Genomic DNA, 72089 nt, shown 5'->3' with positions numbered 1-72089 from the left:
ATTGTTTTAATACTATTATGAAGAAAATATTCTTCGTTCAAGATAATCATTGCTTAAAGGAAGAAAAGTAAACCGATTAATTGCTTTTCTTCGTAGTATAATTAATACTTTTCCCTATGTATACATCAACGTGCGATATCTATGATAATCTATTATAGATTTTTTACCCGGATCTTTTATCGTTTTATAATTATGGTTTACTTATCCGAAATCATTGCACTCGCATTGTGGAACCAATAGGCGTTCCCCCCGTGCTCGGAGTCGATCCGATCTCAGTACTTGGTTCGGCTGCGCGAAAGCACGTAAATGATCTCGAAATCTTTGCAAAGGCAAATGCGCCAAGTAATTACAATAAATGGCATGCCGACTGTCCGGCAAGAATTGCGGCGAGCTAGCCGGCAGAAGAGAGCGCACGACGTTCCTTCACGGTTACAAAAGCGATGCGCCGGGTGGCATACAAAACAGTAATTAATAATTTCACTGTCATAAAGAGAAGGAGCGAACTTCTCCGCTTCACTACGCCGCCACTGTTTCCTCCGCTCTCGCGTAATTGCTTTTTTTCACGTCCAACCTCTTCGTTCACCTCCTCCTTCGATCCTGGCCTGGACATTTCCTACTTACCCTCTCGATCCGTTAGCGAAGCAAAGCGACAGTTTCGAGTAGTTGTCCGCGAAATGTCGACTTTATGATTAACGAATTTTTCATCATTGTCATAGAGAGAGATTAATTATTAAGAGGGTCCAAAAATGAAGAAATCGAAACGTTTGAGATTGCTTCAATTTCATTTGGTATCCTATTTACTATTTGAACGCAGCACACAGGGGGAGGAAATATCTAAAAAATAAAGAATATTTTTTCTACTAATAACATATTTACTTATATTCAAAATTCTTTTATTTAAATAATAATCCTCAGCTCTTCCTATTTACTATATACTCGCGATTGCAGATTTTCTTGATTTCCCAAAGACAGAACGAGCGGACGACGCTATCTTAAACGAAAGTTCATCGACCAATAAGAACTTTCACTGAACTCTTGACGCGAGTTACCTCGTTAAGTTAAATATAAAACTCTGTCCGCTTGACACATCCGGAGAGTGAGAGAACGTTCCGCCCGCGACGGTTATTCCATAATCGCGTTATTTCCGGCGCGACTGAGCGTACCGCGAGCTTTACGAATTTTCTGAACAGGAACACAATTCCGACGGGGGATTTCGAATAGCCGACTTACGTCAACGGCCTTAAATCTAGGCCGCGGGGCCGACATTCCCCGCGCAAACGCTGGACGTGTATAATCATAGGCCCAGCCAATGAACCGTGACAGCACGGCGGAGATTGAAACGATAATTCGTCCGGACGGCCGCCGAGCTGTCCATCGTTGGTACCGTTGTCTCGACGGCGTCCAAGAAAAGGTATAAATCAAGGACCAAACACAAAACCAGGCTCTCTCCCCGTCGACCTAAGGGGGAGAGAGGGAGAGTGCGAGAGAAGCCGCGGCAAAACACTAATTATCTTACGGCAAACACACCGCGCGCGGGTGCGCACCAGGTATACGATGTCGAACGCGCTGAACAGAGACAACGGTATTATCCCGCGAGAGACGAGAAGGAGAGAACGGGAGAGAAAGAGAAGGAGCGAATGAGAAAGAGAGGCGTCCTGCTCTACGGGCTGAGGTGTTCCAGGCTGCACGTACGGAGCCGCGCTCGGCTGAGTTCGGCAAAAACGGCGCCGCTTTGACGTTTATGAAAATGAAACTGTAATCGTAAAAGAGTTTACGGCGCAACAGGCTCACCGCCACCTTCTCCGCCCTCTCAGCGGCATCCCTCGCGACCGGCGTATAGCCGCCGACCTAGCTACCAAGCGCTAATTTTTCTCCGCTTTTTCTTCGCCGAGACGGATCCACGTGGGACTGTGTCCCGTCGAGAGCGCTGTGCTCTTCCTCGACTGCATCCTTCTTCATCGTGCGAGTTGACGAAGAACTGCGAGAAATGTCAAATATAATAATTATTATATATTAAAGTAATACTGACCGTGATAAAAACTGACAATAATATAGTAATACATATATAATATAACAAAACATAATATAAAATATAATATATATCATAATAATAAACGTAATACAAACAATATAATAGATATAATATAGAATCTAATAAGATAATAGATCGTAATATTTAAGATATCTGTCGCTAGGTGTCTCATTCGTGTTGTAACAGATACAGATGCTTGCGTATATGCTGCTCACATATCGTTCATATCATGATGTCAGGAAAAACATCTAATAGCGTCAAGAATTTGCACACATCTTTTGCGAACATTCCGGTCTTGTGTGATATTAATCACGTAATGATTTTTGAAAGGGTATTAAGTTGAAGTTACAATATCACATCACATTTGGCATGATAAAACATCATGCATTTCTATCTTGGTTGATCCAAATTACAAGCATATGACTACACGCGATATTTAAGTTACACTCGACGTCGTGCTTTCGACGACATTCGTCGCAATTTACGGGATATCTTCTCGCAGCGCCTTGACATCAGGGGTCGAGTTAAAGTGCTTCATGGTCAGAATCGGAAGACAGAGGAGCCACCGTTGGCTTTATTCGCCCTGTGCACACCGTTCGGTCCTCCTTCGCTATTGGAGGTGCCGCAGAAGGAAGTGATGTTCAAGAGCAAGCACAAATTGGATCTTGCGCTCGTGACAATGGACCAGAGAGGGAAGATGCTTTTGGGATATTCCGACGCGGAACTGACGAATCTGGGTGGCTACGATCTAGTCCATTACGACGACCTGGCCTACGTCGCCAGCGCGCATCAAGAACGTAAGTGGATCCTGCGTATCTTTGATTTGCACCAAGTTGATTTCATCACCTTATTTACCTCGTTAAATAACGAAGAGAAAGATAATATTCTGGCCCCTCATTAATCGAAAAATGAGGAAGCATATATAATTAAATACTTAAAATGTACCTTGGAAACGTTTCGAAATGTTCAAAAGTAAAGAATGCGTTATATCAGCTGCTAAATAAATAATTCTACAATCGCTGGAATTGATCAGTAAAATTCGCCACCTAATAATGGACATGTTAAAGAGAGACCATAATACATACAAAGATTATATAACACCACTTCCTCCCTTAATAAATTCTCCTTCGCGGCAATGTTGATCCAACGACAGGTCGGGGGTGCGCCGACTAATTTTCTCCCCCTTCGCGTTTCAGTATTGAAGACCGGTGCGTCGGGAATGATAGCCTACAGATTTCAAACGAAGGACGGCGGCTGGCAGTGGCTGCAGACCAGTTCCAGATTGGTCTACAAGAACTCGAAACCAGACTTCGTGCTGAGTACTCATCGACCTCTCATGCAAGTCTCCAGTTAACGTCTGCACGTCGACGAGCCTGACGGAGCGGGCGGTGCGATTGACGAGTTTTCACGTTTCAGGGAGGAGGAGGGCAGAGATCTGCTCGGCAAGCGCACGATGGACTTCAAGGTGAGCTATCTGGACGCCGGACTGACCAACAGTTACTTCTCGGACAGCGACAGTCTGACGGGGTCGGTGATGACGCCGACGTTACCAGCGCAGCCGGCGCCTCAGAGGGTGAACAGGAGGTACAAAACGCAGCTACGTGACTTCCTGTCGACCTGCCGCAGCAAACGCACCAAGCTCTCCGCTCAGTCGTCGGTCTCGCCGCCCGTCACGCCGACGGTGGCGTCCGTCGACTACCTCGCCGCGGACACCAGCGCGGCGGCCGCGGTCGCAGCTGCCTATAGCAATCTGAACACCATGTACCCGACGCCGTACGCGCCCACAGCGGTCGCAGCTAGCACCGACCCCTCCTTGACGACTTACATCGGTCACACGGGCAACTACCATCAGACTCTCTATCCTGCCACCGCGTTAGACAACAGGTAGGTCGGCCCGAGAGATGATCCGAAGAGTTCTCGATACGAAGAGATACGCCTTATTCAGTACCATAGAGTTCTCGATATTAATAGAGAAGCAACGTTGAGTTCAATATATTGATACTTATTGATATCTCTAGTATCCTATTATTATCGTCCGATGTAACTACAAAATTACTAATAATACGAAGCGAACTACAATACTAAACTAACGATAACGAACCACAAAAGAAAAAGATTTGCAAGATCTTCGCTAAAGAGATCGACAGCTTATATTTGCTAATTTAGCAACACGAAGAAAAGTACGCATTGCAAATGTTACGCAAATGTATTCGCTTTCCCTATACAGGTACCTCACAGCCGCGACGGAGAACCTGTTCCAATACAGGCCGCTGGGCTCGTACTACCCGGAGTACCACACCGGCACCGCGTACAACGGCTTCATCGACGTCTCGCTGCCCACGTACGAGACCCATCAGCTGACAAGCAAGACCGAGGAGAAGCTTTACTGCCAGCAGCTCGGCAGCGGCGAGTCGCCGAAATACAGCTACGTGGAGACGAGACACCCCGGCAGCGTCAGCAGCTCGCCCTACGCCGCCAGCCCAGTGGCGAGCGCGTCCACGATGCACCCAGCGACGGCCGACATCAACGTCGTGCGCGCCGGGAGCAGGCACTCGCTGGAGGGTGGCGCGTCGTCCAGCAACTCGGCGGGTAGCTCGCCGGTGACCGGCGCGGCCAACGGCGTCTTGACGCCGAAGATGGAGGACGTGAAACCCGAAGTCTACGGCAGCAACGAGACGCCGCGGCAGACCGTGCTGATGTGGGGCGCGCCGCCGTCCCGCACGCCGCCCAGGAACAACGGCAGCTATAGCCCGCCGACGCCGCACTCGACCCACTCGTCCACGCATTCGACCAACGCCACCGGTGATCCGCTCAAGTCGTTGGCGGAGATGAACTCTATGAACGGGGACTGCAAGTGGCGGCAGACCTCCCCTACGGATCAACAAGTGACCGCGCCGAGTCCGCCGAGGAACAACAAAACTCAGCAGCCCCCGTCTCAGCAGCATCACCATCCGCAGCACCAGCAATACCCGGTGACCACGTCGCAGTACCAAGCGGCCGCGGCGGCCGCCGCCACCGGCACCATCGGATACACGCATCCTCATCCGAGCCATGGCCACGGGGAAGCGGGCTCCGAGGTATGGCAAGGAGTGCAACACCACCATCACTACCAGTACTATCCCTACCACCATCACCACCCCGCACCACCAAGGCACACGCCCCAGTGAGTGTCACTGCTGCCTCACAGATTTTATTATAATTTTCCATCGGCGTTCGGGGTAAGGTGGCCAACCCCCAGAGCTATCAGCCTTTCGAGAGATCTCGTTTCGCGTCTTCACTCATCCTCGGCTTTCTCGTGAAATTCTAATCATTGAAATTGTGCCTCTTTTCATGTTGAATCGGAGGGGTTGCTTCGCTCTTTCATTTCTTAACAATGAGAATTGTCAGGGATTTTGGTAATGCTACATGAGAACAGACGGCTTAAAATTGTTAATTTTTAACGCCTTTAAGGCAAAGTACGAGAATTTTTTAAACGACTTCGGACGGTTGGTCACCTTAATTTAGGGTGAATGCGAGATGCCGGAGGTGTGTACGAATGGCTGCCATGTTGAATCGAACTGTCACTCGCGAACATTGAAAGTTTCACCTGATATTTATCAATCGAAACAATCTGTTAGAGAATCGTGCGTAAAATTACGTAAAATTCACTTTTAGTGGGTTGTTCTTCCCAAGTACCTTATATTCGAATGGCAGCACGTATAATCAATGTTGTTTACTGCATACTGAATGTTGTTTGTGCACAGATTGATCGTTCGTGACAGTAATGGTTGATGATAGGAGTCTCATTGTACATACACAGGCGTCTCTCCATTGAAAGGCAAAATCAATCGTACAGATTGAAATAAACGTGATTGCGTACTTCACGGAAACGCGAGAGTTTCCGTTACGGAGTTGTCGAATTAGAAAATTTGGGTCATCTTATTAGCAGACGACGAGTGCCAATTGGATGCAGTTTATCAACACACTTGATAATGCGTAAAAAAATGTGTACACGCTTCTTTTATAAACATGTACGAAACTGTTAAGTTTCGCGTATACCGTCAAACGTACTCGTCCACTCGGCACGTCGTATCGAAAGCAAGTGCATGACGAATTAAAAGTTCAATTATTTATTTCCTACGTCATTTTACACATAACTTTGTCAACGATTATTTACAAAGCTCACTGTCACTGTTTACAAGAATCATTACAGTTAAATAACGAACCGAACGTTTAAGTGTACACATACTCATATGATAATACGTCCAAGTTTAAGAAGAACGATGAGCGTATGTATAATTTAATGCTAAAATGTATCTTCAAAACGTTTCGAAATGCTCGAAATATGCACAATGTTAATATGATACAATGTTTTTTGCTGGAAAACGGATTTGGTTGTCGCGACTGGTTATGACGATACATCTAGTCTCATCTTTCTGAGAGTAGCACGCTCAGCAAATAAATAAAGACGTACAAATCGAGCGATCGAGGAAGCGCTGGCTTCCTCGACGCGACATTAGAGAACAGAGTTCTAGCCGCGTGATTACTATCCGGCTTAAGAGGAGCTTAATTTAGCACACGTGAAGATAACGGGGAGACCGTCCATTTGGTTGCAGCACGCCACCGTCGGCTGCGGGAACGGGGACGGCGGGGGTGGGAACAGGCATGGGCATGGGCACCGGGGCGGACAACAGCACCAGCAACAGCAACGTCTTGTACCACCCTCCGCACCACCACCACCATCATCACGTAGTGGGATCATCAGCGGCGGCGGCGGCAGCGGCGGCGGCAGCAGCGGCGGGAATGGGCCCAACTGTCCCGCAGATTCCAAACCGGACGCCGGGAGTCCTCTGTTGTCCATCTCTGAGGTGACTAACACCCTGCTCAACCAATAGTCCCTTCGCCACCTCGGCGTCGCTCTATATCAGTGAAGAAGGTACGATCTCGCCGAGAGAAAAGTTCACGTTGCTCTGGAAACGAGTAGGGGATCACAGTGCGCGAGTGAAGTTCTAGTTCAGTTGTAGTTTCGCATGATTTCTGCAGTCTTATAAATGTTATAATGTATATGTGGTAATAAAATTGTTAGCCTCGATAACGTTCGAACGACCCGCACGGTGAACGGAAAGTAATAAGAAATCAGGCTGGTAGCGCGAACGTGTTAAGATTTAAATAGATAAGATAGATATTTTTCTTTACTTTCAATAAAGATACCTTCGAGTTTTATACGCGTTTTTGTTTGATTCTTTTTGGGAATACTTTAAGTCCATCTGCAATAGGCGTAAAGTATGCAGCAACGCGTAAGCTAATTGGCCAATTGGATTCTTACAGTCCAAGAATAATCGACTGTGGTTGGTTGAGATTAGCTTACCGCTTACGTTTTAACGCATACTTTACGGCTATTGTAGATGGTCCTTTAGATATTTTTCTAGGTAAAATCGACGCTTGTAAAGGTGATCTCTTAACGTTTCCAGTTGTTTCAACTCGCGTATGTGGATATATTCAAATTGTCTGTGTGTCCACTTGCAGATGTCTCCCAGAGGATGTCTTCACCGAAGCGGATCCCAAGACGCGTCACTGTACCATACAGATAATGTCGGTTAAAAAGAAGTAAGAGTATTCGTATAGTACTGTAACATACTCACACTACGCAGCTAATAACCAATCTACTATTACGTAACTTTCATTGCATTAATTTATCCGTACCGATACGTGTGTTAAGTGGATGTTCTTCAGGATTCACAGTTTGAGTCAGCATGTACACTGATCGCGGAGCTTGTATGTGTGCATGTATGTGCGTGCGCGCGTGTGGGTGTGTGTGTGTGTGCGCATGTGTGCGTGAAGGACAGTGATCACGAAGCAATAAAATCTTGCGATTTTATTCGTTCGCCACTGTAGGATGCAGCGATTGCTCGATGAATGGCAATAAGTGCTCCAAGGAAAGGAAGGTGAGCACAGTCCAATTGATTTTACGTAAGTTCTTCATATCAAAAACTGGATATCACTCTTTCAGCAGAATCAAACAGTTTTCGTTATTCGGTTATTCGTATTAATCATGTTCTTACAATCAGAGAATACAACATTTGCACGCGTATTATTTCACCGTATCAAAATGTGGGACAATCTTTATTACTTTCATAATCTTAATAATCTTTATTATGAAAATTGTAGATTTAATAAGAAAGATAATTTGGGAGTACAGGAACGAAGCTCAAGCGCTTCAAAGCAGAATGAAATATCGTGAACATCCGTTGTTCTATAACGCATTGTTGTTCCCGCAATTTGGTATAGTTTAATGTTTAATATAGTTTAATAAACGTGTGGATTCTTTTCGATTATTTATTGTGATGTACTGGAAAAGAGTGACGCTGCACGGTGATCACTGTCCGGACACCGGAGCAGGAGCGGTATTAACGAACGACATTCCTTCGAACCAAACACTGGCGAACGGTTTTCACATCCGAGAGCACAAAATTCGTCTTCTCGAGATCGGACTTTGATGAAGCGCAACATACGCGACTTTAGTTTGTATCAAACTACGTGTCCATGTGTTTGTATAATTCTATCCCCGTGCGCAAAGCTTTTGTATCTCCCGTGCGATTCGCACGTCTGTGTAATTCCCTTTTCGTTTCTTTTTCTAAAGGAGAATATGAATTCTGTGATATGTGTTAGGTAATTTAAACACAACATTCTTCGGAAGGCGTACACGATCGTAAAATATTTATTGAGCGTAGAGAACGGCGATAAGAGAAAGACAGAGGGAGAGAGAGAGAGAGAGAGAGAGAGAGAGAGAGAGAGAGAGAGAGAGAGAGAAAACTCGTCGTTGTGGAATTGTGAAGATGGACGCGCGTGAGCGATGTGTAGAGAGATACGAATTGCTAAACATGCACCACGCGAGGGTGATCCTCTTTTCAGACGAAAATCGGGGAAGCGCTCCGAAAGATCGAATCCTGCGAGGACGACACATTCTTTTTTTCTATCAAGACGCGCAAAAAGGCGCGAAAAGCGTTTGAAGAGTGTCTCGAAGTGATTGTCACTACTTGATGAGCGAGCAGATGCAGTTTAAACGAGAAGACGAAAAATCACGCGTGTAATAAACGATCCCTCCGAGTTACACGCGGTTGTTAAGCGGTCTAAGCTATTCCTGTCGCCGGGACGCAAGGCGCAAGTGTAAGATAAGTTCTCTTCCTTTCGCGATAAAACTACTCTCCACTCTTTACACGATTTTTTTTTACCGGATCGAGACTCTCCGCAAAGTTTTCAATATAAATTCACGCGCGCGGTTCCTGGCTTCCTGGCATATATTTTTTTTCAAAGAACGATTCGTAATTTAACTAACGGGTTGTCATGTGGCGAAGATTCGGAAAAAGGTGAGATTCCCGCTTACACTCTGAGAATCGAACGCGTGACTTCGTGGTAAATAATAAATTTGCGAGCCAATACGCTCCCGAGACTTATCGGCGTTTGGAGCGGGAATCGGTACAAAGTGTTTTGAGCATCTCAAGTTACTTCTCCAGTCCTCTTTCGAGCGTCATGAGAATCTCATTAGATGAATGATCGCGGTGAGAAGGCGAAAAGCGAATACTTGTAGCCCGTACATTCGGCTGAACCTCCCAGTCTTGCCAATATTTTGTTAATAAGTTTGTAATTTTTGTACTTAATTAATTTATACATTATTTATACATGTGTACGTGTAATTCGCGCGTGTTTAGCGACGCTAGGTGGGCCTTCCAATAATTTTAGGTGCATTCTCACTTGCAAAGTCGACGAGATCCGCAAGAATTCTCGTATCAAAAAGCACATTCGACGAGGGCAGGGAGAAAATCTGCAAACGAAGATACTTCGTACGAGCACAAAGAAATAAAAGAAAGGAGGAAAGAGAGAGAGAGAGAGAGAGAGAGAGAGAGAGAGAGAGAGAGAGAGAGTTATTTTAAGATAGACGTTGAGAGAAAGAGCTGTCTTGTCTCCACGCGCTTCTAAAAGAGCAACTTCGCATATCCGCAATCACATATCACGAAGTGGTATAAAGGTAAAGTTAAAATAAAAGAGAAAGAAAGAGAGAGAAAGAGAGCGAGCGAAAGAGAGAAAGAAAGAGAGAGAGAGAGAGAGAAAGCGACATATATTTAGATATTCTCTTCCATATACACTTCTCGAATCATCGATCATTATTTATTAACTATAATACGTAAGATCGTATCAGGCGCGTTGTACAGAAATAACGCCCCCGTTATAAGGATAATAAGTGAACTCCGTTTCTCCTACGCGCTTCATTCTCAATAACGCGTCATATACTTTTTGTATGTTCATACGTAACGCAAGATATGTGTCTATATTTTTAGCGTAGTCGAGATACGTTTGGATGCAAAATTTAGACAAGCGAGCCGAAAGTCTCTCCGAACGGACACGTCATACGTAGCATTCGGTATTTTTATCCATCGTTCAACACACTGGGGCTATAATTCAGAAGAAAGCAGTGGCTTAAGAACGAAGATACGTCGAATACGGTGAGGTAAAGCGAACAACATCCGATGAAATTGTCGAGACGTTCGCGCGATCGGTCCCCCCGTCGGCTTTCTTCCGCAATATCGGAGAGATTCGAACTTGTCTGGTGCGTTTGCATCCCGGTCCTCGATTATCCAAACATCTCACTCTACTTTGATTGACTTTGCAACAAGAAGACGCAACTCAATACGGCGTCGAAACGTGTTACTGTCAAGCGTGTTCCTGTACTTATCTCCTCCCCCACCCCCTCCCGAGATATTTCTTCAAACATAATTACGTAATTGATAAATGTCAAGCTGAAGAAGCTCACTGAGTAGCGACCTCGTGAATTAGATCACATGTTTAACGGTTTCGCCGGGATGAAACAACCGCTCTCTTCTCGATCGTCAATTTTAATTTAAGTTCAGCGCGCAAAAGTCTTCCCGATGTCTTCTTCGTGCGGCCCGCCGACGCGCGGACTGAGTATACAGAAATTGATCCCTCCGGCTCCTTCGAATTGACAGAAATCTTCAGCGTACAATGTTGCGAACATGCCTAGACGTTCGATTGAGAGAAGAAGAAGAAGAAGAAGATAGAAATGCGTCGAGCAGAACAACGACGCGAAAATGTAGGATACGCCGATAGTAGCCCGTTTCGAGCCCGAAATCTTGTACATCTATAATTCTGACTTACTGTTATGGCTTGCGAATACCTTCGTTTCTCTGCAATATCCTTACACGATAAGAAGCTACTATTATTACTATAAGTAATCGAGTCTAGTCCATACATAAAAAAAAAAAGATGCGAGTTAGTAACGATATGCTTAAATTGTGATAATATTCTCGCCGTGAAGCTGATTTAACCGACAATCTTTATCGCGATCACCGCTACATAAGTTCTCCCTTGCTCGTGTAAATGTAATTGTTAAGGAAGCAGGATATATGATACGGTATACTCTTTTTCCCGGTTATGTGCCTCCCGGTATATATACTAGACGTACTCGCGACGTCGACAGCGGTCTCTACTTCGTACGTTGAGTTGCGATCGCGAGGATATTTTGACGATCTAAGCATAGATGTATATTCACTGTATATTTGAAGTAAGGTATCTTATTATATGATAACGTGCATAGTCGTTAAGGTCATAGTGTCGGTACAGATTTTCAAGGAGCTACAGGAGCAAGCCGTGCGGACCGAAATAAGAAGAAAAGGAGAAGAAGAAAACGCGGACGAGAGGAGAAAAAACACGTACCTTATTTTCCAGCGATTATTTGTCGCCTCGCGGAACTACGAACTGCGAGCTTGAATCTTACATAGGACACGGTCGTTATCGTAAACCCCCGTACACGTCGTGGAAAGCCCGCGTCATTTCGAAATCGAGTGATCTCCTCACCAGGGAAGCTCGGAGGAGTTCGCTTCTTTGTTGAACATCACACATGCATTTCACGCGAGACTAGAAGGAGGAGAAGAAGGAGGAGAAGCAGAGAGAGAGAGAGAGGGAAAATTCTAGCTCTAGGTTCACGCGAGTACCGAATGCGAACTCCTCGTTCGAGATTATAGTTTTGTCCTTTTCTATCTTGCAACGATAATGTTACTCTAAGATAAGGAGCGGAACGTAACTCATTCGACAGCGAGCTGTAATTTCGCGAGACTCGTAGAGAGGAAGAGAAAGAGAGAGAGAGAGCGTTCTAGCAAACAAGAAGACGTAATAATGACGTCCGTGACGTCATTACGTCTTCAGTGCGTCGCTTGACGTACAAAATACGTCATCATGTTTGTTGGGACGCTTTGACAACAATGAAAATGCCTCAACGATGGAACGCTCCGAATAATCGATCTGCCGTCGAGTGTACTTGAGCGCGGCCAAAAGAAAAAGAATCTGAAATCGTTTTCGCGAAAAAATCTCTGAGAGAGAACATTTTTTTCCCGGAATGCCGAGAATTATCGTTGAATTGTATATTTTTTTTTTTTAACACGTTCATTGCCAAACTGAAAATTGGAATTTCGTGTGGTGGCTAAATTTTTTTAATTTTTTAATTTAGTTTTTATTGTGCTCAAAATAATTTAATATATTATTTATATGCTTTTATTATTATGTACATAGGATTTATGTACTCTAAATATCTATTACGCGATAACGCGTGATCGGCCGTTTGGTGAGAACTCGCATCACGCGATATCGCGTGATTGGCAATGAACGTGTTAACGAAACCAAACGCGCAAACCAATTGCGCATCCAATTTGCTTCGGCACTCGAACGGGTAAACGGAGGTCTGCTTGAGTAAGGAACACACACGATCTCTCAAATGGAGAAGCTACAAATCGTATACTCGCCGACGAATCATCGCTGAGCTACCACCGCGAATCGAAAGGACGCGCGACAATTTTTGCAGATGCCTTCTTACAATCGCTAAAACTAATCCTTTTACCGTCTCACTACTACGATACGATGGAAGCTATGTTCCGTGTTCTTATTTGCAATCGATTTTATTTCATATATCTCTAAATGTATCGAAGTCGATTAACCAGTACCATGCCAAACCGAATTTTGAATCTTGATCACTCCATCCATTTTTCTCTGATATATTATATCCTATAGGATCTAGCTACTATTAACACTATTGCTAAAGATAAGTTCTACAAATAAAATTTTAAAGAAACTGTATCAAATGTTTATATGAAATAAATTATGATAATGCAATAAAATCGGTACCTCTTGCGCCCTCCTCTCGGCGGTTCCACTTTTATGTACAAAATAAAATGTCAATATTATACAATTTGATATGTAATTTATACAATAATAATTTCTTTTTCTTGTAAAAAACGATAAAAAAGAAAATTATGAGTTTAGTGGAAAACTATCGTTTACTTAATGTCAAATTAAATAAAGTTATTATATACGAATTATATCGCTAAATTAAATTTTAGTAATATTTTTTTGACATCAATTGAGGTTTTGATTTTCATTTTGTTCCTCGACTATGATTTTTATTTATTTTTTTCATATTTCTTGTAATACCAAAAATATGATTCTCCTTTTCTGAACTTGGTCGCGTGAACAAAGATCGATCTTCAACTTGGTTGGTCAACAGTTTACCTAACACCATCTAGCAGTATCATCAGGAAACCTGTAATACCTAACAGGTTTGAGTCTCGGCTAAGTGGGTAGTTTGAATCTCAGCTAAGTGACATTATTATTTCCGAATTCTCCGCTATTAGTCGCCACTGTCTTTATCAAAGAATCAAGATTGTAATATCTTTCTATTAATTTCTTAACGGAAGTTATTGATCTGTTCATGGTGAGCGATTAAAGCTGAAAATCGACGAAGGAAACGCGATTCAACTTAACGAATCTAATAGAAAATCTTGGCATTTTACGGATCTCGATTTATATTCTTGTAGCATCGCGCGTGCGAAAAATTAATAAACTTTATATACCCGAAAATATATATAATCTCTGGAAATTATTTTTATATAATACAATATATAAATTTCACACAAGATATCACTATATGTTCGACATTATTACTGCACGTGACTTAACATTTTTATCTTCGCACACAAGTTTCCATTTATAATCGGCATCAAATTACGACTTGGAGCATACTTTCTTCGGCGGACAGCCGTGTCGTTTCGTCAATTGAATGATTCTCTCGGCCTCGCGGATACCGCTGAGCCTTGCGCCGTGCACCGTGCTATAATGTCCTGGTATAGTAGCCTCACCCGCGAACAAGAGTATGGGAGAATCGCAGGATTCTGGAAAACGCACATTTCGATTTACGCACGTCGAATTACGCATGCTGAAGAAATTTCTTAGCGAGAGCCGCGTTTAGATAATAATTATATTCAGGATTATGGATGAAGTGTGAATATTAAAGTTGTCTGTTTCGATTAAACAACGTGATAAGCAAGAAACATCAAAACAATCTTTTGAAACATTGATTTTAAGTGGATTTTATAAATATTTTGATATAAAACTTTATAAATGTTTTTACAAACTGTTATTTGATAATACATTTCTAAATATTAAAAATTAAATATAAAATTTCTAAATATTATTGAATTTGCCACAAAATAGATTTTCTTTACTTCAATCTAATATTACTCAGTAACGGTTTGGTGAGGAGGCTCAGGAGAGATTTATCCTTTTACGAGAGCACAAACGTACTCTTACGTGTCCTTTTCATTCCGTTCGAGCAACCGAAGGACGTTGAGGAAGAACGTGAAGAAATTCGGAGATACCTGGTAAAGGAGCAGCCAGGTTGCATTGGTGGTCAACGGTGCTGCCCATCGCCATGTAGCTGTAAGCCCCGGCAAAGTATTGATCCGTGCACCACTTGCTCCTTAAAATGTTAGCTGGGTAAGGCAGCGTGGGATCACCGGTGAATTGACGAAGGAGCCGTGTTATCGACTCCACCACTAACTCGTCGGAACATAACTCCATGTCCAACGCCTCGTGTCCGCACACCCAGGCGCACAGCACGTGTTGAGAATTCGGCAACTCCTCCACATTCGTCACACCTGACCGATCGAATACGAATCGTCCGGTTAGTTCGTACTCGGCGGAAAAAATTAGTCTCAAATCAACGATAGATGTTCTTACGTATAAGCGAGAATATTATAATCTTCCTAGAAGAGTTTTAGTTTTGATTTCATTGATTTTGTATTGATGCAAGTATTATTACTTGCACTCGATTCAAGACTAAAAATCTTCCGAAAATATCATAATATTTTTGCTTATATTTGAGAATATGATAGATATCTATCTTATTGAATATCTATCTTATTGACTTTAACCTTTTTTTTCTGTATGTCGTATCAGAAATTATAATGAGCATGTTTTTTTCTAAAATTTTAAAACTATAAGCTTCCTGAGTCAATTGAATTATTAAGTCAAATTAAATCGAGTAATTTGCTAAGCTGAGAATGAAGAATACGAGTTGCTTTCGGATAATCGACGAAGAAAAAACGACAACCTTTCACCCAATCATTTCTATCCGACAACTCTTCCGGCGACCAAGCCAGCTTGATGCCACCTTCCCGCCAAACCCAGAAAGGCCTGGTGTATTCGAGGAAGATCTTGCCGACGTGTCCGTAGCCAAGTTTGTTGGTCGCCTCGACCTTCTCTGCGGGTAAATTGGGACAGAATAATTTCTCGTGCTGTCGCTTTAAGACGCCGAGCGAGACCGTGACGATGACGTAATCAGCGGGCAGTTCATCGCCGTCGCAGCATTTGACGACAGCTCGAGGACTCGCATTGCTCGCTGTGCCCCATCGGATGCACTCGATCGGTTTGCAGTACCTGAAAATGCAACGATGGTCATCTCACTGCTGAGTGCTCGGTCAGTTTGTTTAACTCTTCGCGCTTCTATGTCTGCAGTTACTAAAATAAGCTAAAAGAACTTTAATTAAGCGTTTTATAATCATTCACTTCTAGAAGATCATGTAATTAAGAGATATGAAAAATCGTGATGTAAGTGACAAATTTCAAATATATATTCATTCTATTATTTAAAAAAATTTATTTTTTCTTCAAAATTGCCATTATTTTTAAAAGAAAAAAAACTAAGTAATTTTTTTTTCTTCGTAGTACAGTAATATTTTTCTTTGTGTGCGAGAGATTAATTTAATCGCTTCCCTCGCGTCTCTTATCTTACGAACTTGATGCAAGAATTAGGCAGATTCCGAAGCAAAGGCGCCAACACCCCTACGTAGCCTAACGGCACCCTAATGTCGCCGCCGGGGATTTCGATATAACTGCCAAATTGATCGGCCGAGACGAGCGAGAGATCATCTCCGCATTGGCACCTGACGCAATTCGTCAGACCATACATCACCCTTGCGGCATCGTATCTGCAAAATCGCAGAACTGTCCTTATTGTCTCTCCGTAGGAGATTCCGATCGTCAAGGACGTCGTCGTGTTACCACGACTGATTGCACAGCGATGTAATAGTCACACTCGCCTCTGGCTGTAATGAGCTTTCGAGTTCGTCATCGGTCACTGGTGGAAGACAAAAGCGTAAACTTGAGGAGAAGATAGAGAATTAAGAATTAAAAATTTACAGTTTATTATTTCACTCTGATGTAATTGACAATCCTTTACAATGCAAAGATACTAAATCGAATATTACATAGCAGTAATAAATAAAGAATTATGCTGAAAGTATATTATAAAGAAAACAGAAGAGAAAATGAAAAAAAGATTTCCCGCTACTGATACAGAAGAAAGGAAATAACATGTAAAAGTACACGATAAAAAGATAAGAAACGGAGTAAACAGCTACGGCAAAGAAAATCCTGATGGAAATATTTTACCGAAAATATGATAAAATTTTACCGAAGTGAATTTGAAATTTTCTTTCAATCAGCACCGTTTCATTATTATTCCATCAATATTTCAGAAAAATTCCAGTTTTCCGTTGAATTCGGTAAATTCTATGATACTTAATATTTCAATCAGGGAACTCAGATTGTTGCGTAACCGATAAGAAACTCCGTCGACTTTCATCTTCGGCGGTGACCTTTGCATCGCTGCCGACAGATCGCTCGCAGGATCGACCTGGACAACTGTACCGTTGCTCCTCCGGGAAGTTGTGCAGTTCCTGCTGGATTCTGATGCCCATAAAATTCAGCAACGTACCGTGCACGCGGCTGCCACCAAGGGCGAAGAGGGCCGCCGCTTGCTGCTCGATCCGCCGAAAGGTGTGGTACGCCGTGATGCTCACCGGCAAATCGATAGCCCTGCCATCGCTGGTGCAGAAGAGCTCGCGACTAGGATCCGGTCGGCGGGACAGCGGCGACTTCAGCAGGCCTTCCTGCGCCGCCAACGTGAACACCGGGTTCGCTACGCAGCCACCCTCAATCCACGTGGCTCCCATCTCCGCCACCACGTCGCTCATCCAGCACGAGTGGATTCGACCACCCGGCCTAAAATTCGAAAGGAGTCGCTCGCTTTCTACGATTACAACGATACCTCAAGTCGTGCAAGTTATTCGTTTTTTACACGAGGAGAAGAAATATCTACAAAATAAATGTATTTATTTTCGCTGCATATTAATAAGATAATTATTTATATCGATATCGATATCAATAATATATACTTATAATACTTGCATCAACGTAAATTCAATCGAATCAAGACTAAAAGTCTCGTAGGAAGATTATGATATTCTTATTGTATGAGAATATCTATTTTTGACTTAAGAATTGCTAATTTTCTTTTCGTGTAGTAACACCCATTACAGATACTATAATCTACATTTGCAAGATGAAATCAAGTGTGAAACAGGTTTTGATAATTCTCGATATTGTAGCTACTAGTGTTACGTGTCGTATATTACAGTTATCACCTAATTGTTAAACGTCAAATCGTACCAACAGTTACAGCAGCGAAAATTGCGGTATCGGTTTTGTTATTTATGTGAATGCAGATTAAGGTGAACAGGTTTTAGCTTGTTGCGTAAATACAGTCTGTGGTAACGGTATTTTATGTTGCAGTAGCGACATATCGTTAAAGAGATTACGGTACACGTAATGAGTTTTTGTTACAGTACCTATCCGTCGCCTCTAGGACCGTAAATTTTTGAAAGCCGCACTGAGCCAACCGATGCGCCGCCGATAATCCGGCCATGCCAGCGCCGATGATGACAACCGCTGGTTCCGGCTTGCACGGATCTATTATGCAGGGATCTTGTTGAAAGGTCTCGAGTCTCGACAATTTCTTGCATTCCGAGGTGTTCTCTTTACTTCGTCCTCCTCTTTTGTCCGACGAGAATAATCTGCGACGCGAGACTCTTGTAAGTTCGCTCGATCGAATCAGTCGCAGCCCGTCACTTACGAACCTCAAAGTGAATCTCGCGGTTTTAATTTCATAACGTCACAGGCACTTTTGTTGAAGCGCGAAGCTCGTACAATTAGCGATATAAATTAATGGCGCGCGGAGTGTACAAATTATTAAAGGAAAACACGTGTGACTTTGACACTTAACAGATTGCTGACGTCCGTACTTGATGAGAAATCGTTGCAACCTCCAAAACGGCACCTTGGATCTCCGAAAGAGCATCTCCTTTTTGGTGTCAATTGTCGAAACTGGTGAATTTATCATGAAAGAAGTGATATTTAATTTTTCACATATTTAAATGTACGAAAGTAAATTGCTACGGGGAAGGCATGTTAATCGTAAACAAAAAACTCTGGCCGTTTTGATAGTCTGCTGTCGTCTTGTTGTTATTCTCCGATCGAATCCGAGCGGGATAATTGAAAGGTCGTTCATAAAAACAGTGAGCTAAAATGTGGAACGAAGAATCGAAGTACGGAATAAATACGAGAACNACGTTTTGGAAAGGTCCGTTATAAGAAACCAGTGTAAAAACATGTTTCTTAAAAATGAATACCACCGTATGGTATCAATGGTGCAGCGGAAAAAAACAGGTTGTAATACTTGTTGGTATGTGGGTAACCGAAAGTCAGTGAATTTGCGAGCGTGACGAACCATAAATAAGAAAAACATCATTAATTTTCAAGTGTCGTAAATTAAAAGATAAGCTATTCGTATTCTTTGTAGGCCCTTTTGCAGAAAAATATAATATAGACTTTTTGGCCTAATTTCTAGAAAACTAAAGACATATATATATATATATATATATATATATATATATATTTATTTATTTATTATAATTCTCTATATACTTATTAAAATAATTTATTCTTGCTCTCTAAAAATTACTGTGGTGTTTTTTCTCTTATTTTTTGTTTTCAAAGATAAATAGATAAGTAGTGTCATAAAATTTGTCTTTGAGACCTTGCCTTCCATAATTGGTTATTTTTGTAGCATTTTTTTATAGCTAAAATTTGTTACAATAAAATTTTTACCGCACTATTTATATGCTATTTGTAATACTATCATCACCGTTCACAACACAAATCAGTAAAGCTCTACAACAGCAAAGATATACAACAGTACTACCTGTATATCGCTGTCAGAATCTACGAAGGATAGAATTGTGTATATGATGGTATACAAAATACAAAGCATATGTATAATAGAAAAATCGGAGATGATATAAGATTCGATTTATGAATTGTACTGGTTAATCATGATATTTTTTGCGAAATGTCCTTCGTTGCCAGATTCAAGATCTTTATTCTCGTCGCGATTTCGTCCGACGATTTCACGACATGGAGTTTCTCTTGTAAGATCTCCGCTGTTTGGCTGGTTATCTCGTCCCACGCGAACGTGATATCTTCTTCCTGACAGTACCGACTGCACACGACGAACCGGACGAAAATCCTATTCTGATAAGAGCCGGCGATGAGATAGATTCGCTTTCTGGCCAGTAGACGATCTAAGAGCTCCTTGGTCAAACTGTCATCGCCCTGGGGAAGAGTAATCTCCTTGTTGCGCAATTGTCGAGAGCAATCTGAACGATTCGAGTCGGATAAAACGTTCGGAGAAAAATGACGTGATATGATTCATTCGTTAATTACGACCGGCCTCGAGGAACTGACATACCGATGTTTATACGCAAAAATGTACCTTTATTCGGAAACAGACAAGACCCATGATAGCCTCGGTCGTTATTTCAAATCTGGCGTCCGACCTGACGTATTTCTCGAAGAGACGTGCTAACTTGATGCTGTGTCTAATGTACTGCTGAAGTCCCTCCACGCCGTATATGCGCAAGACGAACCATAGTTTTAACGAACGGAAGCGTCGACCCAGAGGAATCTGCCAGTGCTGTATCGCGGAGAATCATAGAAATTAAATACATTTAAATTACACTGTACAAATGAATGAAGTTTCTCGAGAAAAGAAATATCAAGGAGTATTGAGATCTTACTCTATAGTCAGGCACGTGTCCTTCCTGCTCTTGAGGAAGATATATCCTCTTAACATTGAACGCCTGCACGAGTCGTTTGGAATCCTTCACCCTGCGAGGAATGAAAATGATCCGACGACTGTGAGTACTACTTTGTTTTTTTCTTTTTTGATGTTGTATTCTTTATAAAGAAATATGCAACACATACACGCACACATTTCATTATTAATGTCAGAGATGCTGTCGTATAGTTAAATGTTTTGCAATAATAATTATTAAATGTCTCTTATCGCAAAAAGCAAATTGATTGATTTATTTTTAATGTGTTTAAAACTTGTTTAAACCTAAGCGTTCCCACTATATCTCGAGTTCGAGAAAATAACGACAGTCGTGGTTAAATTATTTTTATCTCATAAGCAAATCGACGTACGCACCACAATACCGAAGTGTCAAAATTCACCAGCAACCACTTGTGCGCATTTATGTTGAAGGAATCCGCGTACTCAACTCCGGACATCAAGTGACGGTATTCGGGACAGACGAACGCCGCACCTGAATCAGTGGAATCAACGAACTTTGTTACGATATTTATGACGAATACAAGAACACGTAATAATAATGATTTAACGTTTGTCAATTATTATTATTATATAATTCTCATTATTATTAAACTATTATTAATTATTATATTAAGTAATATAAAAGTTATATTACTCTTAATAATAATAATAGTTAACTGTTATCATATAATTTTGCGCCATTTATAGTACGAAATTGTTCCCCTTTTAACAATGATATTTTAATGACGATTCGTGACGTGGGAAATGATCGCGCGTATGGAGATGTAACATATCGACCGTGTACGCTATATAATAAGAAAGGAGAGGCAGATCGGACACGGTAAGTTAAAGTACGTAAATTGAAACATGTTTGCACAAACCTGCGTAAGCGGCGTCTATATGCAGCCATACGTTGTACTGCTTGCAGATAGGTCCTATTTCGTCGAGATTGTCGAAGGCGCATGTACTGGTTGTTCCTAAAGTCGAGACGACATAAAACGGAATGAGGCCTTTCTCCAAATCCTCCTCGAACGCTTTCTTCAAAGTTTCTCCGCGCAAAGAGCACTTATCGTCCACTGGTAAGAGTCTCATTGGCACCGATCCGAGCATTCCTGCCTTCTCCACCGACGAATTCGATTGATCTGAAAATTTTGCGGCCGGGACGAGTTCGTGAGGATGTGCCGTCGGTAGACTGGGGGGATCATTTATAAGACTAGAACTAATAAGACGATACTAACCGGAAGTGTATGCGACCAGCTTAGATTTAATAAGAACCTCGTCCATCTCCGGATCAAGATTTTTTAGCTGACGCGTCGTGTATTCTTTTGCAGCCAGTAGACACAAGAAGGTAGACTCACTGGCGGACCCCTGGTAATGGTAGATTCAAGATGAAATGACTAAAAAGTTTACGAAATTCGCACACGTCGTTATCACGCATCATTATACAATTCGTCTGCGTCGAGACTGATGCCCGTCACTCACGACACGTAATCTTTTTTACATCCAATTGCCGAAATATTGCGAACGTGCATTTAAGGAAATTGAACGAATCGTATAATAAAATTTAATGAGAACGCTGATTACACTTAATTTATTGTTTATCGATTGAGAGATGCAACGGCTCGTTGGTCTAGGGGTATGATTCTCGCTTAGGGTGCGAGAGGTCCCGGGTTCAAATCCCGGACGAGCCCGTTGATTTTTTATTCTTTTTTTTTTTTTTTAATAAAATAGTACGTCAATCGATCAAAGGATAAAATTACATTATACGTGAAAACAGATCAGTTAAATTTACAAGGCAGTGAACGAAATTCGGTTTCCCCCAACCAAACGTGAAGGAAAAAGAGAATTCTGGTTGTTACAATCGAATTTGGGCCATAAGGACCAGAAATTCTATTTCCTTCAACTAAAACCCGTTTGGTTCGTTCACTGTTTGATCAATTGAAACGAACGTTTTTTTCCGGTTTACATGGATCCCATGGCGCGATCTGATTTGCCGACAATTAAGCAATGATAATTACCTGCATAACCCCGCCACCTAATCCACCGCTGCAATTCAGGAACTCGCTGGGCAGACCTAACATTTTTCCGAGCCAATTGCAGGTGACCATCTCGAGTTCGGTGCAGGCGGGGGACGTTATCCACGAGAAACCGATGCAACTGAACGCGTTGCTCACAATCTCACCCACCAACGCGGGATAAGAATTGCCGGTCGGGTAATACGCGTGAAAATGCGGCGAGTTCCAATGCGTCATCTGCAGTTGTCGTCAATATTGGTAAACAGTGGAAAAGTGAGATTCTCGAGGGGATATGCAATACGTCAAAGAACGCATTGATCGTGTTAAGCTGGCTCCACAATATGACAAACGTAAGCGAACGTTGGCAATTATATTGATCACATATGTCGGGCGAATACAACACACATCATAATATAACGCACACGTAATATTATATATATGAAACATAAATAGTCAATATAATTGTCAATGTTCGTCTATATTTGCCACATTGCCTATATTTGCCATTATGTGGAGCCGACTTTACCTTATCCTAAGAAAAGAAACAATATATCGAAATATATAACCAGTTACTGATTAATTTTGATTAGCTACTGATCAATTTTTATCAGTGACTCATACTATTTATACTATTTATAACTAATGCAGATGCTACTTCAAAATACTGATTCTTTTTCTTGATAAGGACACGAAAAGAAAGCGCTAGATTCAACGAAACAATTATTCAAATACTCCTTGGCAAATTTTTTACTTCCGATCCAAAATAATATTGATTTGATTCAAGTAAAATTTATCTAATTTAAGTAAAAAAAAATTCACTGAGAAGTATTGGAGTAGTTATTTGCTTGAATTCGGCGCTTTTCTTTTCTGCGAAGAAATTTTCTGGACACAAGACGAAGTCTTACTCCCGGCATGATGTATTGCTCCACATCTTTCAGCACTTCTTGCCACTTCTCCGCTTTATGCGGCGCCTCTTCCGGCAACAGTTTGCTCAGGTAGCCCGGCTCCACACTGGGAAGTACGTCTCGGTCTCTCAAATTCCTGTTATAATCAGCGACGAAGTCGATGGTCGTCTTGGCGAACTCCACGAATTCTGACGTGTCCATGTTTATCTAATTACAGAATCACAGTCGCTGTAGCCGAGAAATGAGAACAGAAAAATCGACTTAACGTGAGACTCCCGACACGTTGATATAGAGATGGCGAGCCGAACGGAATTGTTGCTTCGTTATCTCAGTTGGAGAAAAAGATCGACCATGCGACCGTGTAAGTTTATAAGCACTGTGAGTCTATCCTGTGTACAACTTGTATAACTGCACGTTATGAAATACCGCGCAAACGATAAAAATTAAATTTTACGATCTCTGTCGGGATGATCACCTTGATTTAAAATTTTATGCTCATTTATGCAGAACAGTTCTGAGACCTTGAACATTTAAACACCGTTTCGACATTACATTTTTTATCGACAATGATTCTAATGATTCATAGCTTTCCGTGATTTGAGTATCGATTACTGTAACTTTTCCTCTATGGCGAAAACGTAAAAAATGAAATGTTTCCAAATAAAAAATTTATATTTATCATGCATTTTTTTATTTTTCCCGTTAGAGGGGAAAACTTATGATCCCTTAAGTGTTGATCATGAACCTTCTCCACTAGTCTGAGTTCGTGAAAAGTATAAATTTACTAATTTGAAAACATTTCACTTTTCACTTTATACTTTTTGCCCTCTGGAGGCAAGTTACGTGATCGATATTTTGTCGTAAAAAAAATGTGAAATATTTGTAGTTTTATTTCTTTATAAAAATTACAACATTAAATTAATAATCATATTATATCTCTCTCCTTCATCATAAAATCTGTATTGTGCTATCTAATTATTATATGAGCATTAAGAAATTTCTTTATTCTATGCAACGGTCAATCAAAAAATAATCAGGACAATCAGCTACTGTTTTCAGAAAGTAAGGAACCTCATTTTTGGAAAATAGAAAGAGAATTACAGGTAAATAATAATTAATATATCGGTAATAATTTCCGGGTGCGATAGATGATGGAAAGCTTCAAGTACATTCACAATCCGCGCCGTCAGACTCGTACCTCTCAATTTTCACGAAACGTGTCACGGGGCACAAGAAGAATTTTCGCGAATCACTTTAAGAGCATTACTTTTGTACAAGAGTCGTTCACCCAGCAGCGGTCTTTCGTTCAGATCGATGACTCGTATCTCGCTCGTATCGCCATCACAAGGAGCACAATTTGAGACTCGAAATTCAGCCGTCGAGATTTTCCACGCGGTTTGACGTGTAAGCCGATAGACGACTACGAGACAAGTGTTTTCGGTCGGATACCATCGCATAAAGTTAAATACCGTCACACAGAAAACTTTCACCTGCTTTCTCCGCAATCACACGAAATATTGGTCCGCTTCGGTCGCGGAAGTAACTCATTCTTTCCTAACGTCACGAGCGTTTGCGAAGCCGTCTCTTGCGATTAACTGGAGATTAGTTGTTATTACTCTTATAGTGAGGAAATGTTACGTGGCTTAATTGTTGCTAATTAACACGTGGTATACGAGTCGACCTGTCGTTTTCGTGATTACCATGGATATGGCACAAATTTTTCTTTCAACCGTTCTCGCTTACGTTATGTATGTTGTAATTATGCAAAAGAATTTTTAACTCTGTACAGCCAGTAACGAGTATAATAATAATAAATTTATGGTAAAACAAAATGATTCCAGGACCCCCTTTATGTAGAACTACATTTTTAGTTCGGGTTGTCGGAGTTACATGAATTTAACTTTAGCGGCACGCAAGTAGCAATCGTGAAACGAAAACGGAAAACGGAGAAAAAACAATTACAAGCTTCTGAAAAAGTCCAAGTAGCCCAAAAAACGAGTAAACAGCTTCATATCAGATTTATCAGAAAAAGGAAGGCACAATTCATGACCCTAAAATTACAGAATAGCTATAAATACTGTGAAAGCTTCTTATATACTCAGTATCGCAAACAGTACCGCAAACTTCAAAACAACTTTTCTTGAAACGACATTTGACAAGCTGATTGGCAACTTTTCTCGGGAACCAATGAACCGATGGCTGGACAAACTTTTATATGTAAAAAAAACATTACTCTCTATTATATAAATGTACAGAACTTTGATATATTTCAGACTTTCTTTTATCGATCAAAAACGTACAAGATTGTATACGAAAATCGAAACTTTTTTCTTTATCATGCTGTCATTTTTTCAATTTTATTTCTTTCAAAATCCCTGCATTCATACAAGAGCCGCATTTAAACAAATTAAGAATTGTTTTGAAAATTTAGCTTATCATTTTTAAAACTACGGGAAACCTGCCAACCGTCCAAACAAATCTTTTCGAGGCGGCATGTTGCGATGGACTGCGATTCGGCAAGAGACAATGTATAACTTCGAAAAAAATCAAGTTGTTGTAGGAAATATAAATAAATACATCCACAAAATTTCAAATCAATCGGGTTATAGTCTCTTAAAAACAAATCTTATTTTTCAGATCTATAACTAGAGAATTCCTTTTAAATTTTTTCCGAGGCTTCGGGAATCCCTTTTATATAATGTGCGATTGCCGTACACATTGTAACACGTTTCGTTTCTAGTAAAATGTCGACAAGATTGCGTTGATTCTCGACAAGTTCGCCCCGGGAAAGGTATTTTGCATTTGAAAAAAAGATGAATTTATTGATTTGCGGGCTGAGTCAAAACTAAGATCTGATCTTGAATATTGCGAAGGAATTTGCCGCCATGCGACGCAGTTTTGGTCTATCCCATCGGAAATGAAATACTTAATGTGCAAGAAAATTTTGTGTTCGCGCGATCAATTGTATTTTAATTTTAGGTTCCATGCACTCGATATTATCCTCTTCCTCTTTGTTTCTTTACGTTTTTCTCGTTATTTATTTATATTTTTCAGAAACTATCATTTTCAACAACATAAAGAAAGTAACGCAAATCTATATCATTAATTTTTACTACTAGTATCCTTTCCTTTAATATTTATGGAAACCACGATAATATTAATATAAATATTAAACATTCTAAGAGCTCACTTTCTAAAAGCAATTTTCTAAGAACAAGAGTCGGATATTTAAAAGAAATTCTTTTCTTTGGTGACTTTTTGTAAATAAGTATACTTAAATAAATATTCAATATTTCTTTAAAAAACTCATCTAAGGATAATAATAATGATAATTTATTATCAAGAAAATTGTGATAATTTATTATTAAGAAATTATTAATTAACAAGAGTTAATTAAAAAAAACACGCGTTACCGGTAAAAAAATGTCGAGTTAAAGTTTCGATAAAAGATGAATGAAATTATATCCAAATATTAAATATTTAATTTCGATATTTAATATTTTTTAAACATAAATATTATATATTTAAATTTAATGTTAGTTCAGGTATATGAGATGCACGTAAACGCGAAAGATCTTATAAAAATTTTCAAACGGAAATATCGCAGCAAGTTGACTCTTACATATTTCTATACCTTGCTTTTCTTAATGATTCTTCTCGAAAACGAGTAGCTCCGGTGTAGTAGAGGGGATCTCGTTTTACTGTGAAGAATTGTTCGTAGTTTCACGCCTTATATATCTTTGAAAGGTCGGAGTCTTCCAATAGGATATCCCCGCTTTATATGTCTGATGGCATTAAATAAAAATGTCGGTCGCGTTAAGTTTTAATTTAATATTTTGGATTCATAAATATCAGATCTTTTTACCTGATGCGATATGTATATTTAAATAAAATATTCAATTATTTAACTGCAATTATAAATGCAGTCAAATTATAGACGAAACTTACTTTAATTTCATTTCATTTTAATTACTCTGAAATCTCCATGAATCATTAAAAATAATTATGTGTATTTTTGTTTGTTAAACTCAATAATAATTATTAAATTAACTCAATAATAATTGTGTTCGATTAGAGAATAGAGAAAAGTGAAAAATTAAGAGCGAAAAGATAAAAATTGCACGATCTGCTGTGAATCCTTTTCTCATTTTTAAGATCACGGTACAAGATAAACTTTTAGATATTGTTAATTACAAACGGAAAATGAGAGGAGAAAGTCCAAAAAATAAAGATTATGGGCTCGTCCGGGATTTGAACCCGGGACCTCTCGCACCCGAAGCGAGAATCATACCCCTAGACCAACGAGCCACTTGAAGACTTTTTTATCCTTGATACTTCACATGTTCGCGGTGATGAAGTCAACCGCAATAGCAATATAATAGAGACAAAGAAAATCAATAAATCTAATCTAATACGATAGCACAGTAGTATAATAACGTAGCGAAACTATGAAGCGGACCAAATAAGGAATGCGAGACGTTTTATGTGGTGACGTGGTTCTTCTTCTCCTTTCAATAAAAACTGTTATTACTCTTTCCTAATGGACAAACATAAAGATGATTAATAAGTTAATTAATCATCTCTGAATATGAAATAATCTTTAAATTATAAAATCGGTTTTTATATTTCTAAGGTGTTTACGACACCTGTCACTCATACAAGCCATAACATTTCTTTAAATAAATATTAATGATAATATTCTTGAAATTATATCTGTTCGTCATTTATAATAGTTCTATATACACAAATAAGAGAGACTACGAGATTTGGAGCACTTTAATTGATCGTTATATATAAATTAATCGAGTTTATTTCTAAACTATCAGCGTTAGTTGTAATACCACTAGCGATACGATTAGTCTCTAAGAGTTTTATAGAAGTCTTCATTATGAAAGTCACCGACCTTCAATACGGCTCGTTGGTCTAGGGGTATGATTCTCGCTTAGGGTGCGAGAGGTCCCGGGTTCAAATCCCGGACGAGCCCAACTTTTTTTATTGACTCAACCGATTTCACCTTAACTTACTTTCGGGACTTTCAATTTGGCGATTTTACGTACTAGCATAGTGCTTGTTTTGTACGCGTCTCGTGGACGCCGTTAATCTCTGAATACACACTGTTGTTTTATTGCTACTATTTATATCCACAACTTGTCTGTTCGATGTGTCCGGTTTTACATCATGCAAATTTATTTTCGTTCTACGCATCTCACACTCCGATATCGATGTCGACGAAGATCCTCGCCATCGCGCATTATCGAGAGAGGCTCGTAGCTTGACAAATTCTTAAGAAATGAAAAGCTATGTTCGAAATAAGATATAGTGTAAATAGAAAGTAGCAAAGCTATGTTCGAAATAAGATATAGTGTAAATAGAAAGTAGCAAAGACGGATGTATCTTCTCGCCACTTCTGGATTCGATCTTTAGGACTTTTATGTAACATTCTCTACTGTACCGGTAGAATTTACTGTATAATTTACAGCACTTGGATTTTTTTTATGATCTCAAGATGCGTATGGGAAAAAAATAATAGAAAATTAATACGAAGGTATCCGAAACAATAAGCATTGCGTTCATATGGGACAGAAAGACGGTTAGCGATTGATGAGTCATCCAAAAGAAGTATAAAGAGAGAATAGGACAACAATGGAATCACTTTTACGTTACGCCTGAAGTAACCTGAGTTTTTCTTGTAGACATACAAGGAAACATTTCTGGAGACTGTGTGAACGTTAAAACAGTTCTCATTCTTCTCTCGTCAAAGATTGACCATGACAATCACTTTGTTCACGGCCGTACTTTTTTAAAGCTCCAACCGCGACATGCACGAGTGATCTCGTGATAATTTCATTGAATTGAATTGAATACAAGACATGGTTTTCCATGAAAGAGAACATAATACGCAACTGTAAAAATGCTGTGCATATTTGCTTATTCGTGATCTAAAGGTTTATCTTGCAACATTACTTTGTTACTTGTACAAAACGTATATTAATTCGCTTAATTTATAAATAACATATTCTTAATTTATAATATGTTTTCAAATTCTGTCTGATATCTGTTCGTACTAAATTTTATAAAAGACAACTGTCAGATTGATATATATCGCATTACGTACAAGACTTTTTAATGGAGCAAAAAGCAAAACGAATTGCTCAATGTTTACTATTGCACATCAGGATAATATTTTATTACAACTATTTCAACTGCGTTGAATAGATGCATTACGAGATAATTTACATAACGCAAGATTTAGAGCTCGACGTTAAACGTTCAACGGTGAACAAAGCGATTATCATGATCAGTCTTTTTTATACTACTGGTCATTATTTTAGTTTACGTTATATTATATGATTTGTAATAATACGTACGATTTGTAATAAAATAATGATGGAAATCTCTTTCATCACAGTTAAAATCAATTAAATAATAACATAATGTTTCTCAAATAAATAAAACATCAATAAAATAATAAGATAATTCAATAAAATAATCTTTCTGTCCTTCCTTTACGGCACATATCAGCATGTTGTCTAACGTAGTTGATCTTTCTTTATCTTCCTATCGATTATTTAATAAGCATCCTCATTATGTCAATATGCAGCAGCTGTATATTTGCTATCTTACGCTTCTTTCGGTTCTGAAGTGCAAATATAATATATAAATATGATACGACAATTATACTGAAACTTCAATTCTATAAAAAAAAAAAATTAAACAAACCACGCTTTGTAGCGCAGGCGAGGCCCCGGAGGGATTCGAACCCTCGATCTCCTGTTTACTAGACAGGCGCTTTAACCAACTAAGCGTTTTTGCGTTTTAAGTTGTTTATTTTTCGACCTTAAATTCTAATTACATTGGATTATACTTCAATAAACTAAAGTATTAAATTACTTGCTAACGCTGTATCGTTTGACCACTCAGAGAGTGTTTCGCAAACAAAAGTTGTTGTGATGTGCCTTAAGCCTTAATTGCTATTAACATGTTTTTTCTTAGTTCTAGGTTCGCCTGTGCTGTAGCTTTGTACTATCTTGTTTTCTGCCCTTTCCCCCCAAATTGGTCGCCGTCAAAGAAGGAAGCTTTATACTTTACTTTTTTTTTTTTTTTTTTACCCTTTTTTTTTTTTTTTTTTTTTTTTTTTTTTTTTTTTTTTTTTTTAACTTACTACTGTACAAAACTTAAACTAGTCTTAACTTATGCTGTACAAAAATATGACTACGGAATTATTATCATAATTTGAATCACAATTTGAAATTGAAATGTAATACAAAAAAAAAAAAAAATGTGAATAAAAGTGTACACAACTTGTGAATAATTGAAGTGTATCGCTGAGACTTTCATTTCANCTGGGCCTCTTAGAGGTAAATCGGATAAGTATCTGTGATTGTTTAATTTCTCTTGAGCCACCAGTATTGTTTTGTGTTTTTTTCGTTGGAAAGTAATTTGTCTCTATTAGGTATCGTTGTGTCGTATTTTAGGATGGTTTCTTGCTTCTTACTGTCTATGTGTTTGTTATATATGATGTTTTTGTGTTTTTTATGTCTTGGAATGTGGTATATTATCGGTATTCCGTGTTTATCTGTTATGTATCCGTTCGCGTCGAGGTATATGAATGCTTCTGGCGGTATGAAGCCCGTTTTTAGCGTGTTTATAATATAATTTTCGTTTATGTATGGGATGGAATATATGAGGCTATTTTCTTTGATTTCGGAGAGTCTTTTGAAGTATCTTCTAATTAGCTGGATTGTAAAGCAGTCTATTCTGTGTATCTGTGCTGTGTTATAAAGAGTTAAGTTGTTTGTGTATTTTGTGTAGTTTGATTCTTTTGATCTATATGTGTTCGTGCATGCTCTGATGCATTTCCTTTCGAATTTTCTGATTGTTTCCATATTAGCAGCGTTCAAGTTGTACCATATTTCACATGCGTAGGTAATGATGGGTCTAATTAGAGTTTGGTAGCAGGTGATTTTTACTCTCCTGTTCAGGTTTCTGGCGTAGAATAGATTTCCTAGGCTTAAGAATGTTCTTTTAGCCTTTTCTAGTTGTAATTCTACATGTTGTTTAACCAACTAAGCCACGGCGCCAGCGTTGCGTATTCTTTTTATTAAAGAGTATATGAACCCCATACATACACACTACAATATTTTTGTAATTTTTATTTGAAACTCTAAACAATCGTTTTAAACATGTATTATATTTTTAATGAAATACTGAAAAGTGTCGCATCTAACATCAGGAAGTTTTCTCACGAAAGGTTGTCAATAGGGGATCGTAATTGCAAGATAAAGTATATAAAAATATTTTGAATTTTTACAGGTAAATATGCATGTCATTCGTATAATATTACAAAATAAAAAAAATATATTGAATATAAGAGATTAATGGCTCTGAGATACGAAAGACAAAAATATATTCACTGTGGAGGCGCCGGGTATCGATCCCGGTACCTCTCGCATGCTAAGCGAGCGCTCTACCATCTGAGCTACGCCCCCGATGGAAGATGCCTTTTAAATATTTTATATCTGGCTAAATTATGTATTTTCGTACATAGAGATAATCAACAATGACAATGATACATACATACCCCGTGAATTATTTGTATCCAATAAGCATTACACATTACATGTATTATAATATAACGATACACTCTCGCACGAAAAGCAATACGTTCACTGCCAATGTTCACATGACACAGTAATCGAGCGTGCTTCGTTAACATATATGTTATATACAGCGAACGTGTCGAAGATAGCGCACGCACGCGTGTTTTTCTTTTGAAATCTTCAATGATACACGATCGTAAATTTTGGAAATAAAATGAATTATGCGTTGAAGATTTCAAGTCAGTGCACACGTTATCTTCCACTCGGAGATATATGTATTCGGGTGATAAGAGAGGTAATAACGAAATGATTAAATAACGAAGTGATTAAATCATTTCGGAAATCGCGAGAATATTGATGAAAAAGCTTGTAATTACACACGTGTGTTATCTTTTTGCCAACCCGAGGACGCTAAATAATTATTAAATAATGAGAGAAATAAATGACCGAATATCTAGATTATACCAGATACTTGCTGCGCGGATTGTCATCACATCGTGGGACAACCGTGTGTAATTAATTATGTTGGCGAATATCGCAGCGAATAAATGACGAAAACGAAAAGTACTTGTACCTGCGCCGAGAAATATTTATACCTGTAAAATACCTGTAAAAGGAATTACACTAGTAACGTCATCTTCATATTGAACTGCAAAAGGAACAATAAGAGAAATGAAATTTAGCGGAGACTTTCGGCACGGAGTCAGCACATTCGGTAATTCACAGGAATGGGACAGGAGGAGTGGGAAATTCGTAGTACCGGAAAATTGGAACTCCGTCGTAACACCATGTTACCTTTATTACCATTTATTGCGGGTCCTCCTTGTAACAATAAATAGTTCCAACAATAGATTCGTTCGTTTTAACATTAGTATCGAGTAAATTCTGACATTAATGTTAATCATTCCGACATTAATATTAGAACAACTGTTTTCCTCATATAAAAGAGAAATTAATAAAAGAAAGGGTTATTAAAAGTTCGATAATAATTTTTTGAGAAATCTGAAACTACATCGTGTAGAAGTTAACGTATACTCAATGTGATGATGTAATCATTCCTGGGACAACGGTATCGACGAAGAGAACTGGTCGGTGATTCGCGCCAAGTCTTGTATTTGTCACTGTCGCCGCTAGGTGGCTGTTGCCCGGTAGTTTCTCGAGTGTAAAACTCGTTCGAATAGTGTATAAAAGAGAAGATCTGAGCTACCACCAGCACTCTGGTTTCCCTTCAAAGCACGCATAAATCTTTCGCCTTTTACTAAAGATTTCCGTGGAGGGGAACAATTGATGAGTCTGTACATCAATTTTTTGTAGTACCTGACGTAAGTCGGGTCGTATAATAATACAAACACGAAGGAGGGGGTGGGGGAGGGAGTCTTTATTATATACTGGAAGAAAATTTCCTTCTCATCTTGTTTGATTTTTCATTGACAAGTAGTAGGAGGGTTAGGAGCGAAATTCGCGCAGCCGTCCGTCGGGTTTATCGTTTCCAACGTTCCACGGTCACAGTGTGTGGCGGCTATGCTCTATCTCGCTTGCATGCGAGCTCGCCCCCCACCACACGCCCGGCGAGCTAGTCTTTTGTCGCTGCACGCGGCTAGTCCTTTGCCGCTGTACGGCAGTAAATATTAATTTAATTCATATAAATAAACATAAATATTATACGTATTTTACAAACATATAGACAGAGAGGGAAAATTCTTACCTAACGTATTCACTTTTTTAAAGGTGAATTCTCTGCTGTTATTCAAAAAGCTTCGAGAAATGGAGCATCTTGGGACACGCCGTTAGGTACACTCGCACTGAGATTCTTTTACAAAATCTATTATGCTTTGCTGAATCGCAAGTTTCAATTATATTATTTATTGAGACCTGGAAATTTATAATGCTGGATTGTCTGTAAACTTGCGTCTTACAAGATTTACAAATATATTGCCCAATTAAATATTTAAATTTTTCGTCCCAATTATTTGTAATTAAAACTACATTTTTGTATACACATTTATGTTGTTTTATTGTTAATTATTAATTATGTTGTTTTAATTTTATTATTAATTATTGTCATTTAATGGGTTGCAACAGTTATGTTTTATTGGCATTTTTAATACTTATATTGTCTGAAACACTACTGTATCACGTCTTTGTTTATACTAAACTCCTGTGATTTGACTTTGTACTGTTTGTACATGCAACTATATAATAATACAATTGGGAAGTGTTATTCCTTCGTATATCCATTGTTACGTCCACGATAGATAACTATATAGGGAAATTTGAAAGTAGTACAATAAGTGACTTACGTGGACGATCATAAGCAATTATAAATATTATAAAGCCTACCCATTTATTAAAAACGCTAATTTTTCAATTAACATGGAGTCTTTCTTAATCTCTGTGCCGTGTACTCAGTGGGCACATGCCTAGATTCTTCCCGGACTATCCCTTCTAAACCTCCACAACAGGAAGGAAAGAGGGTGCGCAACCTCGTGAACGTTGTAGCAACTTGGAGTCATGGACGGAGAGAGCTACTGTTTTACTGACCGGGTTACTCGATCGATTCTCGGCTGTATTCAACTTGTACACTTTTCAACATAAACATAGATGGATTCGGTCGTGTGGTAAAACAGTGATGTGGTTAATACGGTAAGATCAGTTTGCGTGCAGTGTTATTATAGGGGAGTTGTGTAATAACGTTTTTCAGATACGATGAACGCTAAAATATTTTCGGTATTCACCGTCAACACTTCAAACACTATAGATATAAGATTTCAACACTATAGATATGTAATATAAACTATTATAGATTAGCAATAATACCGGAATGCACTTTAGCGTTTACCGTATCTGAAAAACTCTATTGTATTCCGCAACATAATGCAACTAAATACCGAGGAATTAGATAATTGAGGTAATTTTAAAATACATTATTACGAGAGATAAAGACAGGTTATTTTTAAATTGAATATGAGACGAAAACAACAAGTGATATATTTCGTTCTATGATCGAAGAAGTTCTTAAACCGGTATTCATAGTCTGGTTATATACAAGGCAGTCTCAAATTCATCTTCAGCATCTGAAGATGAAATTAAAACGGTCTTAAAATATAAGATCTGAATATCGGCCATAAACCTCACAATGATTTATATCATCATTTATTATACAATTATATCATCGATCACATGGTGGTGATAGTTTTACTTATTTCTCGCAACAGAACCTAAATTATTTGTGAAACAATTTCTCTTTGGTAAAAAGTACTTATTTTAAAATAAAAATATGATTCTCAGTAAGTAAACGTTTCAACGAAAATTTGACGAATGTAAAAACCTTAAAATTGTTTATTTTAAACTTATCTCTCTTCTCGCTGAAAGGGAATAAACGTTTATTCTCTCTTTCGCGAAGCACTCAATAATTTTTATGAAATGCTTTCGAGTGTAGAAACACATTTATGTGCTCCCCCCCCCCCCCTAAATTGCCTTTTTACAGAGCAAGTTTTGTCTTCTATATATACACACCACAGTACAAGGGGTTAAGAGGAAAGGAGAAATTATGTTTGTGTTCTTATAAGGAAACCCAACCTTGCGTTGGGTGTGACAAAAATTGATGATAAGACTCATCAATTGTTCCCCTCCACGGAAATCTTTAGTAAAAGGCGAAAGATTTATACGTTATTTGAAGGGAAACCAGAGTACCCAATTGGGCCTCGGGTCACCCTAATATAACCGAAGAAACTAATTTTTGACAGCGAGAAACACAGCCACCTAGTAGATATAAAGCGAATTATTCGCCCTTAAAATAGTAGGATAAATCAAAAATCGAATTCTCTCATTATTTCTACTTAAGCTATAAACTAAAATATAATGTAAAATAAAGGATTACGTGTGTACGGACAGTAAACTAATATATTTTGTCGTTCAATTAAAGTTCAGTATCGATATTGCAGGATGTACGCGTTCTAGCGTGTAGTTAATCTGTGTACCACAAGATGTCAGTAGCATTCTCGTTTTTCGCACGAGCTCTAAATCAATTAGGATTAATTTAACACGATACTAATTTTACAAAAAATGCAAATAGATTTTTTGACAAATTTTCCCAGCTCTATGGTTATATAATTTAATGTTAAGTTAACGACGATAAAATGAATTATCTCCCGGAACTGTATAATAAAAACTGTGACATTTAACTTGTATGTAAATGTTACGAATATCAACATATCTTACAGTTTAACATTAATGCACATACATTAATCATCCCCATAATTCAGTATGTTTTCACAACCAAGTTACAGAAGTGACGAAATTTGGAAAATGAAACTTAACCAAGAGTATACAAGCTCTCCTCGCATCACGAACACGTGGATTAATTGCTTCAAGGTTCTTCAATTAAAAATCTGCTGATATCACGATTCTACCTACTTACCTACCTATCTACCTACCTACCTACCTCAGCCCATGGTAAGATTTTCCTTAAGGATAACGACCGAAAAAAATTACAAAAAAATTAATTAACAGCTTACGACGAAATGAGAAAAAGCTCGTTTTCTCGGAAAGCCGACTCTGTTGTGACGCACAAGCTACTATCGACGACACAACATAAGTACAATATCCGAACGATGACAAGGACCGCGCACATTTTGGCTGGCAAGATGCGCGCGAAGATGAAGAAGCTTCGCGGGCACCGCGATGTACCCCAGCAGCGGGGGGGCCCCTTCGATTGAAAAAGGGACAGCCGATAACAGTGCGAAGGGTAGATGAAATGGAGGTTCGTTTACCCCTGGCATGGAAGAGTCACCCTGTCCTCATCGATCCTCATCCTCCGCATTCTCTCTACAGGCGTCTCCGCGCGCTACTCCCCTCTTTATCGCTCACGTCCCCTCGCGCTTTCCCTCAGCCACCGTCGCTACCTCAACGCTCCGCTTGCTCCTTCCCCACCGCCCCGCATCCTCACCCCCCGCTCTTCAACGCATCCTCTCTCTTCGCCAGTATTCGCCCTTTAAGCCTTCGCCTCGGTTTCCCCCTATTCCTCTTTCCTCCTCCCCTCTCCCCGGCCGCCCTCGCCGCTGCCTTGTCAGCCTCGCGAAGAAATTCACTTTCGCGAAAAAAAAGGGAAAAAGGCGCGAAAAATCGATCCGCCGCGCGGATTGGCCGCGTTCGGCCGGGCCCGCGCCGGTATTGGCTCGCGGCGCGCTCTCGGGCGTGGCTTAAAGATGAGCTCTCGCTGTGTCATCGCTTATATTGATCCTGCACAATTCGGTGTGTACGCAGCGCCCACCGACGTTGCACTCACACCGAGCGGACGCGCACGGCCGTGAGCTGGCGGCCTCGCGACGCAACTCGCTCCAGCCGGGGCGATCGCGAGCGTGCAGCGCGGCACCTGCAACGCGCATGCATTACACACGGGGAACGTGTACGGGGTGGCTCGCGAGAAAGCCGGTTGGTTATCTCGGTATCGGCCAGGAAGCGCGATATCGCCGATCGATTTCGCCCGCCGATATAATTTCGATGACTTCGCATCGTGCCGATGCTATCTTGAATTTCTGCTATCTGTTCGCAGCAATCTGCTCGAATATCTCGATGCCTATCTATTAAGATGCTCCGTGTATTTGCTCGCGATGAAGGAAGTGCGATTACGCGACGCACTCGTACGTCGCGTCTGTAACACTGAAGTCACCGAATTCGCGTCGATCCTCGAGCGTTGCGCGATGCATTTATCTCTGTCCGACAGACGAACTTGAGAAATGCCTCTTTCTTTTATAATGATTGTGTAGAAACACGGAAAAAAATCTGAAATCAAGAATGGTTATTCTTATATATAAACGAGAATATTATAATCTTCTTAGAAGATTTTTAGTCTTGATTCGGTTGAATTTGTATTGATGCAAGTATTATTTGTGCTCAATTCAAGACAAAAATTCTTCTAAGGATATCATAATATTCTTGCTAATACGTAAGAATATTTATCAGTGATTTAAGACTATTTTTTTCTATTATGTATATGTTTACTTATAATTGCGCTAGAGTATCATGTCTTACTTTGTGTAAAAAAAGATACTTTTCCGTAAATAAATAAATAAATAAATAAATAAATAAAATAATTAATTAATAATAAAAATAAACATGATTAAGCTCTGCGAGCTTGTTTCGCTTCTTTACAATACATTGGAATTAAAATTAAAATAAAGACACGTTTAACACAAATTCCAAATTACATCTTTCCCTTTTTTTCGTTTGAGAAGAATTCAGCTCCAGTTTTACACAATAAATGCGGCCGACGCCGTAATACCCGCCTTTTACGAAGCACACTGTATACGCGTATCATGATTGCGTGTAAAGGACTTATGGATACACACGAAGCGCAACGTTCGCATGTTTGCATAATGGATACGCGAGAGCATGTGTCGCCCGTTAAAATTCCTGGCGGGAATTTCTCGCGAACAGGAAGAAATCGCGTTAATTTGATTCGTTCTCAAGGAAGAAGATTTTCGCGCGCGCATATCTCTCTTTTCGTAATTCGGACGCGTTTTCAGCCAATTTTCGGAGGCAGCCGCCGTCTTGCCTGTGCTCGTTACCTCTCCGTGTCATGACAGCGTGTCACGGTGATAAATAACAGAACGTCGCTTCAAAAATAAAACGGCTATAATCGAGCCGGAAACCGAGACTAAAAGCGGGATATCTTCAAACGGCCGGCACGTAAGAATTCGCACGGATGGAGAATTTCTGGCGGGCGAATGAATCTTTGATCGGATCTTGAATTATCGAATTACGGAATTTCGAGGTCGATAGAATCGTATGGGGAGAGTGCGAGAGAAGCCCGTGATTAATTTATCCGCTAGGTACCCGCTTCATAATGGACGGCACATATATTTGGGTTAATGGTGCCAGCTGGTTTGATGCCAGGATACCTACCCGGACAGATATATCGCGCGAATTACGCGAGGGTAAGAGTCCCGGAGTATTTTCCGAAGTTTCGCATGAGCGCGGTTATGTCGGACACATGTGACTTGCCTCTCTTCGTCGGATTTGGTAAATTGTCGACCACGTGAGACACCACCGGGCGGCAATTAATGATTATGCACTAACGTTTCCAAGTACAGTTTATTTAAGTTGCAAACTGAGATGCAAACTAATATTTGTTTGTTTATCGTATTTACAACCGACGTGAGCAATTTATAATTTTCAATAATTGGCCGACGACATCATAATGTTGATTTTCGCGTTACACTTTATATTTTGTGTTATACGAATGGTTATGAATATACACATGTATAATATGTATAATATAACATGTATAATAATGAAATATCTATATTATTTATAGAAGATATTACTATGTATACACCGATCACTTTTTTCGAGACCTATCAGTTCACAGAAAGTGGGCGTAATACCGCGCCACAGTGGCTATATATAACTTATCTAGATCTATTTATATATATAAATAAATAAGAAAAGTGATCGTCGAATCCACGCTTCGACAAATTGCGGCCGAGGCAAAGGCGAAATGAAATACATATCGCGTATTACTTGATAAACGTTCCCAACAAAGTGGCCACTCATTGTACATATAATTGAATTAAATATCCGTCTGAAGCTTAAAAGAGAAAGGCCCCAACTCTTTTTTTTTCGCAAGATACAGATGCATTCGCGATCGTGCAGGTTTTCATTCGAGAACGCGTGCGATGCGAGTGCGCAATATTTTTAGCTTGCGTTCCATATAGATTTCTACACGCGTATATTAATGAGTAATCTAATCGACGGCAGTTTAATCTGGACGATTATCGATAGAAAATCAGTGGTATAGCTTTGACGACATCTTCGAAAATACGAATGCCATGCTAATATATCTCTCGATGATCGATAGGAATAAACGGTTCGAAAACCGGGAATGTTAGAGACGATCAGGGAACAAAGTTTGCGCGCTTATAAATAGATACAGAAGGCACAAAAAGAAAGAACGTCGACGTTCATGTGAGAAAATTAGACTCGATCGCATTTGCTTGTGACAGTCAGGAGTTAACGGAAAGATGAATGATCAATTGAATTATAACCTCCACGTTTAGAGCGACGATAATTGTCCAAAATTTGGAAGATTCTCGCTTAAAATTACCGACCGTCTTTTCGACGCCTTCAAATCGTCGCATTGTACGAACGAATATTTTTTATAGATCGTTCAAATTTTTTCCTAATAATATAAAAATAGCAGATTATTTAAAATTGATCTCATGTGAAGTTCAATGTTACGTAATTTCAACAAGATTGTTACTTTCTTCAATCACCAGTCGTAAGAATAATCGAATTACTCAATGACAAGGAGGCAAGCGCTCCGGCCGCGAGACACACCCTATATAAAACGTAATCTCTCGTTTGCCTCGTATGGACGCGTAGGAGGGAATCAAATTTTCGTGCCGCCCGTCGTTGTTGGTGCATTTAAACGCAGCGTGCAATCGACTCTCGGACTTTAGGAGGCGAGCACAGAGGCGGACGCGCGCACGGAACAAAACAAGAAGGGTGTGAGTTATACCATGACCGTTTTGATGGATTAATTCACGAACCGAATGGAAGGTTACAAAGACCGACTTCGATGTTGCCCATTTTATTTTTCTCGTTAAGCCGGCAGACATTGAGAAACGACTAAACGCGCCCGATTTTTCGGCTCTACTTGTGCTACTTGTGAAACAACGTTCGTGTTCCATAATATTTATGAATATTTATGAATACTTAGTAATATTTATTAATTTATCTTCTGTACACTATATCGATACATTAGTAAGATATAACAGCATTCGCACGACCGATTACTAGTGATGGTAGCTGCGACAACGACGATACGGTCAACACTGATCGACGGGAATAATCTCGATTAGTTGATAAGATTGTGAAATATGAATCTCTACGTAGATATCGCACGTAATGGAGAACTTTCGGATTAAGGCCTGGATGTCGCGAAAGTCTCGCGCGCCAATAGCATTTCTGGATTACGCATTCAAATTAACAAAATTCGGCGACAATTTACTTCCATTAATTATTTCCCGTCGAGTCCATTATCCGAGATAATGCAATCTCTAACGGGAACATTTGTTATTTATAACGTGACTTCTACTATTATGATTAAAAAATTACCTTTGGAAGCCATTTTACTGTCATTTTGACGTCATTTTAACTTTATTGTGACTTGTATGTATTGCTTAGATGAGGATTCACAACTCAAGATATTTATTTTCGAAATATATATATTTCAAGATATATATCAAGATATAAATATTGTTTTTTATTCTTTCCTTTTTTCTTTCCTTTATTTCTTTCCGGGAGTAGGACATCTTACTAAACGCGACCGGGGAACCCGGCAGCACAATGATCTCGACCATGTGTGCCTTAGTCACGCTGACATATGGCAAAGTCATGAAGCCACTAGGTGGTCCGCAGTATTTTACTCTACCTGTCGCCATCCATGCTCGCGGGGGGTAGCGCTCATGGCTATTTGTACGACAACAAGGGTCGTTTTTGCGCTGCCCCAGCAGAGTCGTGGAGTACCTGTCATTCCGAGCGATACACACTCGTGGAATACGAAAACGTACAGTGCGGCTAACAAATGTAGAAACCGTCGGACATGGATAATACATTGTCGAAGAGAAATTCTTCATTTGTAATAAAATTATGTAACTTTTCTTGTCCAAATATAAGCCAACAGAAGATATTCGGGCGTTGTTAGCTTTTGTACAATTATTTGCAAAATCACTTTTCTAAGCACGTGTTTTGTCGTTATGCATAGATATCAGAAAGTCTCTTTAATAATGTCAAATCTAATAACGGCATTGAATATAATCGATTCCGCAATCAATTTCAACGAAGAGAAAAAATCCGAGTGATTTTTATAAAAAAATCAGTTCAAAATATTGAAATTATATTGTTGTAGTTTACTTGCTGGTGAATCGGAAGACAATTCTTTGATGCTATATAATCAACTGGGGGTATAGCTCAGTGGTAGAGCATTCGACTGCAGATCGAGAGGTCCCCGGTTCAAACCCGGGTGCCCCCTCAGGATTTCTTTTTTTTTCCAGATAGTTTACACTCTTTTTCATTTTACAAGATAATATTATTAAATGTATAATTTCCAGAGATGTAGAATTAGGAAATAAGAGAAAGATGTCAGAACGCTAACAAAATTATAACGATCAATGCTTAAGTGTATAAGCTGAGAGCTTTAATTTACATTTTTTCTATTATTAAACTATTCTGTGAAAAAATTACAATCAAGAAGACGATCAAATTTTCATTTAAATTTACAAAATAAAGGAAAGCAAGCATAATAACACAAAAAAATTAGTTTTTTCTATCATTATCCTCCTATTTTCTATTTTTATTTTTCCTCTTGACTTTAAATAACTATTAAAATAACTAAATTTTAAATAACAATTATATTTTTTTGGTACTGCTTTATTTTGCAACATGAAGAGAAGTAGAGATAGATAGATGGAAAGAAAGAGAGAGAGAGAGAGAGGCGTTACATCACTATACATATCTCATACGAGACCGAACGCGTGTCTTTACGGAGCGTAGTGCGAAAACGTGGAAAGAGCGATGGAGGATAAAGCGACGGTATGACACACCGCCATAAGGACTCGGCAAGAGAAGGGGAGGGCCATCGGTTTATCCGCAAGACTGCCGACCGCAGAAGATGAATGTTCGATGCGCGAACCACCTGCTTTGACGGCGAGCGTTAAATCCGTAAAACCCCACTAAATATTCGTCGAATCCGTGGAATGCCCGCAGTGCTCGGATGGGGCGATCAGGCCAATTGGCAGGTCGCCAAATGAAATGTATATCCGGCATAAGTCTCCCTATCCCGACCCGTTTGCTGTCCATCGAGGAGAGTATACGAGCACCCTACCATAAGCGGAATTTGTGAAACGTAGCGACAGGGAAACATATCTGCTAATATATGTGTGTTACGTTGACAATAATAAAAAAAAGAATTTTCGAACATTTTGCGTAGAGTTCTGATTTCATAACTTCGGCCGACCACGAGCTATTTTCCGGATACAAAAAAATTCGCTTCGCGTTTAATTCTTCACTCATTTTGTGTGTTCGTGCACGGAAGAAAATACTGTTGAATTAATAAAATTCCCAATGGCAGCGTTAAATCTTCTTGATTCAACGGCAAGTAACATTAAAACTGCACTAATTATTAAATATTGTTTCAATAATTAAAATATTAGTTTCAATGATATCGCTATTGAATCAAGATTTACTCCAATTACGCGTGCTGTTGAAAATTTTACCGATTCAACGGAAACCTCGATATTATTAATAAAAAGGGAATCGAAATAAATAAAAGGGGATCTGTCGGTCTGTCGATCCCGCGGAATCGTCTGGTTTAACACACCGTTCACGGCCACGGATCTCGTGCGGCGACTTGTCGGGATTGCGTAAGTCAAATGACAGATGGGATCGCGCTAATCCACCATTATCGTTAGCAATGATCAGCCCGATCCTGAATACACAGCTCCTTTGTATTCGCGTGGCTTAGGGATCGGCGCCGGTGCCATGCACAATGCTTTTCCAGCAATCGTGAATCACAGGGTCGAATCGTAGTAGCGCGATCTTACTGTGGGTATGAAATGAAAAGCCGGCGATCCACATACACATACACTTACGCACAGAACGAATGTATCTTACCTCATGAATTATTTAAATTTGTCTCTCACGCACGCCTACGTAAAAAACAAAATCGGTCTTAAATCAAGAATAGATATTCTAACGCATAAGCAAGAATATTATAATCTTCTTAGAAGATTTTTAGTCTTGATTTGTATCGATGCAAATATTGCTTGCATTTAATTCAAGACGAAAAATCGTCTAAGAATATTATAATATTCTTGCTTATGTATGAGAATATCTGTTATTGGTTTAAGGCTATCTTTTTCTGTGTATCTATATTCAAACCGATTTATTTTTTAAATTTGACGTTTAATCAATTTATCTATTTATCCTTTGTCGATTTCATTGTTTGTTTCACGTGGAAATATATAGTCACATCAGTTCACGGAGTTTGAGATTGAATAAGAATGGAGACACTGAGAATTTCTGATCCTCCGTCGTCTTACAGTAAGGTAAATATAATTTACGACTCGCGTGCGACTCTAAACTTTCTGCTCGAGGACTCGAGTGAATTGCAGAATAGATCAATACGGACGATGATCCTCCGTGGCTTACCACGTGGTGTGGGATCAAACACCAACATCTTTGCTCCAACCAGCGGCCAGGCTGGTAACAAAGGGTCCGCGTCCCCGTGGGGCTTCTGCGTTTTGTCCTCGGAGGATCGTCAGTTCTGCCCCAGTCCATATCCAGGGGCTGTGCGTTTAAATTATTCATAAACAGTCAAGTGATTTGTAAAATATGACTTACTATTGTGCTCGACAAGTTCTTCGCTTAATTCGATATCCCGCGCCCGCGTGACGCTCTTTAGAGACTTTTGCACAGAGAAAAGGTTTCTTTGGATTTAGTATATGCGTTTGTTTAATATAAACAATATATAAACATAATATAATATCAAATACCATTTTATTTGAGTGTTGTTTCACTACAGTAAACCATATTGTTTGATGAAAATAAAAAACAGTATTATTTAAAGAAAATAATATTTCGTTTTAAATAAAAAAATGCACTTTATATATTAAATATTACTGTTGTATATTAAATATTGAATCAAAGAGCGTCTTTAATTTTCTAACATAGTGTTACTTATTTCAAATAATTTATTGCTTGGGACAATGTTTAAGTGAAAATACAAAAAAAATATATTATCTGACGTTAGATATTAAAATATTTATAGTTTTAGAAATTAAACAATTTTGTTTCTTGAATGACACATTTGTTTGTTTGCTCTATTCCCAAAGACAAATTTGTTTCAGACAAATTAATGAAATTTTATTAAATCCAAAGAAATCTTCTTCTTTGTACATACACATGGAAACATTTTACACAAATTTTACAGATAAAATAATAAATCATATAAAGCATAAATGGAAAAACAATTGGAGTAAAATTGCATTTTAGAAAAATTTCGAAATCATTTCTCCGATTGTTTAATCGTAGGAATAAATTATATTTTCCACATATATTAAAGCAATTAAATTCTTATTAAATAAATTGTGATTAGCATAGAAGTTTACGCTTAATTGGACTCGTTATCTTTTAAGCGTAGGCTTTTTAATCGTGCATCTTGCAAATCGTCGATGGCAGGAGATAAGATAAGACTGTGGACGGTGAAAGGTATCAACCAGCATGTTTCCAGAATGTTACGTAATATCGTCATTGAACATATTATTTCCTGTGATCGTTGATATACGAAATATATAAAACGCTTATTCGAGGATCTCCACTTATATACAGCTCGAATTAGTTTAATATCACATGGCTTGAGCAAATTTATCTACATTTTAATCCATCCTATTTATATTCCGACTATATTTTATTTCAGATGTACATTATATTAAATAAATAGAGCTAAATTAAATCAAGTCAATCAGCAAACGTCATGATATAACAATCGCATATGTAACAATCAAAATTATTAACAAATCACATTAAGCACGCGGCGTTTGAAAGAGAGGGGGTCCCGTTTATTTTTATTTGCGACCACGCGAATTACCGCGCTTATAAATTACAGTTCGCTTTTCGCGACGACGCTTCTCGCACACGAACGTGTGTCTACCCAAGCGTGCATTTAAAAGAGGAACAACACAAAAGTGAATTAATATTATTTATATGTATAATGCGGGATTTAACTGCAAGTATATTTACATTTAATTTTTAACGATGCAGGTACCGTCCCCGTTGCGAAGCTGACATCGTATCAGTTAAGCCACCCCTAGCTTGCTGGTGATCTAATTTAATTGACACCCTAATAGCAAGCCGGTACGGCCGTTAGACTCTTCGAGCGCGGTCTTCGTGCCGAGGGATGAAAATATAAGGGCGGTTAGCCGGGGCGAGACGCATGGGGCGAAGACAATTGAATTTCATGGGGGTTTGGTCGCTTAACCAGCTAATTGGTTTGTTCATGTTACTCAAAGTGTATAACTTTTCCCGCCGTGGCGCCGCGTCGCGACCGGCCCGCCGCTTCGTCCAGCGTACTTCGTCGTGAAATACTCAAATGCTTTCAAACGACGCGATATGATAGTCGGAATAATTTACAATCGATATCGGGAGACCACTCGGACAAATATTCCTGCGAGTTTACGCCAAATCAATTGAATAATTGGTCAACTGAACAATTGGTCGATCACCAACAGATCCACAGTTTTGGAGAAAAAATTAGTCGCCATATGCTGTAGAAGAAAGTTCACTTCTATAGATACTTCTGTTTGTGTTTAATTTAATGGATTCGACGCTTCGCGAGCGAAGGAGTCGAATAGTGTTTGTTGGACCCGTGTAATCGGTCCACGAGGAAAATCAGCTTCCGCGAAATGCCGATGAAGTAAATGAATTCCGCCTTCCCATTTCCGCTGGTCTTCCGCAAGCCACGGCAAGAGAGAAACTGTGGCCCTTTACGACGCTTTCATGAAGTGAATATTTAACTTTACGTCCCGCGGGTTAAAAATGCTGACCCGCGGCGGGCGAGCGGGCGGGCGCTCGCTCGCTCGGCAGAGGTTTAAAAAGTTGCCGAAGCACGACGATAAAAGATAACGGCTTATAAAACTTCCGAAAGTTCCGCCGGAGAGCTGTACGCAGACACGCGCGGCCAAATTATTCGTTTTCTCGATTAAGAAATTCTCAGGGGCAGTTGATAAGCGATTCTTATCTAGTTCACGCGCGTCGAATCGCGACAATTTCTCAATCGCTCCGAGTCAGTGCGCGAAATGTAAATAATAATTATCACACGTACACGTTCAAGTTCACGACGAGGTGGAAGAAACTCATTCGTGGGCAGAAAAAAATTAGTCTTGTATCAAAAATAGATATTCTCATATACAAGCAAGAATGTACAATTTTAAAGGCTTGGAAAAAATCCGATTTTTATAGTTTTTCTAATTTTTTCCCCAATTTTCGATTTTTTCAGTTTCTTTCCACCTGATGAATAAGTAACAACCTAAGCTAACCTAACTCAGGAACGCAAGTTTGTGATATTTTAAATTGCGAAATAGAGCGTATGTGATGTAGATAAGATATTAAATATCATTTATAATTGCAAATAAAAAATACATACATCGCGGAGATGTATGAATAGGCTCCGGAGGGATTCGAACCCTCGATCTCCTGTTTACTAGACAGGCGCTTTAACCAACTAAGCCACGGCGCCGCGTGTCTTCCCTTTGGAACTACCTCGATTTCTTGGCGGGGACATACATAGCACAGAGTTGCCATCTCTTCGATTTTCGCCTGGAGTCTCCGGACGAACGAGAGAATCCCCGGACTTACGAAAGACGAAATTTCCGAGCCAATGCGGCAGCGTGTGTAACCGATAAATTATGAACTCAGAGCAAAGCACATTATTGAAAACTGCTATAAGCTAACTCTAGATATACTTTTAAAGAAAAGGAGTAACCGTCGAAATTCGGATCTGTTAGAAGATAAATAGCGGATACATTTCCGTGCAGTATGATATTTGAAAGATTTTTTAGATCCCACCTTGCCGATTTTCGGGCAGGCGGATAAACTGAAGTGGCAACCCTCTAATGACTCTTTACCATTTCAAATATTTTTCTTCAACCATCTTACTAAAGGGCTATTGACGAACTTGATAAGCGTTGATAACGTAGAGACTATCCTCGAAATGTTATGTTACATAAACATTGACACGATTACGCAACTCTGTTTGTATCCCTTATACGCATAGGTCTTACGTAAACGTTAGTACGATATAAATGTGAATAAGACGAATGTGCGCTTTATTTTACCATCTAACGGAGAATCTAAGATATATAAAATTTGTTCCGCAAACTTTCCGTACCTTTTTAGGTTTTCACGTACAATTGTGAATGTATTTCAAAATTTTTTTAATTAAGAAACGTTCCTCAAAATTTCTCTTAGATGGGTGCCCACATTCGATATATACAAGTTGCACAATTTTCTTCAATAAATGTTTGCTCGACAGGTTGAGATTCCATTTTTGCAATTTTTAATCGTTTTCGTTACATATTGGAGAATGTTCCAATTCATTTTCGCATGGACTTTCGCTTACGTTGAAGCATTTATTAATTCCGTGCGGTCAATAAAACGCAACCCTTGCGGAAAACGATCAGTATTTTATCGGTAAAGTGTTTAAGTATAGCATCCCCTTAAAGAAAACAATTAAGAGACACGATATTTTTCAACGGCAATGCGTGCAACGCATTTGCCGCCGGCGAGCGAAGCTCGGCGAGTGGCGCGGTCGCAAAACGATATTATCATAAATTCATCGCATCACCTCGAGGAGGATGGAGGCATCACGATCGAAAGCGTAATCTCCTCGCGAGAGGAGGAATCAAAGCTCGCCGGAACGCCAAATTCGTCCTGCAATCGTAATGAAACGTAATGCAAGATCCTCTCTCGCGCTCGCCGACGCTCGCGAGACGTGTCAAAGAGAATGTGGTATCGCGTCGCCTCTCGCACAGGGAGATAGAGTCTGATTAACGATTACATTATTTCGACGCCGACTTAGCGACCAGCACGCAGCGCGAATCGTTCGGTCTGCAACGCCTGCAATATTAAAGGTGGTATTAATGAAATCGCGGCCGAGGTTCCGGCACAGTCGGCCCGGTTTATTAGCTTTTAATAAAGAAAGCGCCGTAAGAGTTTTCAAAGCAAAGGGGAAAGAGAGAGAGTGAGGGAGGGAGAGAGGGAGCGGGGGGAGTGCGAGCCCCCGCGGCTGTACCTTTAATCTGTTCCTTAGTCGCGACCAGTTTCCTTTGATCTTCGCTGAAAGTTCGCCCGGAGCGGCGCATAAACAGGACTCACGTCGGTTAAAAAGTCAAATAACGCGCACCGGCGGATCGAGGTGCGTTAATCAAAGGTGCGCCTCTTCTTGCCCAGCACGAGAAAGCCCGGCGAGCGGGATATCCGGAAGCCGTCGCGGATTATTCATCAAAAGGCGCGCTCTATCGCGCGGCTTTATTGTCATTATCAATATCTTACGTGATAGGATCATGACGAGGAGGAGAAGGGAAAGGCCTATCTGTGGTTCTCAGCATTTTCTGACGTTCAGAAGTGACTTCTTACTTCCACGTTGCGAAATGGATACGGACAAATTTTCAGCGAAAACATCATTTCACTTGTGGCGTTGAATGCTCGTCGCTACGAGTGAAAGAAATATAAGAAAAAGGAGAAGGAATGGTGGAAGAAAAGACGGAGGAAATGGTCACGCAAGAAGTGAGCGAGCACACGTAGAAAGTTTCGGAAGAAATCCTAGAGAGGGTGAAAAGTTCCTTCGAGATTATCCTTTGTCACGCACTTTCCGGAACTTGAAGCCACGTTAACTAGCCGAAGATGCTGGGAGGAAGGACGCGTAGAGGCCGAAAACAAGGGAGAAACCATCGAACGGCGAAAAAACGACGTCGGGGAGAGAAAACAACAAGTTCATATCTGTCTCGCGAGAGGGGAGATAACAACGACGGGTGACGCCTCACGAGGTAGACAAGACAACGCAGGAAGAAGCAAAAGCGCGGGCGCAGAAAAGGAGAAAAAGCGAGCAAATCGGCTCGAGCTCCCTCAAGCGGCAGGAAGAAGAAGAAGAAGAAGAGCGACAGAACACGTGAGGGGAGAATCCAGCGGGGAAAGCCGCGCGCGTAGTAGCGAGAAAAGAAGAAACAACGCGGTAGGTACCAGTAGGATAGGTAGGTAGGTAGGTAGATAGGAGAAGAATGCCGGTGGCAGAGCGTCGTAAATTCCTGCGAACAGCCTCGCGTAAAATATAGAGGTGGCTACGTTCTGCATATGTCATCCGTGCTCTTTCTCGCCCATCGCTCGCGCGCGCGCACGTGTTAACGCGCGTCCTCGCAGGAAAAAAGGGGAGAGAGAGAGAGAGAGAGAAGAAGAGAGGAGAGAAGCGAGAAAGGAAGGAGAGAAGATGGTGTGGGGACGTGAAAGAGGGTGGACACGGCAGCGCAGCCGGGCGCAGAAGTTCCAAGTGGCGGCGGGATGGAAACGACGGGCGAAACGAAAGGGGCCTCCGCGGAGGGATGATGGTAGGAAGAAGAGCGAGAGAGGGACGGGGAGAAAGAGAGAAGAAGCGCGCGAAGGAAGGAGCGACGAGAGCAAATCGTGGGGACGTTTCGCACGCGAAAGAGCACATGTTCGGAGAGGAAACGAGAGGAGAGAGAGAGAGAGAGAGAGAGATGGAGATGGAAGGTGGAGGAGGGGAGTACGCAGCTGCAACGGCAAAGCGCATTGGAGAGGACAGGACAAGATGGGCCAGGACGAAGAACGGGATATCGGAGAGGAGAGCGCGAGCAGAATGGATGGACGCGCGGGCGAATTTGTTTGCCCTTTTCGGCGGAAGCCGCTGCCGCCACCATCGCCGCCGCCGCCAGTGCCGCCGCCGTAGCCGGCTCGTATCGATTCGGCGTCGTCGTTTGGATATTAATGCTCGTATCGCGTGGGATTATTCGCGGTAAATTGTGAAATTTAGCGCACCGGGGGACGTGCCTTCTCTCGCGCTCCCCCCTCCCCCCGAAGCCTACCCAATTTGGGAAATGCGCGGAGGCCTACGTGTCAAACAAGGGGGAGCCTCGGGGGGTGGCGCGACTCGCCGATCTTACCGCGGCCCGCTTGACCCACTTCCGATCATCCTCGAGTTTCACGCGCGAACACCGGCCGCTGAACCGAGTCCGCGAAACGTGAAATACAGCGACGACTCGACTCGACAGGTTTTCCGAACTGTCCGTCCTTCACCCCGCGATCCATTAAATCAGAACCGTCCGGAACTCAAACGATCGAGAGACAACCGCGTCGGTCTGTTCTGTTGCTATTGAAACTGGAATAACCAAAGTCAATCGGTGGAGTAGAGGCGAAGAGGAAAATGAATTATACATGTGATCGAGCTTATGCGGCGTTCGTTACGCTTTCATCAGAAGTAACATCGTTCGTCCGAGTCGTAGATATTAGACTCGCGCGTTCGCCATCGTCGGGAGAGAGTCGTCGCGGATTAAGCGCGTCGCGAAGGCCGGAGAGGATCTTCCGTATGAGAGAAAGAGAGAGAAGGCGCGTCTCTCTTTCTCACACTTTCTTTCTCTTTCTTTCCCTCCCGGCGAGCAGGAGGACCGTTATCGTCTCCGCCACTCTAGCCTCGTACGGTTCGCAGGTTCGACTTCGGCTTGGAAAAATGTAGAGCACGTTGACGTTGGACGCCAGGGAAGAGAGACGAGAGGATATCGAACCGAGCGAGACCAGGGGCGGAGTTGCCGCGCCGGGTTACCATGGAAACGTGACACTCTCTTTCGGGCTTTTCGAGCTTTTCGAGCTTTTCGAGCCGCACGCTCGCGCTAACCATCCCGCGCTATCCGTTTCCGTTATGCAACACCCCGTTGCCGTTGCAAGAACGATTCCCTTTCTTCGCGTGCGCCACGCAGAGTGATGGTTCGCTCATCGTGCCCGGTCGCCCTCGCGACAAGGGGACCGTCATCGCCAACTCTGTTATGCAACTTGACTCTCGTAATGAGGAGCGACGACATCTGAAACGACGAGTCGGAGTTTCGATTTGGATAGTAAACTGTTGACGAGAAAGTAAACGATGCCGGGGGGTTTCTTGGTTGGAGTACTTAGGGAACTTCATCCAGCTCGCTGACGATTTGTTTAGGGGATGATTCCGCGTAAACGATTGGCAATTACCCTAATTCGATAGGATTTATGTTATATTAAAAAGATATCCAATATAATAAAAATAATTGCTTCGTTCCTCATATTCATATTATTAACGGAATATAATTCCTTTGATTACAATAAAAGGAAACAAATAAAAAGAAGTAAAGGGAAAAGATAAGAAGTGTAAAGTATATTTAAGAAATAATGAAATTGGATTTCGATTAAGCTCTTTAGTATATTATTTAACATTCGATGAAAGTATTTTGCGCATCATATCAGGAAGATGCACACGAAGAAAAATAACTTACTGGCATAGCAAATTTTATGCTGACGCAGCAAAATTTGTCAGATACTACACTGAGAAGAAAGTACTTGAAAATTTAATTTTGGGATATAAAGTTTATTTCGCAGAAATAAAGTTTACTTCATAGAAATAAGGTTTATTTTACAGAAATTTTCTTAATTTCCTTTATGAATAAATTTTTCAGTACTTTTTTCTCGGAGTATATGGATAGCAAAACGATTTCTTAACAGTACTAATTGCCACTCGCTGGATATAATATAAATATATGTTTTTTGCTGAATTTTAAAAATAATAATTTTTGCCATAAGAATAAATTAGTAAATGTGGTGAAGAACTATTTTGTTCTAAAAGCAAATTAACATGTTTTGAGGACAACTTCACTCCGCGAAATTTTTCCATCCCGGCAACAAAACTTTCTGCTGTAATTACGAATAATTCGCTAATTTAGTAATGCCAGCTAAATTTTAACACCGTCACAACAGCAACGAGATGTGGTTTCGTTACAACGGCAAAATTATTTTTCCCCGTGCATGAACTACGTGCTCTTTCTATTAGCAATTCTGCAGACGCAGATTTTATTACATCGATAAATTTACCGATCTCATTAAAGAAATAGAGGGGCACACCGTTATCGGACACACAAAAGACGCACTGATTACTTAGTGCTTCACAAATTATGCAACTGCCAATAAGTGTCCGGCGGTCCTAAAAGCCGTATCCTTCCTTCGCCGCGGCCGAGGCCCGGAGAGGATGAAATCTCATCAAAAACGCCGTCGTTTGTCTACTTTATCGCCCGGCTCCGATTCCGTGCGAGATCGAGTACGTGCGCGATATCGAGCTCGGCTACCGGAACGGGAAGGGTTAAGGGTTAAGATCCGTGCTGCGTGCCCGGAATTACGCACGGCCAGCTTTCAAGCGGCGCGTGCAAAACGCGACGAAAGCCGTCGATGTCTCTTTCCTGATAGCGCGGGACTGCGACGTTGGTCCGAGGTCGAGGAACGTAGGTTTAATTTCGTTGAGTGCACCCAACGACTGATCCGGTCACCCCCGCGGGTCTGCCTTCGCAAACGCGCGTCACACACACACACACACATACACACATGCGCGCGCGTGCCAAGGCGGACACACGCGTGCGCGCGTGTGAGCGGAGCATCGTACGAGCGAATTTAAACGGACGCGTTTACGCGACACGTGAATGTACGTTGTAACAATTCTTACGCATTGGTGTGTGTATGTGTGTGTGTGTGTGTGTGTGTGTGTGTTTCGTGTATGCGTGTGTATACGTACGCAGTAGCGTTTACATGGGGTGTTGCGCGGTACCCTCGGTCGTAATTTTAATTATAGATTCTTTACATCGACTCGGCGCGAGGCTTTACTTGATTAAAGTTAAGAATTGCAAGCGATCGAAAGTGGAAAGCTTTTCGCGAACTGCTTCTCAGACGCTTCTGAGACGCGATTAGACGGCCAAGCTTTATTATTCGTTTGATATCGGCTTTTCTTTCTCGGATTTTCGCTCGGGGATTTGATCGGCAAAATAGCGTCAGTGCTAAATATCGTAAAAAATCACCGACAAATGTGAAACAAACTCTTCTCGAAATTTTGATGTAAATCAAAAAGTTCCTTTGATACGCCCAATAAAAGATTATCGTATTTTTCAGTTTGTCGTTTAATATCCGTGGTTCAGAAAAAAAGAACCTTCGACTTCTAATGCTTGTTGCACTAAAAAATTATTTAAAAGTTTATTTGTGGAATATAAGGATATTAATATTTATCTACTAGATTATTCAATTTTAATTACTATTTTAATTTTAATATTAAATAGATATATTTGATAGAAATAAAGTTTATTTCTGTGAAATAAGGTTACTTATTATTGCTCGCTCTTAAATTGTTCAATTTCATTTATTATATTAATTTAAAAATTAAATAGATATATTTCACTGAAATAAAGTTTATTTCTACGAAATAAATATATTTCCTATAAATTCCTTATATTATCTATAAATAAAATTTTAAATACGTTTTTCTCAGTATGCATGTGTATATACAATCAGTCACAGGATAGTTGCGACACATTTTTTTCTATAAGCTTTGGAACGTATCCCGCGTCCAATAAGAGAATTTGTTTTTCAATAATTCTCAGGAGATACATTTTCCTATTGAACGCGAGATGCGTTGCGAAATTCATCGAAAAAAAGTATTGCCACCGTTCTGTGACCGGCCGTACACAGAAAAAGAAAAGTGCTAGATTCAAGTAAATAATTACTCCAATACGCCTTGGCAAATGTTTATTTAGACTAAGTAAATTTTATTCAGATCAAGTAAATATTATGTGATCCGAGTAAATATTAGTCGAAAGGAGTATTGGAATAATTATTTACTTGAATCTAGCATTTTTTTCCTATATATATGTTCAGATAGGATACAATAGTGTATAAGCACGCACGTGTGAGCAAGGTGAATCCACACATACACACGTGCTGACCGAGTACATGGACTCGGGATGTGCTGGTACACGCCAATACATGTATATGTATATATATATATATATATATATATGTAGGATCAAGCGTATGTACCACTGTGTACACAGTATACGCGTGTACGAACGTATATACGGGCCATTCGCAAATGCTCTTTCCGATGCAAGCCGCAACCAACGCGCGCAACATATATTTCGCATGTAAGCGAGCTTTTTATTCCTACAATCCAAAAAATAGAAAGGAAAAGGAAAAAAAGACCAGCTAATTTCCCACCCCGTCCCTCGACCTTAGGCAGACGTCGATAGTCCCTGAATAAATAGTCGTTGCGCGTCATGCGCGTTCCGCAGTGCCGGCCGTGGCATTCGTGCATCGAAACGAAGGAGAATTGTGGACGCGATCTCCTCCGCACTCCAAATCAAATTAACACGCGACGCCAGGATCCGAGGATCGGGACCCTCCGTCTCTCGGCACGCGATCGTGATCCGTCGAAGCCTCGTCGTCGTCGTTAGCGCGATTCTCTCTTCGCTGCGAAAAATCCGCTCGCTGAAATTGCACGATGTCCTCTCACGCGCGCGCAACCCCGTATGCACTTTGCAGTAACGAGAACAAATGACATGGGGAGAAAAAGAGAAAGAGAGAGAGAGAGAGAGAGAGAGAAAGGAAAAAAAGAGGAAGAGATAAAACGGGTCTACACGCTCTCGCGTAAAAGCGCGCTCGTATAGACGCAGGTCAGATAACACATAGAGAAACGTTCCGTAGCAGTGATTCACCTAGCTACAATAAAAATATGTTTCGCTCTCCAGAGCTCCGGCCAGAATCAACCCCTGTCGACCTGTCGTAGTGGGGGGTGGCGGCGGCGGTGGTGGCGGCGGTGGCGGCGGCTTAAACCACCCCGTACACGCCCGACGCCCGAAGGGTAGGTTGGACTTGGGTTGGCCGACCAGCCCGTGGCCGCCATTATTGACCATCGGTCTTGATTAGCGCGATACTATCCTGTCCTGTTTCTTGCGGAACCTTCGATGTCCGCGGAAGTTCGGCCGCACTTTTTCCCCGCGTCACCCTCGGCGCCCTTGCCCTCTTCACGTTATTAATAATGCGCCGCAACCGCGTGATTTATCGCTCGTGTTAGACGTAAACAGATTAGAAGAGCATCGTTCGGATGCCGGACGGGGTCCCGCCGCGCATCGGCCGTCGCGTGTAAACGCGACGCAATCGGGAGGGGGCGAACTGAAAATTGCGCTATCGCGGAGGCGAGGGAGGTTAGTATCCGATTTTTCAACTGTGCCGGATTCTCGTCTGCGTTTTTGCGATTTGCAGGAAAAATGCAGCGGGAGTCTACGACAAAACGAGAAAAGAAGAAGAAATGCGAAAAATTCGTTTCTTCTTGATACAATTCTTCCGGAATGTGTCTTTCACAAAGTACGAGGTGTCTGATGTAATTGTTAGTTCAGTTGTGTGCAGGTAGAACGGGTGAAATTGAACAGGAAAGCCAGTCGGTGGAAGAAAGGTTGTGACGCTTAATTCGATAAAAAAATTATTAATTATCAATTAATTAATTTCAGTTCAATGAGAAAATTTATCCCTTGCAAATTAACTAACTACGTGTGCAAAAGTTTTAGTCTTTACATCCGATAATTACATCCGATAATTTTCTCGGTATCCATGGTATGCAGGTAGAACGAGAAAGTCATGTGCCATTTTGCAAAATTCGCTATAATTAATGATGAATTAATTAATCTGCATTACATGGCTTTTCTGTTCAATTTCATCTGTTCTACCTCCGTACACCACAGTTACCAAGGAAAGTTTTCAGACACCCTGTACAAGAGAGGTTGAATGTTCTGTTTTACAACAGTATGTCACGCTCCGTTGGGTGAGGAATGTATAATAAAACCAGAAAGCCATCTTTGGTGTTAAATCCAGTACGAATAACTAGTAATTTCGCTGTGATTATTCTAACGCAATGACACACTCTTCGGTTCTGTTTTCACTGTACAAATACTGGGCGCAGAGTGGAAAGCTCAAGTGACTTTTCGCACGGACGGATATTGCGCTCGTGATCATTGCTATTTATATTTATTAACATTTAATAGTTTTAGCTGGACGTGCGAGAGGAGGGTGTGAGAGATAAAAAATTACTCAGCTCACTGCATTCGTATTAATATTCGATATGTCACGTTTCTGAACTGCTAAGAAAAATGCTGGCTCCTCTCGCTCGACGATGTTAAATGTCATATACCAGAGGCAATAAGCATTTCTTCCGCCTCTCGCTCCCCTTCTTCAACTCCTGCGGCAACTCTTATATAGAAAACCGGTAAAAGGTTAATATCGATAACCCCACTTCTCTATAAACGTCGCGTTCGTACGCGCATCGTCGATCCTCTTCCGTTCTCTCGTTTATATCGCAAAATCCGTATACCGAAGTGAAATATGGTCGTAGTAAACGCGAAACACGTAGAAGTAGGAGCCTAAAAGCAGCAGTTACGGCACTCTCGGTTCTTTCATGTGCGAGGGCACTTTAATATTGATTATTAACTGTATCACGTGACTGGAATAGCGATTCCCAATCTGGCAACTGAAATCCTGTTGCCTTTGTGGAGGAGACCGCACATACACGCGAGAAGCTGTTGCTCGGGACGTTGAACGAAGCAAACGTTGGAGTTGCGAACGAAAACAAGTTGACATCCTCGAATTCTCAAGATTAAGTTAGGAAGGGCTGGTCTATTTTTCTCTCGTCATTTCTCAACTTCAACCTTCTCGACCTCCGCCCGAAGGACGCGTCGGACAGCACTTTCTCCGGGAATACATCCGCGTCCTCGAGTTTCAACGAGATTTTCCACATCCTGCGCGCGTTTTCTTCCACTACCTCCGAGAGCCTCCGCGTGTTGCGGCCGCCTTTAATCGCGATCGGCTGCATTTTTCCATTCTCCTGCAATGGATGCGAAGTTCATCGTGCGCTCGAACGGGAAAACTACGCTTCGGGGCGCGCGAGTTCCATCCTCGTATCGTAAACCATCTCGAAATCTTGTACGAGGTGGTATCTCGGTGTGCGTTTCCGCGCGAGGGGATACAAGTTGCGAGCGGGGCGCAGGCGTGCCAAGATTCCCCGCCGACGGTGCCCCTTCTCTCTCTCTCTCTCACTCGAAGTAATGTTCAAAGCGGCGGCGGCGATCTCGGTGGTGGTCGACGGATGGTAGGGTGGCAGCCTCTCCTCCGATAGCTGCGCGCACGATTTCGGACGGTGCGCGACCACCTCTCCACCTTCCGCGCGTCCTCCGTGCCCTCCGAGCCCGGTTTGCCGCTGGTGTTGTGCTACGCCGAGCCGAGGCTGAAGCCGGCTCCATAGTACCGCGGCATCTGCTAATCAAATCGCACATTCCCCGATCGCGTCGCGCGCCGATCGCGAGAACCGGATCCCCGCGACAGTGCTGGCGAGTTCCGCGCCGGAGCGGTATCGAAGAGCGATCTCGCCGATTGGATCGTAGCGCCGAGTGTGATTGAGATTTACAGCGGGAAGCTGAGGGTCGCGTTGGCTCGTCATTGACGGATACACGTTCGTCGGATAATATTCGGTTGAATGAGTGAGTGAGATGAGCTCCCGGTTGATTCTCAGTTGGAACGAGGACTTCGCCTCGCCTCAGCGTCCCGGATCGTTCCTGAAGTACCATCTCGTCTCTCAGCTCTGCTTTCAGGGTCGAAAGTGAGAGGAATCCACGCGGAAATTCCGCGCGAACGGGACGTGAGATCGCTGGTCGTTCTTCTCGATTCATTCGTGCGAGCGAAGCTACGGAGAAGCTCCATTTTTGGCGTTCCAGGCCGGCGGACGCGAGATGCGAAGGTACCGAGGAGGACCGGCGACGGTCTCCGCCGTGGTGGAGCGTCGTCGGACGCGCTCGTAGAGACGGACGGGCCGCTTCACCGATGGGAAGGAAAAAACGGGCAGGACAACGTGGCAGGTCGAAGATCGCGATCAGGAGGCCGCGGAATTCGGCGTTTCTTACCGGCCGACGGGGCTGACCGCATATTCGGGCCGGGTGCGGCAGACGGGGACTAGATCGGCCGCGATCCTCCGCGTTTTTCTCGCCGGCGGTGCTCGGGGCCGCTCTCCGGGATTCACGGCGCGAGATTTACATCGACACGCGCGCAAAAACCGCCCCCGGGACGCGATATCGACGGATCGGATTCCTCTCCGGCGAAACCCCCGTTATCGGCCGCTATCGAGTCCGCAGTTGAGAGGAAATCGCGACGAACGTCGAGGATATTTCCCGATTAGGCCATCAGGAGGCGTGATCGTGAAGGGGTAACGACTGGAAGAGACGAAAGGGATGAAAATCAGACAATTCCCCGGGAGAGAGGTTTCGATAAAAACTAACACCGGCATCTGAGTGGAAAAACTCGAAGGGTACCATCTCTCGCTCCGTCGATCCGACGCGCGTGAATGCGAGAGGGAAAGTCTTCCCGCGAGTCGATTCGCGAAAGGGGAAACTCGCAATCATTCTGAGACGACACGCGCCGCGCTGGCTTAAGTAAATACCTTATCGTTCCACGGCATTATCATTCGAACGTGGAAGAAGGCTTTATCAGGCGTGGTTCGTTTATCCGCCAGCTAGAGTGCTTCCCGGACGATAGGCCGCGCGTGTCGGCGCGAAGTCCTCCGATTCGGCGGCTCCTCGGCCCGGCGAAATCGGCGCGTTCATTCAAGGTTACGGTCGCGATAGATCTCTCACGAGCGCCAAGCGATAAGCACCGATCTCGCCGTCGAGTGCGCGGCAAGCCCGCTCGGAAGGAGCGCTCTTCCCACGCCGATTTCGGCCCGACGGAGGAAGCGAGGAACTCCACCCCGCCGAAGGGACGACGCGTGTTCGGAACGTGTCGTGCGTGTTGCGAGAGAGATCTGCCGCAGGAAGTGCTGGAAGAAGTGAACGATCGGACTGCGACCGTCGGTGGCTCGCGTTTCGTCTGTGATCGGACTGTGACGATACTGATAGAAGGTCGGTACCAAGCGACGGCTAATTTACTCGAAATGTGCTCGAATCGCCGAGATCGGAACTTCAATTAGGCCGTACCCGCTCGAAGTGCCGCCGGGTGCAACGAAGCGATAATTACCGGAGCAAGATACAAGCGCGATTTTCTATGCCAAAGGAAAGTCGCGGCGCGACTGAAAAATCGCGAGCGTGCGTACGTTCGCCGGTCGTGAACGGCTTCGATGATAATAAATCGAGCGGCTGGCGCGGTGGTGTTGGTGGGACTATTTGCAAGCGGCCTGTTCAAGTCTCGCGCAATGAGCTCGTAAAACACGAGCCCCGAGCGGCACGTAGAGCGTATCCGGCAGCAGAGATAGAGAGATAGAGAAGGAGAGAAGCGTGCCTCCGTTCATGGCTGCATCGTCCGCGAGCGATCGCGTGAACTTCGCGAAGAAGCGAGTCTCTTTGAGACGAGGCGGAAGCCGCGAATGATTGACGATCCCTCGATACGAACGAGTGAAATTCTCCAGGCGTCTCTCGCTCTCGCGCTGGCAACCAAATCGCGCTCGTTCGCTTGAGAGAAAGAGAGAGAGAGAGAGGGTCGTCGGGAAGATTGATGCAAGCGCGACGTCTCGGAGACGCTAGTGAAGACGGACCTAACTGAATCTGCAACTCGAGAGAAACTGCGAGGGAGTGTCGTGGAAACGGTATATAACAGCTCTTCGCGTTGCCGCTCGACGTCGCGGTAACCAACGGAGTGACCGATAATCGGTAATCGAGGTGGACCAGTGATCGTTCCGAGTATCCTCGTGATTTCCCCACGACGTGCGGATCGTCCGCTCGGACTCGCGTGAGACCGCGAGGGAACTCTTTTCTCGACGTCTGGGGGGGGGGAGAGAAGAAATTCGCGCGAGGACGTACGTCGGCTCTACGTTAGGCCGTCTCGCTCGAGTTCCGCTTTTCCATCGGATGGCTCTCATCGACGATTCGCTGCGAGGCGACCGCCTTTGGAAGCATCACTCGCGTCGTCGAGCGAGGTCGCATTAACCTCGCGAAGAGCGGAAGCGACGCAACGTCACCTCGACTGTGTGCTTCTTTATGCGCGGCTGGCAGAGGTAATACGGAAGCTCTAATTTCACTCGGCGGCCGGACGGAGAAAGTGCCTCGATGCCATGAGCGCGAGAGTTCCCCGCGTGAGCGATCCCGCAACGACGACGCGCTCCTCCTCGCGCGACACGGAATCTCGTGCATCAGGCGTCGAACTCGGCGGCAACTAGGAAAAGCATTCGACGACCGGGTGCCACATGCGAGGAGCCAAAGCGTCCTCGAGGAGATAGTTCCTCGGCGGGATAGCCGACGACTCCGGTCGATTGCTCCTGACACGGTTGCCCGAGCTCGCTCTTAGACTGGAGCTGTACTTGCCGTACGCACCACTGCCGGGGGGCGGCGGTATCCTCCCGGCGGTGAGCGGCAGCGGTTCCGGTGGCTGTCGTCCGGTGCTGCTGGGTGGCGTCGACTTGTCCATGTCGGCAGCGGTGCAGCCGCCGGTCGCGACGCTACCGAGCCTGACCAGCGGCGGGCCGATCGCCGCCCACAATTCCCTGCACCACACGTCCGGCGGCCTGGCCCTGCCGCTGGGCGCAGCGGGCCCCCCGGTGATGATGCCGCGGCCGCCGCCGGGTGCCATGCCGCCACTCGGCCCGACCTTGCCGTCGACCCATCAGGACGAGGACCTGGCCGACGCGGCGCCTAATCAGGACGTCCTGCTGGCGCTCCTCGCGAGGAACAAGAATTTGGAAGGTGAGTGCGGAAGCTCGTCTAACGACATCGATGGGGTTGGATTTAGACGTGAGTGATCTCTGCACAATGTTGCCCCCCCTCACTATCCGCGTTCGAACGTTCTTCAATCAAACGAATATCATCGGAGATTGTCTTCGAGCGACAGTCGCGCGTTATTGAGATGCAACTTGCGCAACGCCCGCGTGTATACGCGAGATATTACGGAGAGCGTACCGCCGGGGAGTTCGCTTGCTCCGAGTGCACAGTTACCCCGGTTACTTCGGCACGAAAATATATTCGTTTATTTATTTATATTTTCTCAAGCAATACATCAAAGAGATTGAAGTAGCAGGGGGGAGGGCGGAATGAAGCATCGTTGCGGATACACATTGCTCACGCGGAATGCTCCTTTCCCGTCGTCGTCGTCATCGTCGACATTAGCGATTATTCAACGCGTTGACGTTTATGGAGAACGTAATTCCGACAATGCTTTTATATCGCCAAGGAGGAACAAAACGTGAATTCGAAAAATATCCGGTTATTCGGCGTTGCATATATCGCGTGTAATTTCGACGCTTTACGCCGGGCTATTTTTAAAGAGAGCGAGCGGTCGGCGAGCGCTGTGCTCTTTTCTCGTCGTTGCAATTGCCGTTCAATGCAAAATGTAAATATCAAATGCATTACCAACACAAACAGCAAGCGGGCCGCCCCATTTAATTATTATCGCCCCTGTTTTTCGTTACGTTCGTGGGAACACGACGCGGCATCGTGGCGTTTTATCCAGCCGAAATGCGAATGGCAATTGCGCCGGGGGCCAATTTACACGCGGAAACGCGGCGATTAACGTCGCGAGCCGGTAACGAAACGCTTGACAATCGCGACCGGCGGTCGCTGGACTCGATCGCAATTTAGCTCCTTCGATTTACGGCCGCGCTGCGACATCATTTTCAGCCTCGCCTCTCGGCGACGACGACGACGATGACGCCGATATCGCGTAATATCGGCCAGGGTTGGAATTCTCGCATCGCGCGAACGGTGGCCACTTTTCGATAATACGCTCTCGATTAGCGTGATCGATAAGATTAACGTCTTGAGAGAACGGCTATCGCTCTCGGGCCACTGTCTCGATGCGCTTGTCCTTTTCTCTTCTGTCGACACCGCGAAATCTCTGGATCAAAATGATATTTCGGCGAAATGACGTCACGCGCGCTCGATTGTCCGTCACTCTTTTGAGACGGCGATTTCGTCGGATCGGCCGGATCGTCGCCTGAGAATCCAGGCAAAGTGTCTCGCTGTGTCGCCAACGGTTTCCCACCTCAGAGAATCTACAATGTATCAGTCGCAAAAAGATCGCAACACTTTTTCCCAATGAGTTTCGCAATGCGTCTCGTATCCAAAAGGGAAATATATCTCCTGAAAATTACTGAAAAATTCGTTCTCTGATCGGACACGAGATATGAGAGTTTCGAGACTTATTAAAAAAAAAGCGCTGCAACCTTTCCGCGACTGACCGAATATCTGCCATATTTTCGTCAGTTCGCAAGGCGCGCAAAAATGCGCGTAATATTCGCGAAATTATCGTAACGAAAATATTTGATGAAAAATCCTCCGCCGCAGCTAACTCTTTGTGCACATACATTATTATTCTTACTCGTATTTTTTTCACTTGCGCGGGACTATTCTTTCCATCACCACGAGAGAGGGAGAGGTATGTATTTCGGTAATCTCTAAAATGATTATACAATAAGGGAACAGACGGGTTCTCGCGTATTACATCCAATATAGGATAAGATTAACTCTCGTAACTCGCATAAATGTGGAATACGATATAGCTCGTCAACTTTGCCATGCAGGTCGAATGAACTTGATGATTTCAGCGTTTAATGATATCGCGATATGCAAGTTATATAAAACGCGTTATATTCGGTCAGTATGCCCAAAATTCCTTTCTCCCTCGATATCATTTATTTCCGTCTCGTCCGACCTGGTATTACCGCAAACGTTAACGTCTTTGTTAAACTTCCCCCCTCTGCTCACCCGCCTCGTGAGACTGCGGGACTGTCGTCTACTTGTAATTTTAGAATAAAAGCTGTCTCGGACTTAATTAATACCGGAAAACGATAAGAATATAAATGCACGCTAGCTTTCAGCTCACGCTCGCACGACCATCTAGAACGTCGATTAAACGCGTTATGCAAAATTTAAACTGCGACGTTACATATTGGCCCTGTTGGTTCATAATGTTGCAACGTCACACGTTGACTCTGTACGGTGTAACAAGGTGATTGATCGGCTCTGCTCTCACGTTTGTGAAGTTTATCAATCCTTACTTTATATTAAGTACTTGCACAAGCTCGTGCATGATATTAAAGTCATTTTTACTTATTAATGACAATGAGATGACTTATAATATTTTAATCGAAATATTGATCGTTGCTATCAATAATCTTTTACCACTTTTCGGGCAATAATGCCCGATAAATTGATCCTGCGCCGATAGAATTACTCATTCTTTGAGGTAATCCATTTATCAATCCATTTTCGCACTTCCCAAGTTGAAATTTTGGTCCTATGGTGGTGGAGATTAAGTCTATTTAGTTCTATATTAAGTCTTCAAGTGTAAAAAACGAAAATAACTTTCCATTCGTAGCAAAGAAACACTAATAGTGCTCCTTTGATACTACAAAGGGAATTTAGACCTTCCGATGAGAAATGTTTAATTCTACATTAAGTCTTCAAGAAAACGGAAAGAGAAAACGGAAATATCTTCTCATTTATAACATCAAAGGGAATACCAGACCTTTGAAGACTTAATGTAGAATTGAAATTTCGATTCGGGTTCCTCAGTATTACCGGAACCGTGTATTACGTAGATTGTGCTACATAGATGAAAATCTAAAAAGATGAAAATCAGATAGAGCGATGTTTAGAAAGTACGCTGAGTACGCTAGAATCCCAAATTTAACTCGAACAACGTCTCTTTAGTCGCAACAGCTTGGCGTCGTCGTGAAGCAAGATGATTTGGCCATTTCAGGCCGTTTATCTTTCACAATTTGGTTCAAACGCCATCATTGTTGACAACTTAAAAAGCAACTTAAAGGATAACAATTACTAAGTCGTTGCTAGAGCCATCTATTTATGGCCTATGAACTTTTGAACTTCATAGCCTTATGAATTTTTGCAAGCACCTAATAAATGCAGGAGAAATCTTATGAGTATTTAATATCTCTTTTCAATGAGATACTTTTTCAAAATAGATTTTGCGACTATTTCTCTTTCAACAAAGAGCTGCATATCGCGAACTCGTGTCGCAACTTCATGTTGTTTAATTGTTCGTTACTCTCCATTTTCTCTTTGTACCACGAAGATCGAATATTCGAAATGACGTGGAGTATTTCGTAACCTCTTATCATCGGGCCACATCTGATCGACTGTATTCGTGGCCGCGCGAGATACCATCTCGAGTCTTTATCTACGACTAGAGAAATATACGCTATTTTTCATGTAAAGTATCAGCGAAGCGAGCTTTATTACCGGCTCCTATAAAGTGTCAACGGTATACTTTATTACCGGCTCCTGTCGCGTGATAGGTGGACGTCGTTTCTCGCTGTGGAATTTATTCGCGTTCACATCTCGAAACGAAGCATCGAGAGCAAGGGACCAATGAGATCACATCGTAAGTCATATCCAGCGGTAACATCTAGTCATTTAAGTCACCTTTTGTCACTTTTTCTTAACAAGTCACTATCGTACAAAATAAGTCACTATAGCTATTTTTTCCTGAACTACTATCAAATTTGTCAAATATAGGCATTCTATATATTTTTTTTGTCTCTCTTAATAAAACTGCTTCGAAAGTATACTTTTCTGTTAAAAAAAAAAAAAAAAAAACTAGGTGGAAATCCATATAGGAAATTCATATGGGATTCTATACTTGTTCCTGGGGATTTGCAGCAGAAATCCAGATCCTAACAATCTATGTGGATTCCTATATGAATGTTCACATACCATATGAAAAGTGTCATTTTTGGTTACTATTTTCATATCTAAGAGGTCACTTTTTGTCACTTTTTCTGCCAAGAAGCAATCACTATTTCACTTTTTTGTTCCGGTGACTGGATGGTAGCGCTGGTCGTATCTCGTGCAATAATCAGGCAATGATGAGAGAAGTCGAATGGTCTTCGGGTGATTCTTTAGCCTTTCTTGCATCTTCTCACCGCCAAAAATGTTTCATCGACTTCTCGACCGTTTCCGCAGTTGCGCTCGTGTCGCGAAAGTAATTGCGGAAATTTCGACGACGGGTGTCGTTCGTTCGAAGATGTCTTCGAATCCCTCACCCGCTCATTTCACCTCAACGATCCACGCACCTCCGTTTGGCATTTTCATTCTCCTTCTCTTCCGCCTCCTGCGCCTTGCGCGCACCAGCATGTCCTCTGAGTTATTCATCCAGTCGATCTCGGTGAGTGGAGCAAGGTCGACGGCTTCCTAAATTATGAAAGTCCTTGGCTCGGAGAACGACCTTACGGTTGCACAACGTGGAGTCGACGACCGATTTTCTGAGTGAGAATATTCATGGTGAATCTCTCTCTCTCTCTTTCTCTCGCGGCTTCGACGATAATTAAGTTTGCAACCCGTAAACAGAGCTTGACAGGTTCATGACCCCTTAACCCTTTTAGGATCCGAATACGATCCATATTTTCTGTTCATTACGAAGCGATGGACGAGTAGCGCCGCTGTTAGGGATCCCTTGATTACCGATTAGGGTCGGTAAGGCTCAAATCACGGCTTCTTAACAAGAATAGTCTTCAAATGTAAAAGTATGTCTGCGAAATGGCAATTAGTTGCTATATCTATATATGTGTGGCTAAAAAGTAAATAAAAGTAGTGTCGCATCAATTGAATCTTTTCCGATATGAAAAAATCGTTTTCGGAAGGATTTTGACCCATTAGGGTTAACATACAGTCGATTGCTTGGGCTTTCTAGAATTAGTTCGACCAATCTTTTTTCTCCGTGTATGAAATATTTTTGAAACGGTTATTCGACGTAAACTTCGAATTTCGGCTGAACGAAATGGAATCTATACGAAACGAAATCTTTCTCTTACCAATCTACAGTAAGACAAGAATTCTAAGGTCTAAGGTCTATCTCTTATTTCATCCTGGTTCTCTCGGATTTCACGCTAAATGTGGCCGATTCCAAACTTCATCGAAGTATATCGCGCGACTATCGCATTCACACGATCTCTGAGTTGAACGGCGATCGGCCAGCCGCCGTATAATCGCGACGTAAGGGTTAATGTTTGCCGCGAAGGATAGGTTCGGTTCGACTCGAGACGCTCGTGCGCCGTTACGCGACCCCGAGAAGCCGATCGACGCCGGCCCGGTTAAGCGTTTCTGGGTAATAAAGAGCGGAGTAGTTCGCGGCTACGCTTTTGTTAAAAGGGCGCGGCGAGGGTGGCGGATATTTTAATAAGGTAAGTGCTGCAAGGCCGGTTGCTATGCCATTGGGGCGGTTTAATCATGTAATGTGTTCGGAGGCTCGGCCGTCCCGCAATCGATATACGGTATTGCTTCGGGCACGACGCGGCGCGTACACGACGCGCTTAAATCCTAAACCCAGCCTAGAGAAGCAAACCCGCGAGTCGTGTAAGCAGCGTCAAGCACTCGCGAGAGAGAGAGAGAGCTTGCGTCGCCTGTTACCACGTATGCGCTGCTTTTGCAAATTGCAACGAACGTTTTGTGACAGGATTGGCAGGAACAAGGATCACCGTGTAGAGCTTACCTCGCACATTCGACATGTGACCGAGATAGTCGCCCAACAACGATACAGACTTGCAACTTGCGACATAAAAACGGCTGAAGAATATATTCACCATAAGTCAAGGGACGAAGAAATTATGAACAACAAATTAATCTACGTTGCATTTTAAGAGTGATAACAAAAATTTGATAATAATTCAGATTTTCGATCGAAAGTTACCCCACTTTAAAGGAGATTGTGAGAATAGTTTGATAAGAGTGAAACGTGCACGATATCTGCGAAATATTATCCAACTCATTCCTCGTGCGATTAGAAAAAGATTGACTATTCGAGAGCTGAGATATTTGTGACTGAAAATACGGCATTAATGGGCAATGTATCTTTAAGCGTGTAACTTGCGAGCAGTTCGAGGCAAAATTTTATGCATGGGAAGCGGAACTTATAAGTTATAAACCTATTTGGAAAAAAGACGCAAAGAAGGGTGGTTAAACGAGAGTTGAATCTAACTAAACGTCGATAAAGCGGATCATAATAGAAAAGAATGATAGTACTAGGTGAAATTACGGCAGAGATTATTGTAATATCCCCTTTCCAATTATTCCTATTCACGCTCACCGATTCTTTATCTCCGAACGATTCTGCGAATAATTTTGACCTTATCGTTCCAAATTGCAAAGACTAACTTACGTGGATGCGGACGGAGAGAAAAGTGCGGGGTGTAAAGTCTGTTCCTTTTCCTTTTTTTTTTTATGGAGAGACTGTCAGAGTCGCACGTTGACAAGGGGTGAAAAGCTCCAATGACGATGTCAACCAACCCCCGAGCGAAATGGTAACCATAGGAAACGGCAGCTCATAGCGAATGAGGGCTGGTCGGGACGGGGATGAAAAGAAAATGGCAGACTGGTTACGGGGGTGGTATTCACGTGCAGGGATGGAGAGAAGTCGGTGGGAAAATGAGGATGAAGGTCGGTACCTTTGTTGCCGACGACGACGACGACGACGGATCGGCTTTGGCGCTCTAAAAGGGCTGAACCTTAAGGTTCCTACCCGTATAATCGCGCGCACCAACACACGTAGCCGCGAATACGCGTGTACTTGTGTACGCCGCGTCTCTCTGGGATGTGTGCGAGGAACGTCTCTAGCGCTTCGCGGTAGCCCAAAGCCGATGATTGGACCGGTTGATCGTATTACGCTACGACTGGAAGAAGCTCTTCCACTGGAGCTTAAATTCCTCGCGCCACTTTACGCTGTCCGTGAAATATAATTCCCGTATCCTTCCCTTTTTCCTTTCTTTTCTTTTTTCTTTCGACGGAACGGCTCAGCGAGACAGTTCGCTCGATCGTCCATCCGAATATTCGCGGCTCCGTTGTCGAGTGTATCGAGCGGAGAATATCGCAAATTCATTATCTATTACTGTATGATGAAGAGAAAAAGACGTGTCTTATTTTTTTTATAAATACGCGAACTAAAATTCTCGCTCGGAAATTAGTCGAGATTTCGAATTACAGTTAGACACGCGGTGCAAGTGAATGGCAGTCTCCATGTCGTTATGAATTTATCGATATTTTCAGTAGCCGGACGCACAGAAGGATAGAGTGAGAGAGACGTGAGATTCGTACGTCGATTATATTTCACGACGTCAGAAACGTCAGAATATATCCGCGCGGAATAAAAATTCCAGTGACCCTTTTCACGTGCTATAATCGCGACCGTACCTTTCTCCTACCTCCGTTTCCGCCGGAAAAAAAGGAAGTTACCTAAGTGGGAAGGGAAAATTGCTTTCCAAGTCGGAAGTTCCCGCGGTTTCGCCGTCCTCTTCTTCTTTTTTTTTACGGTTCGGGCATAAAAACCGCCGGATCGAGGAAGGTATCGGGCAGCGCGGGCTCTTCCTCTACGTGTTTCTTCGTTTCCTTCGCTCTTCGTGCCGCGCAACCTCCCCCTGAGTGACCATTCGTTATGATAGATCGACCCGGTAACGTCATTAAATATCGGTTATCGTCCCTTTAACGCCAACTCGCGTCTCTATACGTCATAATTCGATCGCACCCGCAGAATGAAAGATTATAGGGATGATCCAAGAAGCGTTATTTCATTTTCATGTCTACGTAAAGGGTATAATTTGGAAAAATTACTTTTATTTAATAAAGTATAATTGCAATCACCGCATTTTGCGTCGTTTTTTTAAGTCAGCTCTACTTTAAAGTTGAAATTATTGTTATCATTGATATTCATTTTTTATTTCCGCAGACTGCGAGAATAATATCGATAACATTACTGTTGCTCGCGGCCAAAGTGTCACGTATTATTGCCGCGTCGGATCGATAGGTAAACTGTGCAGAAACCTTAGCAGGAGGAAAGGTCGATGGTACACACATAATGTTTCCCGGCTGAAAAATAATTCCCGGGTACTAAAGACACACGCGCATCCGCCACCCGCGTCGAATTACCGCGTCCTACCCCTCCCGGGGGTATTACGGCATTACGATTTTTTTTCTCGCGCGTGGCTAACCCGAGGTCAACCCATTTCCGGCTCGGAGGACCGACTAATCGAGGTTTGATCGATAGCTGTCTTTTTTCGAGCGGAAAAAGAAAACACCTAAAGATAGTCGTGGGATTATTGTACCGTATCGAACATGACATCATCCATTTCGAGGAAACGCAAAAAATTCATTATGCACGATTTTAGGATGTATTCAAAAATAAATTCGGCAACATTACCGGCCCTGCATTGAAAAAAAATTGCTATTGAAGTAAATTCAAGTAAATATTTATCAAAAAATGTTGTAGTAATTTATTTTTAAATACGCCCTTAAACAAGACATCGTGAAATGAAATGCGATCCTTAATATTGAATCATTGTCGGTAAATTTTCACTTGACCCCCCTCCTCAATCCTACGCGATCTTTCTGCCGGCATGTTTCAATCAAGTAGATTCAGATTAGTGATATTTTTATATATTTATATATTTTGATTGCGATATTATTATTTTCGAAAGTTATTTTTTTATTATTTTCGGGAAAGATTTCGTCGCGCGTTCAGCTCGATTTAGTAAATCATTTCTACCGATACGCGGTGTCGCGATAAGCTATCACCTTTAGAAAGATGCAGCGCGAATTAGAGCATCTTAATCTGTTATATCAATGAAGGTATTACGTCGAGATAAGAGCTGTTAGTATGTCATCGATTGTGAACCGACCGAAGTAGACGATACCCGATAAGATTAAAGTTTTTTTTTCAACTACAGCAGCTATGTACACACACAAGGTCTACCTACTCTTTGTCGAAAGGAGTAGCCGATACTGCGATCGTTCGATGCTAGACTGTTGAACGAACACATCGATAATGCCTGCCACTTGACGTAACACATTTTATCTTCCGATAATTTCTAGACAATTTTCGCAAAGACGAATTTCCAAGGCATAAAATCCGTTTCAACTTTACTCTCCCCAAAACAAGATATTCGCTCGTACGTTTGCCGCGCTCCTTCTGTTGAATCTACGTGCGAATGATGAAAGTACGGCAATACGCGAGAAAATGCGGATTCTCGCGAATCTGTCGAGCGGACACGCACTGACGTTGAAGCGTCGACCAGTGTGTACACTGAGAGAAAAATATAGTTAAAGTAACTATCCTAATTATGGGTCATTTAAGATTAGAATAACTTTCATTCGTTTACAAAAATTCGACGTTCGAAAATTAAGAGAAACTAGCAACACCAATGTCAACAATAAACATCATGGTTTTGAAATGGAATTATGTGTGATCTCAAGTTAATTTATTCTAAATAAAAAAATAATTAGAAACTTTAATGTATAAGCTCTAATTATGAGTCAGTAAATTATGTCCCTATGACAGATCATACCCAATTTTGAATTAAGAGAAGAAAATATACCTCAAGTTATTGCCGCTGATATTACAGTAATACTTACTAAAAAAATAGTTCTCTCGGCTATTTTTGCGGTTGAAATGCAAGAAGAAACGATATTTTTGTGCCCATAAATAATATTTTTTTTCTCAGCATACTCAACGGAGTGTCGAGTTTGATTCTACATGTAAGCAGTGTCTGTAATCCGAAACGTTACAAGCGGAGTACTCTGGGATTGAGTTAGCGTATATACGTGGGAACGCGGGCCCAGTCGGCCTCGGGGTTGTTTTCCTTGGAGGCGTGCTCGCCGATCGCCTATCGCACGGGGTAGGTTTTTCCATGGAGCATCGCTGCGGACCGGGAGAGAACGAGAGCACGAGGTGGTGTTCACTTCTACGTCGCCACGTGACTCTTTGCCGCACGCAGCAGAGCTCTCCTGTTTGCCGAGAGCGTAATCACATACGCTTCTCTCTTTCTCCCTCTCTCCCTCCCTCTGTCTTTCTCTTTTCTCTCACAATAGGTCCCCCGCTTGCCCCGTTGTTGCCGCTGGGAGCTTACGCGATCGGAGATTAAGTGGTTCCTGATGGGAACTAAATGGCGTTTAGGTCGCGTTTATGTAACCTTACGATTATGCCGCCGACGGGGTTGCGCGTTGACCCCGACGGGACGAGCAATAGGTGCTCCGCGGACGAGTGTTCCACGTTTTTTGACGGTCCCCCCGAACTGTCCTCTGTGTTCAATCTCGACGTGTGTTTAGACCGGCCCGGATTGGCTTTGACTCGCGAAAAATCGCGCGATCACGGATTCGCGGGGAATTAATGGATTACTCCCCACCTGTGCGCGTTGTTTTAATTCGACGACGAGCTCGACGTCGAAACGAAATGTTAACCATTGTTGTTGGCCGTTTGTTTTTCGCGACTCGATTCGGAGGCCCGCGCGAACGGGTTGCATTGAAATCGGGATATTGCAGTTTTAACGGTCAATGATCATGCGTCGGCGTATGGCCTCGGCCTGAGCGAAGCTACCTCGTTTCTCATTCGTCTACGCGTGTCCGGTTGCGTATGATTTTTACGGCTCGGTTCAGCGGTTTATGCCATCTGTGATCTCGATCGACGAGCGAATTCGAACGGAGCCGACTGGTGCATTTGAAAACCATCGACAGCCAAGCGACAAATGAACAAGAGATTTCGAAGATTTCACTCGACGATGGTTACTCTTACGCAAGGCTGGTAACTTGCGGTTAAAAGTTAAGTTGAAAGTTAAGAAATTGA

At 42.0% G+C, this 72089-nt stretch overlaps 3 protein-coding genes and 6 non-coding genes across 9 annotated transcripts in view; 4 read left to right on the top strand and 5 right to left on the bottom strand.

Annotated features, from left to right (window-relative positions):
• LOC106745752 overlaps window positions 1-6883 on the top strand; it is a 186769-nt gene extending 179886 nt beyond the window's left edge. The window contains exons 6-10 of the mRNA XM_014621635.1: window positions 2535-2829; window positions 3229-3374; window positions 3453-3916; window positions 4260-5195; window positions 6628-6883. Coding sequence (XP_014477121.1) covers window positions 2535-2829; window positions 3229-3374; window positions 3453-3916; window positions 4260-5195; window positions 6628-6883 — 2097 coding nt within the window. The remainder of the gene's footprint in view (window positions 1-2534; window positions 2830-3228; window positions 3375-3452; window positions 3917-4259; window positions 5196-6627) is intronic.
• Window positions 6884-14077: 7194 nt separating this feature from the next.
• LOC106745726 (spermine oxidase-like) lies at window positions 14078-18203 on the bottom strand. Its single transcript, XM_014621594.1, has 6 exons — window positions 18043-18203; window positions 17063-17416; window positions 16150-16341; window positions 15465-15790; window positions 14731-15009; window positions 14078-14244 (listed from the first exon to the last, which is right to left on the bottom strand). The coding sequence occupies exons 1-6, from the start codon at window positions 18117-18119 to the stop codon at window positions 14078-14080; spliced, it is 1395 nt and encodes a 464-aa protein (XP_014477080.1). The 5' UTR covers window positions 18120-18203.
• Window positions 18204-19582: 1379 nt separating this feature from the next.
• On the bottom strand, window positions 19583-23487 carry LOC106745813 (aromatic-L-amino-acid decarboxylase-like). Its single transcript, XM_014621759.1, has 8 exons — window positions 23287-23487; window positions 22385-22618; window positions 21605-21734; window positions 21248-21508; window positions 20742-20859; window positions 20329-20419; window positions 20025-20225; window positions 19583-19864 (listed from the first exon to the last, which is right to left on the bottom strand). Exons 1-8 carry the CDS (start codon window positions 23485-23487, stop codon window positions 19583-19585), a joined length of 1518 nt encoding a protein of 505 aa, XP_014477245.1.
• Window positions 21986-22057, top strand: Trnap-agg. The gene has a single exon. It is a non-coding gene; the product is annotated as a tRNA-Pro (tRNA).
• Window positions 23488-27522: 4035 nt separating the features above from the next.
• Window positions 27523-27594, bottom strand: Trnap-cgg. Its single transcript has one exon. It is a non-coding gene; the product is annotated as a tRNA-Pro (tRNA).
• A 604-nt stretch (window positions 27595-28198) lies between these two features.
• Window positions 28199-28270, top strand: Trnap-agg. Its single transcript has one exon. It is a non-coding gene; the product is annotated as a tRNA-Pro (tRNA).
• A 3432-nt stretch (window positions 28271-31702) lies between these two features.
• On the bottom strand, window positions 31703-31775 carry Trnaa-agc. The gene has a single exon. It is a non-coding gene; the product is annotated as a tRNA-Ala (tRNA).
• Window positions 31776-41850: 10075 nt separating this feature from the next.
• On the top strand, window positions 41851-41922 carry Trnac-gca. The gene has a single exon. It is a non-coding gene; the product is annotated as a tRNA-Cys (tRNA).
• A 5188-nt stretch (window positions 41923-47110) lies between these two features.
• Window positions 47111-47184, bottom strand: Trnat-agu. The gene has a single exon. It is a non-coding gene; the product is annotated as a tRNA-Thr (tRNA).
• Between the last annotated feature and the right edge of the window lie 24905 nt (window positions 47185-72089).

The sequence above is a fragment of the Dinoponera quadriceps genome, unplaced genomic scaffold, assembly GCF_001313825.1.
Source record: "Dinoponera quadriceps isolate SergipeBrazil2010 unplaced genomic scaffold, ASM131382v1 scaffold1658, whole genome shotgun sequence".
Taxonomy (NCBI): Eukaryota; Metazoa; Arthropoda; class Insecta; order Hymenoptera; family Formicidae; genus Dinoponera; species Dinoponera quadriceps.
The sequence above is the reverse complement of the archived record's forward strand: the minus strand, read 5'-3'. Positions and strand labels throughout refer to the sequence as shown.

What these genes read in the sequence shown, in the direction of transcription:
- LOC106745813 (XM_014621759.1), bottom strand. Translation starts at nt 23,487, where the DNA reads ATGGACACGTCAGAATTCGTGGAGTTCGCCAAGACGACCATCGACTTC. An exon ending in AGCAATACATCATGCCGGGA is followed by an intron (nt 22,619 to 23,286) that starts GTAAGACTTCGT and finishes CGACAACTGCAG; the next exon opens with ATGACGCATTGGAACTCGCC. An exon ending in GACACGTGCCTGACTATAGA is followed by an intron (nt 20,226 to 20,328) that starts GTAAGATCTCAA and finishes TCCGCGATACAG; the next exon opens with CACTGGCAGATTCCTCTGGG.
- LOC106745726 (XM_014621594.1), bottom strand. Translation starts at nt 18,119, where the DNA reads ATGGCCGGATTATCGGCGGCGCATCGGTTGGCTCAGTGCGGCTTTCAA. An exon ending in AACTTCCCGGAGGAGCAACG is followed by an intron (nt 16,342 to 17,062) that starts GTACAGTTGTCC and finishes GCGATTTTGCAG; the next exon opens with ATACGATGCCGCAAGGGTGA. An exon ending in CTGCCTAATTCTTGCATCAA is followed by an intron (nt 15,791 to 16,149) that starts GTTCGTAAGATA and finishes TTGCATTTTCAG; the next exon opens with GTACTGCAAACCGATCGAGT.